At 37.0% G+C, this 55,703-nt stretch overlaps 1 protein-coding gene across 3 annotated transcripts; it reads right to left on the bottom strand.

Moving 5' to 3' along the window:
* Positions 1-262: 262 nt before the first annotated feature.
* Positions 263-36,487, bottom strand: tnc (tenectin). Of its 3 annotated transcripts, XM_081979134.1 has the most exons (9): positions 36,202-36,487; positions 22,938-22,979; positions 15,272-15,367; positions 9,746-9,802; positions 9,445-9,654; positions 9,136-9,387; positions 2,081-9,074; positions 1,665-2,024; positions 263-1,601 (listed from the first exon to the last, which is right to left on the bottom strand). In XM_081979134.1, the coding sequence occupies exons 3-9, from the start codon at positions 15,357-15,359 to the stop codon at positions 1,499-1,501; spliced, it is 8,064 nt and encodes a 2,687-aa protein (XP_081835260.1). In that variant the 5' UTR covers positions 15,360-15,367; positions 22,938-22,979; positions 36,202-36,487; the 3' UTR covers positions 263-1,498. The 3 variants fall into 3 exon arrangements, with proteins under 3 accessions (XP_081835260.1, XP_081835259.1, XP_081835261.1); XM_081979133.1 differs by lacking the exon at positions 22,938-22,979; XM_081979135.1 differs by lacking the exon at positions 22,938-22,979 and having other exon boundaries at positions 9,136-9,381.
* Between the last annotated feature and the right edge of the window lie 19,216 nt (positions 36,488-55,703).

Raw genomic sequence — 55,703 nt, 5'->3', positions numbered from 1 at the left:
ATGCCAAAGTGAGGCGATAATTTAGGCTGCAAATTTAAGCATAAAATCAGTATATTGAGCATGTAGTGGTTGATATTGATTAAACAAATCGATTATTTATCTATTCACTAAATAGGTGTATTATAGTGAGGACGTGAGTATGGCGAGTATTGGTGATTTGCAAGCTTAACTAGGTTCCAGAGAGGAGAGTAATGGGGACACTATAGGTATGTTATCTTTTAAATCATTTTCTTTTGGGGGAAGTAGGTTAATAACTACTATAATCATTTACATAATTTATTATTGATAAATATTACATATTCTACTTAATTCTACATATTGAGCATCCGATAATATACAAAAACCAGTCCGGGCGTTCAAGCGACAGAAATCCAATTTCATATGCACTTAAGTAATTACTTATAAGCTAGTATTGAAACAAATTGACTGTAAAGTTAAAAGTTTTCTGACGGTCAAACAACCCAGACATGTGTCGGGATACGCAACACTGATGACGGTCGTCTCAACGAGATCTAACCAGGATAAGTTCAACCGGCTAGGTCCCTGAAAGTACCCTTCAAAACAATAAGATTATTTCTAGCCCGAGAATTAGATTATTTAATCGGCTTATAAAAAAAACGACACTCCAAAAGTCTAAATATACATTTACAAAAAGTGTAAAAAATTTATTCAGTCAAGTCGTAATCGTTAATATCTTATGCGTAGGCTGAGTATACTTTAGGATTACTTAAATCGACCCCCTGTATCGAAATTTGAAAATTGTGGAGGAAATCGGCTATGAGAATGTACCCTTATTTGACTTTTTACGTGATAGTTGAGATCGACGTAGAAAAAACCTGATGAAAGAACTGAATAACAATCCAAAAAGACGTTTTCTATTGTTAATGGTTTTGCAGCTTAAAACTAATCCTATTTAAACTGTACAATTTATACAATGTATCCCAGTTAAAATGTATCAAAATACTTTCAGTTAAGATTACAATCTTAACAGGAAAACCTCTCAGCTTTCCCAATGACTATGTTTTTATGTAAAATCTTTAAGTAACAAAAAGCAGTGTGTATACTATTTTAAGTGGGTCACCCTGTATTAAGTACCTACCACTGACCGACGATATTTTGTGAAAAAACAACGTAATATTTCAATTGTTTGATGTGTAAGTAGGGTAAATTCCTCGAGCGCCATCCACCTCATTCTCTTATAAAAAAAAAATCCCCAAACTAGCGTGTACGCTACCCTCCACAAAAGATGTCCGCCTAGCCCTTAAAGCCCAATTTAACCGTTACTGACTAGAAAATCATCTCTTGCGTAGGTCTTCTAACGTAGAAAGGCACACTTATAAACCTACATAATTGTTCTGTTTTTGGCACCCCAGAATGCGTTGTATAACCGCGGTGTCGGCTATACTCTTATCTTCAATTAATATAAAATGTCCTTTTTATCACTTTGCACGGTCGTGCAGTTTATGTCACTATTTTACACGGCAATAGATTCAGCTTCTCATCTTCTTCTTCGTAACGCTGCGGCGGCGATCATTTGTCTGAGCATCGGTTCCGGACTGCAAGGCTTCGGATCACATTTCATTTGACCGTCACCACCGCATCTAAAATAACGTAAATATCGATCAATAAACATCAGATAACATTAAAATGAACTAATAACTTACTCGCAATGGAGACAAGGTCCGCTAGTCGACTTAATGGTTTCTCCAACACTGTACGCTTTTCCTGATATCTGACAACCAGTTTTCTTAGCTCGGCCCTTGTATGCATGTGACAAGAAGTGAGGTGGTAACGTAGTGGTGGTCGTTGTCGTACTGGTTGTTACATTCACAGCGACCGCCATGGACACTGGACATTCATAACGTGGACAACAGAATCCTCTGATTGGTTCCTCATGGCATCTGGGTATGGGTGGTGGACAACTCTGTTGCAGACATATGATGTCGCTTCTGAAGCAGAAGCAGAAATCGCACGGGTCGTCCCTTGGGATTTGCTGGGCTGACACGTAGACTTTTCCACCATATCTAGAATTTGATTATTAAATTTACAGATACTTATGATCATATTACGAAGAAAATACCTGCAAGTGCCGGGTCCGAAAGCATTGGGTTCTTCATAGTCTTCAATTGGTGTTTCATAATCTGCTTCGGTGACTTGTTCTCCAGGTATATGCGAGGGAGGTAGTTCACTGCTTGTTGTGGCTGGCAAGACTGTTGTCGGCTCAGAAACCGGTGCGGAAGTCGACAGTTCTCCTGGTACGTGCTTCCGGGTGGTGGTTTCAACTTCCGGTCCTGATGTAAAGAGTTCCCCAGTTCGAATTGGTACGGACACGTTTTCTGCTGATTCGGGAGTCGCCAAGGTGGTAAGTTCTGGCACAGTAACTGCGGGTACAGCTTCATCAGGCCGTCTAGTTTCTTCAACAGCTGGTGTTTCAGTAGCTGGAGTTTCTCCTTCAGGTAAGATTTCTCCTGCGGCTGGTTTCTCAGTAGCTTGGGGTTCTCGTTCTGGAATGCTAGGAGTAGACACTTCATCTTCTTCAGGAGCACCAGTTTTCTCACTTTCACTAATAGATTTCTCAGTGATACCCGTTTTGTCTGTTTCCTTTTGTTCTTCTTCAGCTGGCACAGTAGTTTTCTTGCTCTCATCGTATTCACCACTGGGTGTTTCTTCGGGTTGAGCCGGAGAGGTACCCTTCAATTCTTCCTCAGGTGCTGACGTTGTTGGTGACTGTTGACTGATTTCCGTTGGGCCTTCTTTTTGCTCTTCAGGAACACCAGTAGGCTGTTCAGGCAAAGCAACTTCTATTTCAGGTAATTTAGTCTCAGACTCCGGCGATTGTTCTGGTAGAGCGGTTTCAACTTCAGGTAATCTTTCAGTAGTTTCTTCAGTCACTCCTAGTTCTGGTATAACAGTTACAACTTCAGGTAATCTCTTAGTGGTTACAATTTCTTCAGGTGGTCTTGTTACACCTTCTTCTGGTTTAACAGTTTCGAGTTCAGGCGACCTGGTTGCAACTTCTTCAGTAACTTCTTCTTCTGGTATAGTAGTTTGAACTTCAGGTGAGCTTTCTGTAACAACTTTCTCAGGTTCTTTTGTCAGACCTTCCTCTGGTTTAGCAGGTTCAATTTCAGATAGTCCTACAGTAGTTACTTCTCCTTCTGGCGTGAGTTCAGTTTGAACTTCAGCTAATCTTTCTGTGGTTACAGCTTCTTCAAGCCCCTTCGTTACACTTTCAGGTTCAATAAGATCAAGTTCAGGTAATTTTGCGGTAGTTGCTTTTTCTTCTGACGTAATTTCTGGAATACCTGTTTGAACTTCGGGTAACTTTTCTGTGGTCACAGCTTCCTCAAGCCCCTTCGTTACTACTTCAGGTTGAGGTAACCTTTGGGTAGTTACTTCTCTTTCTGGGATACCAGTTTGAACCTCCGTTAATCCTTCTGTTGTTACTGCTTCTTCAAGACTTTCCGTCACATCTTCAGGTCCAGGTAACTTCTCTGTAGTGGCAACTTCCTCAGGCTGTATCGGCAGACTTTCTTCTGGTTCAGCAGGTTCAAGTTCAGGGAATTTCTCTGTAGCCACTTCTCCTTCTGGTGTAATGCTAGTTTGAACTTCAGGTAATCTTTCTGTGGTCACACCTTCCTCTGGTTTAATAACTTCAGGTTCTGGTAACCGTTCCACAATAGCAACTTCATCTTTTGTTACACCTTCTTCTGGTTTGACAGTTTCAAGTTCAGGTGACCTGGTTGCAACTTCTTCAGTAACTCCTTCTTGCGTGATATCTGGTGTGGCAGTTGGAACTTCAGGTAATCTTTCTGTGGCAGCAACTTCCTCCGGCTCTTTCGTTAGACCTTCTTCTGGTTTTGCAGATCCAAGTTCAGGCAATCTCTCGGTAGTCACTTGTGCTTCTGGGGTGATTTCTGGTATACTAGTTTGAACTTCAGCGGTTACAACTTCTTCAAGAGCTTTTGTTACTCCTTCCGGTAAGACGGTTTGTGCTTCAGACACCACTTCTGTCGTCACTTCTTGAGGCTCTTTAGTAGCTCCTTCTTCAGGTACGGCCGGCAATATTTCTGGTATGGCAGTTTGAACTCCAGGTAACGATTCAGTAGTCACCACTTCTTGAGGCACTTTTGTTAATCCTTCTTCTGATACGGCCGGTGCTTCACTTTCACCTTCCTCACTAGGCACTGTGACTTCTTTTTCTGGTACTGATGTAACTTCACCTTCTACTGGCGTGACCTCAGTGACTTCCTCACCCTTCGGTACTTTCTCTGGTACTGCAGGTGAGATTTCTCCTTCCAGCTCTGGTACTTCAGTTTCTACAGCGGTTGGAACTTCGGTAGTTTCAATAGCTTTCACTGTTGCAGGTTGTTCGGGTGCTTTTTCAGTTTCAGCTTCTTCTGTTGGTTCAACACGTGGAAGTTCAGTGATTCCTCCTTCAGTAACAGTTTCCTTTTCAGGTACTTCTGGGACAGTCACTGGTGCTTCTTGAGCTCTTTCAGTGGTTACAGATTCTGCTGGTTTTGAAGGTTCAGTAATAGGTTGCGCTGGTTCAGCAGTCCCGCTTGTCACTGAGATTATATCTTGGTCAGGCTGTTCTGGAACAATAGTTTGTGGTTCTTCAGTGATGTTTTCACTTGGTACTACAGCAGGAATACTTTCTTCTTTAGTTGGTAATTCAGTGGATGCTTCAACTGGTTCCTGCATAGTAACATGCGACTCTGATTCGATTGGTTTACGAGTGGGGAACACTTCATCTGGCATAGTAACATGTTCCACTGGTTCTTCGGTAATTGGTGTTACTGTAGTGACTGTAGTTTCCTTGGCTGGTTCTTCTTCAGATCTTAGCGGAGGTTCAGTTACTTCTGTAGTTTCTTCTACTGGTTTCTCCTTCTCAGAAATTTCTGGAGCTTGTGGAAGATCCTTGTACCCGTCTTTAGAAGGTTCTTCAGGAACTGTAGTTCCTGTGGTTTCTTCTGTAGAAATTTCAGATATTCTTGGGATTGTTGTTACTCCCTCTTCAGTGGTTTTTACCTTTTTATCTTTTTCTTCCGCCTCAGTTACTAATTCCGGCTCTGATTCAGGTTGCTGAGTGGGTACTTCTGGAGCTGTAGTTTCACCTTCAATGACTTCTGGTTGTATTGTCACCTCAGAAGATACTTCTGGAACTCTTTCAGTTTGTTGAAGTTCCGTTACCAACTCGGGGGTTTCGACTTCAGATTTTTCACTGTCAGTGCTAACTTCGCCTTCTTTTTCCTTTGGTGTAATAGTTGTGATCTCTGTACTTTCAACTTCCGGTTGAGGTTGTTCTGTTGTCAGGACTTCTTCGGTTCCAGAAATTTCTTTTTTGGGTGTTGTAGCTTCTTCAGATGGTTGCACCAATTCAGGAACGACTTGTTCAGTTGCAGCAGGTTCGGAAACTGGTCCAGCAGTTGTAAAGAGTGTTTCTATTTCAGGAGCTTCGGAAGCCGTGACTTCTTCTTCTTTGATGGGTGAAACAGTTGGTACTTCCGTTCCTTCTTCTACAGAAGAAGATGTGGTTACCTTCTTTTCTTCGACGATTGGAGTTTCAGTTATTTCTTTTTCTTCATCTTTAGACCGAGTGATTCCTTCAACTGATGGAGTTGCGGTTATTTCCTCCTCTCCTTCTGCTGCCTTTGGCGTAGTTATTTCTTTGACTCTGCTTACTGGGACTTCAGTAACCTTTTCTTCTTCTAACAATGCAGAGGTTGTAATTTCTGGTTCACCTTCTAGAGATGGAGACTGGGTGACCTTTTCTTCTTCTGGTTTTTCAGCTAGTTCAGTAACAGCTTCTGGAGATTGGCCGGTAGGAGCTTCAGTCTTCACAACAATTTCCGGTTCAGCACGTGTAGTTACTTCTTGCTCAATAGTTGGTTGTTCAGTAGCTTTAACTGAAGGTTCTCCAGTTGGTGCAGATGTTTCAGTAAGGACTTCTGGTGCTTTAGTCAACTCTTCTTCAGCTGATTTAGTAGCGGTGGCTTCTTCAACCGATACTGGTGTAGTGGTTATAGTGTGACTCTGAGCTTCCAATGGGGTAGTTTCAGTTCCTGCGCAACTGTAGTTTGGACAACAGCTTTCTGGACTGCTAAATATAGGCAAACAGTTTTGCAGTTCAGGCGGAGGTGGGGTACATTCGATAGATTCACATCTCAAAATTGAGCTGATGCATCTGCAGGAAGTTTGACAATGATTAATAGGAGGAACAGCACTGTTGTTTTTGTAAGTTTGTCCGTCAACCAAACAGCTACCCTCTCCTGGAATTTCGCGTTCTGGTAGTGTGGTTTGTTCTGGGTATTCGGTGGTTTCTGACAGTTTGGCTTCAGTTGTTTCTTCTGATGCTGGTTGTTCTGGAAGCCGGTCAGTGGAACTAGGAATTTCCACCGAAGTGGTAGCTTCAGGTCTTGCAGCTTCAGTGGTAACTTCAGCTTCTGGCAAGCCTTCTTCTTTTCTAGTGGCCACTTCTTGAGGTGAAACTGTCGCCTCAGGTGTTGGTGATTCTGTGGCACCGCTACCTTCATGAGGTTCTTCAAGCCCAGATCCTTCTGCCTCAGTGATAGCTTCAGTAGATCGATCACCGGAGCTCTCTTCTGTTTGTACTGTTTGAGGAACTTTAAGTCCTGGTTCTGTTCCGCTTTCAGGAATTTCATTAGTTTCTTCCGTTTGTTCTTCAGGTATTTTGTTGCTTTCAGTAGTACCTTCTGCCACAGATGGTTCACCGCTTCCTTCAGTAGTTTCTGAGGGTTGTTCCTCAGGTATTGAAGGAATGACACTTGGAGCACATTCAGCTTCAGACGTGCAGACTTCGGGAACAATAGCTTTTTCAGTGATAGGTTGAGCACTGGTGCCTTCTTCCGCTTTAGCAGTGACCTCTTCTTGTGGTTTAACAGTTTCAGTAACTTCTTCTTCCACTTTAGGCCCAGTTGGCTCGACCTCATCATGCTCAATTTCGTTTTCTTCTTCTCTTGGGAGTTCTGTTGTAACAGCAGTTTTACCTTCTTCGACAGGTTTAGTGACTTCAGACTCTGGTTCCGGTTTGGTTGGGGTTTGAGGCAGTTCCGGTTCTGCTGTTTGAACACTTGCAGGACTGGTAGGTTGCTCAGTTTCACCAGCTGGAATTTCAGTTCTTTCTTCCTCTGGTTTTCTTTCACTAGGTAAGGTGGTTTGTGGTTGCACAGCTTCAGTGGCGGTTGCAGGTGTTGGTTCTTCTTTCGGACTTTCAGTGCCGTAGGCAATTTCTGATACGTGATCCATTGATTCAGGGATTTCAGTTTTTCTGGTGGGTATTTCAGTGATGATAACAATTTCTTCACTTTCGGTTGTAGTTGGTGCTTCGACAGGCACCTCTTCGGTGGGTTGCACTTCAATAGCAGCTGGTTCTTCGGTTGAAATTTCTTTTTTGGGTTGTTCAGTTTGTGGCGTTTCTGGCAAACTAGTAACTGGAACCGGTTCTTGTTTTTCCGGTTCTTCTTCGGGTTGTCCAGTGGCTTTGGCCGGTTCTTCAGTAGTTTCACCCTCAGCGGTAATTTCTGTTGGTTGAGCTGGAACTCTAACACATCCTTCTTCACCACAGTGTTCTGGAATAATGACTTCCTCAGTAACAGCTGGCTGAATTTCTTCTGGTGCGGATGGGCTAGTTTCAATTCCTGTGGCTTCTGTAGCTTCACTTTCAGCGAAAGGAGCAACTGTAGTTTCTTCGCTAACTGGAATCTTAGTGGCCTCGGACGGTATTTCTGTTTCAGCTTCAGGTTGCTCAGGTTCAGATACTGATGGCACAGTTGTAAGTTCCACAATGGTTGGGGTGGTTTCAGGAATTTCTTTTTCGCTTTCAGGACGAGCCGTTTCAATTTCTGCTGGTTTTTCAGATTCCTCAGAAACTACTTCAGGTTTTTCCTTTTCAGAAATTACAGGAGTTACACCAGATTTGTCACTTTCTGGTAGTTCAGTAGATGGTTCTACAGCGGCTGAGATCGTTGGCGCTGCCGTTTCCGTCTCTTCTCCTTCCAATGCAGTGACTTTAGTTACAGGTTCTTCTGTTTGCACTTCTTCAGCTTGAGTTGTTGCTTCAACTTCTTCCGGCAGTGATTTTTCAGTGCTGGAGCCTGTGACTGCGGTAGTTATAGCTTCTACAGCTTCAGTTACTCTGGAAGTGATTGCTTCGATGGCTTCTGTTACTCTGGCTGTGAAAGATTCTACTGGGCTCTCGGTTGTTTTGGATGGTACCTCTTCTTCTTCAGTTGGCAGAGATTCTGGTGAGGCTGGTTCTTCGGGTGTAACTGCTGTGACTATGGTTACTGGCTCTTGTTCAGTAGTTTGGACTTCTGGAAGTATTTTAGTTACAGCTTCTTCAGGTTTAGATAGTTCTGTGGTCTCTTGAATCTCTGTGGGTTTAGTAGCTTCAGGTTCTGTGGGTTTTTCTGTGACGTGAGCTGCTGGTTGTGGTGTTTCAGGCGCAAGTTTGGTAAATTCTTCTATGACTTGCGGAGTTACAGTTTCTTCTTCCTCTGGAGCTTTCTCAGTTGGTTTTTCACCTTCTTCGATTTGTTGTGCTTGTGTGGTTGCTTCTTCCTCTACAGATTTAGTAACGGTCTCAGGAGATTCTGGAACTTCAGGCAAACGTTCTTCCAGTGTTACTTGAGCGGTAGTTAAAGGTTGTTCTGTTCCGGGAGTTTCAGTTTCTTTTAGTGCAGGTTGTGTAGTTGGTTCGGTTTCGTAGGACACTGAAGATAGCGTGGTGAGTTCTTCTTCGATCACTCCAGCGCAGTCGTAGGTGTCTGGACAGCATTGTCCTTCACGAACTGGCAACGCAGTACAGTTTACTTTGTCGAGAGGTGTAGGGCCGCATTCTTGGACTGCACACACGATATCACCACGCATGCAATAACATTTTTCACAAGGAAGATCCTTCTTGACCAGTTCTCCATTGTTGTAAATTTCTCCATTGAATTGGCAATGGATTTCTGGTTGCAAAGTTGTAGTAGGCGCCTCTGTGGTTGTGGTGGTTGATGTAGTGGTAATTTGTGGGGTTGTAGGTCCTTCGATGTAGTCAGGATGTACTGAAAAAATAATTATAAATTAGCATGTGTTGGGGTGGATTTGGGGTTGTACTGTACTTACCACAATTATATCTGACTGGACAACAGACACCTTCTTGGAATACCGGTCTGCAATCTTCCACGTTGAGGGTACATTCCTGCATGACGCAGGCCGTTTTGTTTCGAATACAGTAGCACAGCTCGCAAGGATTTTCTGGATTGGAGGGTACTCTGGCACCATCGGAGTAGAACAAACCGTCAATTGAACATCCATACTCGTTTAGATGACCCAACGCCGTTGAAGGGGCTGTTGAGGTGACTAGTTGGACTGGAACTAGAGTTAGTCAGGTTATAGCTAGAGAGAGAGTGTTGCGTGGTGTGTACGAATTACCTTCAGGGCAGGTTATAATTGGGCAACATTGGTCGGCGCGTTTTTCCACTTTGCAGTTTGCTCCTATCGCTTTGGTAAAAGGGCAAACTCTGAGGTAGCACATCAGCATACGGTTGTGGCACGTGCAGTTTAGACATGGTTCGTTGGTAATTATTCGATCGCCTTCGTCGTAGTGTTGGAAATTGTAGTAGCAACCGGTTGCATCGGCAACTAAAATTAGGCATAAGTTGTTTTACTTCGCAGAAAATAAACAAACAAATGTGTATCATACTTTAATAAATTATGTTAATAGTGAGCTTACCTGGATAGTATTCAATCTCGGTGCTTTGATCGACAGTCCCTTCGGCATTTGCAGGGGCTGTAATAAAATAAGCGTTACAAGTATTGGCAAAGGCAATAAAAGAAGGGGTCGTAAAAGTATGATTATGATCGTTAAAAACGCCGCATCTCGTTAAAAAGTAATAACCGATGGTTAAGTGTATATTTACAATTTAACTCAACATCACATCAAATTTCCAATAAACCCACCGCGAAGAACGGTACCTCAAAATACTTGCGGAACGTAAATACTAAAAGCTTGTCGGTTTGAATTTCGAATTCCTGCTATATGAAATATGTTTATCTTTCTGTGCGTAACTCTTTTGGGCAAACATTTTTAGTGCTTCCTGTAAGAGAGGTTAGATCATTAGTGCAAGAAAATATCCGGGTGTTTTCGGTCTGGTGGAATATAATATCCGCCGATGCATATTGTAACTCCTCCGCTTTAAATTCACAGTTAGATTTAATGGACAATTAATAAAACTAAATATGCAAAATTCTACTGGGTGTGCACCTCTCGCGGTCATAAAATACCCCACATAGAGTAGATATCAGCAGGTGGCAATTCGTTTATTGCGGCAAAAGATGATTGAATCTTAATCTTTTTTTTTCCGATTACCCTTTGATGGGACTAGGTTCAGGAAATCGCCATTTGTTTTATTGATGATTGCTCTGCCCAAGATATGCAGTCGAAGGCCGTAATTATGATGCGTTTTCTTAAACGGTAATACTAACGATCGAAATCTAGCGTTTCTAGAGTATAACTACTTTTAATTTGTCTTGCGCGTATTCTAATTATTGATAACGATCGCCAATTTGAGGCTGTTTGTAGTTTGCATGCAAGGAGCCTTTAAACTGGCATAAAGTTAATATCGAAGACACGTTCGCTTCCACCTGGTCGTGCTGAAGAATTCATGGGAACGCATCTTAAACATTAGATAATTATTACAATTAGCTATCTGCTAATGAACATTTTTAATTGTTACTTTCTTTAGAATGTTAATGAATTGAATCGTAATACGTATAATTTTATCGGGATTGATGTTTATTTAATTTATTCAGATGTATTAATAGCGGCGGTACCGTATTAATTGGGAAGAAAAACCATTGCCGTTTGCTCTTGATATCTTGCTTGCATAGTTCGCGTACCGGTTCGTTATTAGATAACAAACGGCTACATTTGCAATTAAATTAATCCTATTATAATTAGTTATGTGCTTTTAGTCGTTTTGGACGCATATAGGTTACTAGCAGTCGAGGATATTTCATTGACTCTTCTGAGAAATTAGTTTGATGCCAGGTAAAAGGAAATCCAATTTGAATTTGCCTTTGGGGACGGGCAGATCGTAAAAACTCTCATTAGACTCACTCCAGATATATTAAACGAATTAGTAACTTTATAGTGCAGGTCATAAAACCTTTTCATTACGTAACTGGATGTGACAGTTACACTATTTTGAAAGTTTAGTATGTGTGTAAATGAGGTAGTTTAGACGCAAATTGAAGTTGTTTTGGTTTTACAATTTTTACATACAATATGCATGAAAAGGGTTACTTATTGCAAAATAATGAATTTCTTGAGATTTCCGATGGATGATTTTGTTATAAGCAGAAAATCAAACAATTTTTCGCATACATATTTTAAGTCCATATGTTAAAATGTTGTCGTCTGGGTGGTCACATCCTATTTTACCCTTGAAATGAATTGATTTATAACCGTTGGATTAGCATGCAAATCGATGCACTTAGCGGTAATGCGGAGCTCAAAATGGAGCGAAGCGCGATTTAATGGCCGGGCGGAAAAAATCCTAAAATGCAAATTAATCAGGATTTACCGGAAAATTTGCAAATTGTCCGCGTTAGCTAGAAGATTAATTTTGTTTGGCATTTATTTTTAATGTGTTTACTTTTAGAGGTTTTTAAAAGTTCCATTAAAGAAATACTAATTTTTTTTTAAATTTGCTTTGCTGAGACTAGGATGTCAGTTAAGGGTAATAATCTAAAACAAATTGTGCAAACATTGAGTACAGTTAGGTCCACAACTGGAAACGCGTTTAGTGTCATCATTGTTCATTGCACACCATTACCAATTAGTAAATAAACACTAAAACGGGTCTTCTCGGTAAAGTATCAGCGGCCATCTGGCCAAAGTGCATTCCTTGAGTTTTTTGAACTTTTTCCCATCATTCGAATGTCTCGTTGGTTTAGGCAAAGCAACAAACGGTGGCGCTTTAGTTTTTGTTGCAATTCTCGGGCATTATCTTGATGGACGGTAGTTGAATCGAAGCATCGATTAACGGTCAAAGAATTTGATAGAATCATCGACGATTAACGACTCCTTTATTTGCCGGCATGAGAAATTGCATCTGGACAAATTGCTGAATGAAATATAGTATTATGTTTCAAACTTAATCTGTTTTCTTATTAAAGCTGTTGAGGGGTTATAAATTAAGTCTGTCGGTTAGCGAATTAATATTCTTGACTTAGACAGGTGTATTTCCTTTGCTTTATTAGGAATTAACGAGATTGATTCGCGTATTTTCTTTTGCATTCTTCGAATACATTTCAGGGACGGTGTATCGGCAACGACATGGTCAATGTCGGATTGACCTCCGCCAATGGCGCTAACCAAACAGTCTAGTCGCTTGACCTCCCATCCTGTCTCCCACGCCGCTTGTCCGATCTTGCAGGACCACACCGTCGTTCTTCTTTTTTTTTCTATTTTTTTCCCGCCATCTTTATTATACAGTCTGTCCGCACAATGGACGACCGCACAATCTAATGTATAATTTTTATCCGCCTTGATATGATCTGCGAGAAGACCATCGTACGCGCAGCTCTGATTTACATAATACGCCACGCATGTAATGCAGTGTACCTTATAAATAAGCGGATATATGTACGCCATGGCTGACCGTATGAAAGAGGATGGTGCTTTAGATCATTCGATAAGAAGCAAATATTTGCGAAAGCCACCACAGAGTTGTAGGAAGTATTATACGAGTTACTAAAGTTACATATATCGCTGGGAGAGGTACCACACCACGGTGATTAACTTGATCGTGGAATAATCAATTTTATTAGGCGGCGGCGTTTAATGGGTACCAAGGTATATTAAAAAGGAATCGCTTCTATTAGATAAGAGCTTAACGGAAAGCTGCCACACCATGTCTTGTGATTGATCGCTTTGGAGGTAAGAACCTTAGTTGTTTTGCCACAATATTCTTGGTGCTCAACTTTACATGGGAAAAGTAAACGTTTGGAGTATTCTCAGTCATGCGGGCAGCTTAATGTTCAGTGATTTCAATCAATTCTCAATGATTTGGAAGGAATTATTCAGTCACCAGTTGTAATCTAGTATGCCTGTTCCAAACTATTTCCTTCAAATCAATCCTCTCAATCTCCACAGGTTTAATAATGTATTCTTATCAAGTAGATGTACTTCTGGAGTGTGGGTGTGTTAATTCATTGTTTTTGTCGTTGATGCCATCACAACTACTAAAGTACTACTATAATATTGTTTGGCCTTTATAAAGATTCTGAAGGTTCAAGCCCACTTAATTTGAGTATTCAAAATTGGTCGAAAGAATATCAGACAGTTTACAAGTCGTTACTTTTTTTTAAATTAAAATATTCACGCTCCACGGATTTTCTCAATTGTTGAGCGTTCGTTATTAAGAAGTTAGATTGGTCCTATTGACCTAAAATGCGGACCGAATCGCGGCAAAACTGTAACACTGTAACTATATGCCTTCTCTCTATATACTTGATTTAACGGTGATCGAGAAATGCGGGAAAAACTAGTTCTTCCTATATGACCAACCGACTCTGTAATAAGCGAGCGACCAGCTCCTTTTCCACTTGGTGTCGTCATAAATTTTCGAAAACAATCCCGCTTTCCGCGTTCACATCAAGTCAGATTAAGAAGAATTACGATATGTATACGGGGATCGTGATTATGTACCGGCATTTACAGTTATCTGCTTTACCTGCCGATAACATGTTATGCATTTCACGACTCAGACTAGTTCCTGAGACGGCAGCAGCGGCTGTTTTCTTTTCGACATTTTATCTGTGCCATAAGGTTGTGACAAGTATCGGAGCCGAGTTGTCCGGATAGGTCGTTAGCAGAAAAGAGAGTTTTTCACTAGATCAAAGTTTTATATTAGTTGTTTCCTTGAGTGAGCCTAATACTGATAATGATAGTTGACATTTTCTGCTGAGAATGTCGATACCGCCCAGCTCTACCACTAACAACCTGTAGGTTGTAAAATCGCATCGATCGCAAATCAATAAATCGTCTAGTCGACAAAAAGGCCCCGGGTCATTTTAGCAGGATCTATTTCGAACTTCCGATATCTCGGGATTAGATCTCGTGACTTACTTACTCACTCCCATGACCGACCACGACGGTTTCTGGATTTCTATGTTTGTACTAGACAATCGGGCTGCCCTAGGCCTTGTCCGTTTTGTTCTTCTATTCCTTTTGGTTTCAAACTCGCCCGTATGATTAATTTTCGCTCTAAGCCGTTTATTCAGCTCACGATTCCAGGCTTATTGTCTTTTAATCGATCTAACTAGATGTTTTATTGCTGGAAAGTAGTGAATGTTGATTTTTTTTTGTCAGTTAATATTAATGTCGCATTGCGGAAGAATGAGGACGATGTCGGATTTATGGCGTGAGGCTTTACTTGTGCTGCAACCACACTCAAGGCTTCTACTACACAAAAAACTTTAAAATGTCAACACTAGTAGAATAATTCCACCTACACTATATTAATTGGACTTTTTTGGACTGCTTTAATTGTCTCGACCTACTTTGAAAATGTCACTACAAGACGTTGTAGACGTAAATCCTTGAAGTGCTTTTAAGTGTCGTTAAACACTTTAATAAAAGTTGATGATTACTGAGATTTAAACGTTACATGCCATTTTAAATAATAATTCTACCGCTGATGCTATAATAACCCAAATACATGATAAAATTAAGTAGAACTATAGGTTACGTGGTCGGCAATCCGGTCAAAAACGAGAACAATAAGGCGAATAAAATTCCGGCGACATTCAAACGCCAAACTGGAACAATGACGCGATAAATAAGAAGCGCGCGACCTTTTAAGAGATTTTCTCCTTTTTTGACGTCTTCTTTCCGGAAAACTTTAAAGTTATAAATCCGGTACCCAAGAATAGACTCACGAATGTCAATAACAAATTCTTCGAAGAGAATCCACTGTAGATAAGTCATTCATTGATCGATGGATTCATTCATTTGACAATTTTTAAAAGAATCGCGACTGAATAATTCGTTAACCTGAGTGCGCTTCCATAATGCATTATTTATAATCTTGAATGATTTAAGTTTATGCGGGTTTAAGTGGAACGATTTGCATTTACCCAATTCGATTTTGTCGATCTAAAAAACTTGTTTCCGTTTTTTTTTCAAATATTACGTTTTTACGGGCGTTTACCCTGTATGGTGTCGTTTACAGGTAATAAAATTTTTACTTACCGGTATTTGATGGTGAAATCACTGCTAAAAATATACAGAGTGTGGCTATGGCCGGACCCGGCTCTAGTAGTTGAGTCCACGCCCTCATGGCGCGTCCTGAAACAAAATTGATTGTTTAGAAGTTTGCATTAGTTTTGTATTACTAAAAAAAAAGTACGAAAATTCAACCGAAATAGTTATTTCAGTTATCATCTGTAAAGAACAGCATGACTTCAACAAGACAGCTCTATGTCATATCCAACTCCACATTGCTCATTTCATTGATTTTCTAAGTAAGCAAGCTTGACGTTGGCAGTTGACAATTGACAGCGTCTTAAATGGCGATTTATCAGCATTAGCTTACAGTGAAAGTTTTACGTTTTATGTGCTTTCTGGACTATTAAGTCTAAATAAATCAAGAAAAAGTCTAAAGTTGACATGATAAGAGAGCTTGCAGTGTTATTTGAACGGGTGAGTTTGAATTTAATGTGTTTTGCTTATAAAACTTGCATCCTACATTATTGCTCTGACCCACTGATTTTGGCAACTAAATTCAAGCGCTCTGAATACGTTTCTGATCTTGTTCTGACCGTAGATAAAACAAAAAATCTGTGAAGCGCCAGTTACGCTAGCCTTTAGTGTGGTTTTGCTCGTTTTGACGCTCTATGGAGCCAATAGAGCGTACATGACGTCACGATCACGTAATTTGACAGTTGATCAAATTATAATTTTGTCAAATTACGTCATCATGACGTCACATTAGTTCTGGAATGGGTGCTTTGTTAACTTGATTTACATTTTTAATTAATTTTAAATTACCCCAGTAAAGTTCCCAGGGTCTTTTTAATATCAACATTTTAAGAAGACTTTCCAAACCTTTCCTCTTCACAGCTTCCAAACCTAACCTAACCTACAAAACATCCTGCCTTTTTAAACATAATTCTAACTGGATGTTTTAAAGTTTATCCCAGGGCTAGCGGCAGTGACGTAATAATTGTCGTTCCTTGTCTATTACTTGTGAACTGATCGAGACGGAATTTTGACGTCATTAACGTATGTTCTTTAACCAATCGTTAAAATTCGGGGAAATTCGGCGTTGGCGCTGTCCGCAACCAAGGATATTAAACAGGGGACGGCGTCATTGGGCACACTCGTCAGCTGGTATAATCGACATCGGGCACACTCGTCGATGCGCCGGTAGACTAGTTTATGACTGCCCGCACCAAAGTAATTTCATATCGTATTTAAGATAGGTGTTATTTTTTAAATATAATAACTAAAAAAATGCTCATGTAAACCTATGCTAACCCAGTGGCCGATTACATAAAGTATCAGTAAGGTGGTTAGGTTAGGTTAGGTTATTTTTTAACTAAAATTAAAAAAAATGCTAGGTGAACCTATGCTAACCCAGTGACCGATCACATATAGTAATCAAATAAATACTATCCTGTTCTCAACATCTCAATTTCTAATGTTTTTCTTGCAAAATAATGTATTCTATATTATTAGTTTGTTTACTTCCAAATTTTCTAAATTGGTGCAATCCAACCAAAGACGTCATCCGACTACGTTCGGTTGCGTTCGGTTTCGATTATACCTCTTGACGATTAGACCGTTTGCGCGTTTCCCTTAAACAGTACAGGATTGCTCGATCGGCCGATTTTGTTTCCCGGCGGCGAATGAATTCTGACGTCACAGTGGGCCTTCGGGTGCACAATACGCTAAATATTCGCCCGAGATGCTATGTACGAGATCATGTTCGTGAATGATCGACTGCAATCGCGCATCGCGCAAAACAATCGCGCAAACGCGAGAGACCCATGGTGACGTAAAAATCGTCACCGGCCCGAGCCGATACCGGCAAGATTGCGCTTATGGGATTAAGCACTCCTGTACTGTTTACCGTCCTTGGTCCGCAACGCCATTTTAAAAATTCATAATTTTGGTTGTTTGACGTTTGTTGACAGTTTCTAGATTTTGCGGCTGATAGATGTTTCATGTGACATACAGAGCTGCTTACCTTACTTTGTAGGTTTATCATCAAGAAAATCACACCCACAGTCCAGAATCACTACCAACACCAGCCTGCACAATTCAAATAAAGTAATTTTACTAACGACACTGATTTAATTTTTCCGCTCTTCTTTATATTTTGCATTTTACCAGCTTAACCTCACTCTTGTGAGTCTTGCCAAATCGGTAAACAATTGAAGCACTGTCAATGTCAATTGTCAGTCATTATGTTTCTGTCCTTTGCTAACATTAAACCCACACTGATGGCATGTTGCCGAATGCTCTCGTAAAAAAAGGTATTGATAGACAAAACAATTTTCTTGTACTGACACGGAGCAATACTTGTTTCATCTACCGGTAGCAAAAAACAAAAATATTCTATATTCGAACTTATAGCAAAATATCAATGGAAAACCCAAAATATCATTGGAACTAATCTCATGACGTCACCATTTATTGCGTCACTGTCACTTCGGCTGGGATAGAGAGTACTGCTTTTTGTTACTGCATAGTGACTATTCGAAAAAACCGAAACACCCACTTGTTGGTATTGGAAATTAAAACATATAAACTTGGGCGATGTGCTACATGGTGGGAGACACCAAAATGACCCTCCAATCGTTTATAAAGCAACGTCACTTAATTAAGTAAAGCCGTACTATACTCCTATTATGCAACTTCTTACTGCGGTTCACACACACACCTACCTGCAGGTTTTTATCGCGATGGTTGTACAGGACCGAATTCAGACTGGTTGTACTAAACAAAGTTTGGAAACTCGTGTCCCTAACCCGTCTGAAAATTTACCTCTTTTAAAACTGCAAACTTGAAAGTTGGATGGAAAATTTCAGAGGCTCGTTCTGATGCTGCGTTTGTGTAATGGTTAAACAATAAGTACGGTCCTGAACACAACAATAATTGTACAGTGGCGCTTTCACTAATATGTAATCGCTTAATCAGTTATACAATGTCCGTGGCCGTGACATTGGACTTGTTGTGACTCATATAAGTTGATGGCCTCATTCAATGCAGATTGATTGAGAATTCTGATTTTTTCTTCTAACCCAATACTTTAGATGATCAATTTGAAGGTTTCATTACGTATTCCTGAACAAAATATTGTTTTTTCTTTGATTAACTTATAAACTGGCAATCATAAATTTGAACTTCTTGAGTTTTGTAGACATTTTTAGAATCATCAAAAACATCGGGTACATGTCAACCTTGCTCCAGTTTACTGGTCGCAGAGGTCATTGCAAGCCACCCAGAGATGAACAACCTGTTTAAAATGCGATCTGCGGTTTCGGAACCAAACCACCACGACCGGGTGGCTCAAAAAACAAACTCTTTGCCAGTGGTTCGTCGTTTTGGTTTCTTTTTATTAATTTGCGGTTGCATCGATCTGACCGAAGCTGTATGCATCTGCGGTCTTGGACCTTCGGGGAAACGATCGTGATTTTGGCAATTGGGTTTTTTCGGACGCCCCCAGCTTCGTCGAAAGCAGACGATGATAATTATCGCCCGAAATCGATTAGAACTCGATGATTCTCACGATTGGTACCCCAACAACCACCTGTGTAAATATCGTAAATCTTCTGTGCTCGTAAACTTTTACCCGTTTTGGAATCGCGGTAATTGTATTGGACAATAACGACAGTTAATTTCTTAGACAAACTATCAAATATCTTCAGTTTCAGTTTACCTTCACCATACCGGTGATATTATAAGTAATGATTTGATGACCGTTTTTTGTGTTTTTCCGTGGGTGTTCAACTGAAACTGAAAAATTACGCTCGACGTAAAAATAATCGTTACGTGTTGAACATTGAGCTTGAGCCTACGCAAAGCCTTTTTGGTGGTACCCGACACGGTTCGCTGTAACTGAGACGAAATGATACTCTTCCTTCTTTTATCATTATTATTCTTCTCGGAATTCAAAAGACATTCCAATACAAATCCGTGAACTAAAATATTAGACCGGCTGGAATTACGTCTATAATTTTCCCAAGTGAATAATTGCCAGGTCGTAATCGGCAATTAATAAGGGATTTGCATTCGTAATGAATCACTGATACAATCAAGATAACGTTGTAGCTACAGTCAATCTTTATTCTAGTTTAACTGCATGCCACTGATGTTGATAACACTGAAACATATAAACTAAGAATACTGGTAGTTTTATGCAACGTTAGATATTTGATTGAGAAGTTTAGAGATGTCAACTTGTCAGAGAATGCTTATATTGAGTTTAGTCACAAAAATGTCTAAAAAAACATTGTCAATTTGACTTGGAGAACAATTAGAGATAGACTTTTTTCTTTCTGGATATGCTTCATTCATTGGATTATTCATTCAGTAAAGTAAACTAGTTGATAGACTAGAAGCGTTGAAACCAAATTAAACTCTTGACACACTGTCACTTAAAAAATTAAATAACACATAAACGGGACATTCGAAAAGAATTCTATTACCGGCTACGATTAGAAAAACATTCAACTTTATAGCTTTATGGAAGGTTACAAATCTTGACGACGTTAACATCCAATGCCCTCCGGCGCCACTTAGGTTGACCAGAGCTTATCGCCAAAGACACTAGCCATAAATAACATCGATATCCACCATATACAATAATAAGAAAACGGCTAAACGGACATATTTAACACCTGTGATGCATATAAGCTGTATTATGCTGACGGTATTTCTAGTGACAGACCACTTTGTAGGTTTGCGCTGCATAAACAGATCCTGGGAAATCTAGATACCGACAGGCCAGAAGAAGTAGTGTATCATGTATTAATGGCATCTTAAATACATCAATATCGTCCATATTTAGAGCTGGAAACAGTAAAACATCCGTGCCGTGTAATATTTTGATGTGATCACACGAACCGATTTGTCAAGAACCCGCTAACGGTTTCCAGTCGACAGTTTCCATAAAGTAGGTTCGATCGGCCTGATTAATGTTAGGCAAACATTGTCCGCCAATATTTGTTAATTGGTCAGTTTGTAACAGTTTTCGAAAAGTGGGGCTTCGTAATTGGTTTTCTACCATTCATAATGTTGAATGGGCGGTCAATTAAGTTTTATTAAAATTACTTTTTGGCGAGACATCAATCTTGTTAATTGGGTTAGTGAGAATTTGTTTTTGTTTTGTTACTTCATTATCGCCCAGTGATGTTAAGTGATTTAACAAGTAAAGGGTGATTAATACAATTTTTAAATCAAATGTTGCAAAGTGTCTGCTTAGGGTCAAAGACCAGTTTTAGTGATAGAAATTTCCTAATTGAATATTCAGCACTTTTAGGAAAAATGAAAAAGATTTAAATCGGGAGACTACTGCTAGAAAAAACTAAGTAAGTATACAGGGTGTTTCATAATGTATGCGCAGGACCTTAGAATATGGTAGCTTGTTCAAAAATATGAAAACGCTCTGCTATTTACTTGCCCTCTAAAATGGACACTTAAAAATTAGTCTAAAAACCATGAAAGGCGTATTTTAAGCGACTTTCAAGAGTGGACACTTAAAATTAGTCCAAAAACTATGAAAACTGACTTGAAAGGCAATTTTGAAGCATTTAAGTAAAAGTTTATTAGTTTGAAGACAATTTTCAAGAGCCGACACTTAAAATTAGTTTGAAAAATTAACTTAACTTACTTGAAAGTCGTATTTTAAGCTTTTGAGTCAAATTTCAAGGGATTGATTTACTTTTAAAGATTAAGAAGACTTAAAATTAATCTAAACACCATGAAAACTCACTTGAAAGGCAAAAGTGTTAATTATTTTAGGAAACTACGAAACTTCAAACTGTAAAATTTTGCTATAATTTGACCAACCTTGTTTAGTTGTGGCGAACATATCAGATGAACTTCTCTTCCAGTACTTTAAGAAACAAAGGCACTCTAAGAATTTATTTTTCTCGTCTCATCTTCGTTCGCTATTTTTTCATTCTAACACGTTATGCGCCGTATCATTAAAAACGAATGTACTGTACTGGAACTCAGAACAGACATAAAAGCTTCCCGATTGTAAACTTAGCCTTGTTAAACTAAATGTCCCTTTGTTTTCCACGTCCAAACGCAATTTAGCCTCATAAAAAAATTACCCTTCCTCGGTTGTAGCTGCCTTCTCGATGGCTCGAGAGCAGCACGAAGTATAAATTATATAGTTAGTTGAAAAGGATAGCTGTAACCGAGCACTTTATTCCTACTATTCCTGCAATTGTTATAGGATGGGAAACGTGAGGAAATTACTAGTTGAGAGTTGATAAGAGCAGCTCCTAAAGTTCGGCTGGATGTCGTTTTTGAGAGTGATTTTTTTGTAAATACGATTTCAGTATCAACAGCCTCGGAGATTCTGCGAGCATCAGATCTTCTTCGTTCTTGCACAATACGAATTAAGTGCTTTTGCACGTGAGAAACACTTATACCTACGCCAGCCAAGGTCAAGATCGTATATATTTTATGTAGCTTTGAGAGTATCTTTATTGAAATCTTCATGGGTTTAATGGGTTTAATAGTTTTTCCCGGTCCAGTTTGCTTTTCAATTCCAGCAGAAGACAGTTTAATGTGCTATAGTACAACTTTAGGTGGTTTCACGTTAATTATCTATGCCTATACTAATCTATCCGGGTTTGGTTACACCAACACCTAATAGGTTGGCTTCAACAACAGTTTTCCATTAATCAGATGCAAATCGCATCAGAAACGGTGCATATGTAATAAACTTCCATGCATCATGTGGTGGGTACTATTACCTATGGGCTATTATTTCGGAATAATTATCTGAGTAGGTCTAATGGTTTTTGTTGGAAACCAACGGGATTGTTGAGAAGAGAAAGTACAATTTAGTTTTGAGGATTTTGCTGTGCAAGTTTGTTTTCTCGTGATCAATCCAGGAAGAATCGACAATAATCACAAGTAAGCGGGTTTATTCAATGCGATCGATTTCAAACACGCCTTGATTACTATAATACGCAAACCGGCTATATCTTCTCATCAGCAAATAACGCATGCACGATCAGTAAATTGCTGTCCTAAGTGAGAATTTTCTTCTCGGTACCCCAAAAAAAAATCTGTCAGAGACCCGGTTAATCCCGAACCGGTACCCATTTAATCTGTAAACATATATACATCATCGATTCATCACCTTAACAACGGTCACAAGAGATGATCCACCGGTAACGGTTCCTCTGGCATAAACCGTTCGATTTTGATTTGAAAAGAGTTTACGCTCTAAACGCTGACAATTATTAATAGCCGTAATTCGCTTTTTTTTGTCCAGAGTGTTCACTGAACAATCCACGAATGGAGGTTTACTTTCTATATTGATGGTTTCGGACCGATCTGACCTCTATTCTTAAGCAGTTATTGTTTTTTTTTCGCCATTTTGCAGGTCCAGTGATTTTTGAAATATATTGTTCCGACCGACTATTTCTAGATGAATAAGTTTCCTTAATGTGAATTCTTATGTTTATATCGTAGATCAGAGCAATTTTGATTTTTTATGGTTTACACATATTTCTTAATTAGTGTGATTGTAGTGGATCAAAACGTATCCATTCAATGTTCAGTACATAACTAACTATTTTTCTGCTGGAAGGTATTTAAGTCAACATTAATGATTTACATTAATAGTGTAGGAAGAAATCTAATAACTTAATATGTAGGTACTTACGATCCTTAGTTGAGATTAAGGTCACAGAATTGGCGGACGTACCTGAAACACAGAAAAAACCCACATAAACAACAATTTCTTCGATCATCAGCAGCATGACATTTATTATTAAGAACTCGGCTTTTTCCATCGCAATCTCTACATGGACATCCTTCAGGCGATAAGTGAACAGTGCAAAAATAAACAGTTAATCAAACAAAAAGACCGCGTCGAAATCTAATTTATTAGAATAATGACGATAGTCCAAAATCTAGCCGGATCCGCTTAGTCACAATGGGAGGAAACATTTTGTTGCTCAACTTTTGTCTGACATTTTATAAACAGACAATAAAGCGATTTAGTGAATGGCGAAATGACTTTGCAGAAGACGCCTTCACACTCTAATATGTGTCTCCTTGCATTATTTATTTTATGAATTGTTTTATTTTTTAAAGATATCGCATCTTAGGGTGTTGGCTTTTAATTGCTGGTACTACAACTTTATTTTATACAGGGTGGTCCAGTTTTAAGTGTCAATAATTCACCATTTGATAGCTGATCAAAAAATAAGTTGACTTGCATTGTGTCATTTTTCTGAAAAACGTTTCCTAAGGAAGATACAGTCCTCCAAATTTCAATTTAAAAAATCGTTTTATAGTTTAAAACTGAACATCTAAGACTTGTGAAAGTCCAAATTTGTACTGAATAGTCTAAAAACTTTTTTACTACTAGGAATGGTCTTATGATTCGCTTTCTCAGACTGCCATCCTGGTTGAGTGTCTGAAACTGGCATTCAAGAATTAAAAAAAGTCCGGAAATCAAGACAAAGATTGTAGTGTACATGAAACTCATTTTTTACTACTAAAAATAATATAAAAGTTGACTTTTAATGCTAGAACTGACTTTACTAGGACTAAAGAGTCCAAAAGTATATTTTCTCAAGTATGAGTTCTCAAGACTATTATTGTAGCATTTGGTACCAAAATTTTTTACTTTTATTACTGAAGAAACTTGATTTTTGGAAATAGTCTTAAACTCGATTTTTCAGTCTTAAAAAGCACTAAAAACAGTCTGATTTTCTTAGAGGTGCTACAATTTATTGCACCTATGAGTGTAGAAGTCAATTTAATAGTGAAGAAGCTTGAAATAACATTTTCAAGACTATGGTCAGTGGACATATTGGCTTTTAGGCCTGATAAGTCAAAAACTTTGTAAAGATAGTCTTGAAACTCGATTTGAGGCACTGAAAACAGCCTTAAAACACTAAAAACAGTTTAGTTTATTAAGAAATACCCGAATTTTTAGCACTGAGGTGTCTAGAAGTCGATTTAATAATAACAAAGCTTGAAATGCTATTTTAAGTCTATGAAGAATGTAAAAATTGTTTTTTAAGTTTGCTATGTCAATAACTTGGTGAAAGCTAACTTTCAAGCTGAAAGCAGTTTTGAAGCACTAAAAATAGTCCAGAATTCGAAGAAAATGAAAAGCAAAGTAAAAAGCACGAAAAGTTAGTTTTCAAGACAATTTTCATGAATCTAATGCCAATGTCCTGCATCTAAGACTATTTTCAAGACTAAAATATTGAAATTTGTCTTCAAATTATGAAAACTTATTTCAAATGCAAATTTTAAGCTTCTGATGTCACTTTTCATTAGTTCAGTCACATTTTAAGGTTCAAGTCAATTTTTAAGGTTTAAATGTGTGAATTTGTAGTAACAAAGTCTTGAAAAAGTAGTTTTTATGTCTACAAGTCAATTTTTAGTATTAAAGTCTCTCGATTTGCATGAAAACTGGTTACAAATACAATTTTTAAGCTTCTGAAATTTTTATCTTTTCTAATTCAATTTTCAAAACTAAATTGTGTAAATTGTTTGTCTGGAAACTATGAAAACTGGCTACAATAATATTTTTTAAACTTCTTAAGTGAATTTTCCGTTTCCAAGACAATTTTTAAGTTGGGTTGGGTTAGTTTTGGGTCTTTGACCGTAATAACGTGTAACAAAGTGCTTGTTCCAAATTTGATCAATATTGCTCCAACGGTCTGACAGTTATGACAAAAAAAAACGATTTTATAAACAGAAATTTGAAGGACTGTATTTTCCTTAAGAAGCACTTTTCAGGAAAATTACATAATGCATGTCAACTTATTTTTTAATTGGCTATGGATTGGTGAATTATTGACATTTAAAACTGGACCACCCTGTATAAAGAGGATATCAACCTTTTCTGCACCGACTTAGAGTTCCTTCTTTTTTTCCCAAGATTTGATTACATCCTGCAAAACAATAAACACGTTATCCGATCTGCACAGCTTAAACAAACCATCCGGACGTTGTAAAATCCGACCTGAACATCAACATTTTAACATAAAATGGCCACCAACTTCCGGAATACTAAAAATGTGTTCAAACATGAATAACAGTCAACAATCCTCGCTATTATATCACTTTTCTTTTGGGTCGTATTCTGCACCTGGCATGTGCCATACCATATTGTCTACTTTGTACCGGCTTTGAATGGCACACAGGGTGTTTCGCCTTAAAAGCCTTCGGTTGTTAATGGACCAACGAGTGCCCATTATACGTAGCGTGTGCCAATTGTTGGCTTTCAGTACCTTCACGGATATTTTTAGCGCGCCACTGCTTCTAAACCGGACAATTGACGCTATACTTGGAAATAATTACTAATGTTTTTATAATACTTAGATGCATTCTATAATAAGAGAACCGACGCCAAAGGAAGCTCACATGTAATTAAAATTGTAATTTCCTAGCAAAATATTTCTAATTTCCTCCGGGGCAGTGTAATCTATTTTTTGTGCCAAATTCTCAGGTAATTTGTAGGGCGCACGATTTTACTGCTACTACAAGGGCAAAGAGCCGAAACGAACTTTAAACTATTAAAGGATGTCCAATTTCCTGCAAAAGGATATCGACTAACTTATAAAAAGATTAGCGCAGGTTAGTAATGGAAAATCTGATCGATTTTGACCCATTTCCATGACATGATCCATTAGAATAATGAATTTAGGTCGTTAAATGTGCTAAAATTTATAGCGTAAGTTTAAAATCAAAAAGAATTTGTGGAGGTACAAATAAAAACCCAAGTTGGTTTGTGAAATTAAATCTTCCTGGAATCACTGACTCAGATTTAACTTATATGAAAGTAGGAATTTCCAAGTTGCTACAGTCACTGTGATTCAATGTAATTATTATGGTAATGTTTGGAATTTCCCGAATCAGGGCAAAATTAAACCTGGAGCATTGTACAGCTTTAAAATGGAGTAACAATAAGAAATTGCTCTTTCAGATTTGATGAGTTAATAATGATATCAAACAGAACAGAAAGCTCATCACCATTAGCCAGTTAGCTTGTCTCAAACCTGACAAAAGGCCCAAACCTACACTTCCTAGCGATTTAAACTGGCAACTTCCGTACATACTCCGGTTTGCAACCGCAAGCAGAGTATGTAAATTCCCATCCATTCAGCGTTGCCTTCAGTAGGAACAATGGGCTTATTAGGGTCATTACAATGTCGGAATCCATAATTTAATAAATGCTTTAGCCCACGATGAGTTCCCAAGAATCTTCGTGGCAGAAAAGCCGGAATGCACACTCGGTGAATCGGAAATTTCCTGTAATTAGAGCTAGAGAAAAAGTACACGTTGTTGCTATGCGTGATTACTGCACCAGGCTTAGGTTAATTCGCTCATCACTTCTGCAGAGCCAAACTACTAATTTTTTAAAACGTGTTAACCATTATGAGCTCTTTGCACTGATACATTCATGTTTAATATGCATAGAGAGTTGCTGTTAACATTGCGTTAAAGGTTGAGTACAATAAGCTGATGTGTTTATAGCACGTCATTTTATATTACCAACACCTGACGCTCGTACCTTAGTAACGACCTTAAGGAGAAGCAGGTTGTATATTCGCATTTTTTTCGAGTACTCGACTAGGAGCAATAGCTCTCTAAAATTGCATTCCGGTCTGCAGAGGAGTATTTCATACCTGAGTAATCGCGTCATGTCCGAAGCATTGAGAAGCTAAGCAAAGCAGAAAATCTACCGACTGAGCTATATTTACATCTCCTTTGCAACCTGTTCATTAGTGTTTGTGTAAAAGCCAGTTAGGGCAATGTCAATGACTTTGCGCAAAAAACTAATGATTCACTCAAGGAAAACAACTGTAATGATGTAAGGCTTTGGTTCTGAGATGTGTGTGTATAGAGTCGCACCGGTTTTAAAATAGCTATGCAATATTTTAATAAGTTGAAAATGCGTTTGGCGGTTTCGGTCATTGCGGCTTACCATTTCAAATTCCCGATCACGTTCAGGAATTTTAAGGCGATTGAATTAGAAAATTCTTCAGATAGGAATCTTTACGGACATCCTGTCGATTTTTTTCTGTTTTACGCCAGACAAGAAAAGACTACGCGACTGCATTCAACGGTTTTTTTTTAAAACTATCGACCATTGAAACTCATAATTTTTTCAAACAGCGGGTTACAATTTCTCTTTTGACATTCATTGCCGCGCGACCAGAATTGTAAATTAATTCGGTTTGGTCATTTTTATAACCTCCCACGTACCGAACACACTAAACTATGTGATTAATTCAGCCTAGATGTGTTCATGTTCAATGATAATGTCTAGTGAAAATTACAACTAGGCCTCAACAAAACAATCGATTACCTGATTGATCATCGGATTAATAGGCCATTGGTAACACTGATCTGAATTCTTAATGAATGTTTTGTACTTCCCAAACTAGGATTGCAATTTTTTTTTTCATAAATCTTTTAACATAATTAAATAACCTGACTAAGCTTATTATGTTGGTATTATCTTAAAAAAATAGGTTTTACACAAGATGTACAGGGTGCTGCATTTTCGATGGTTTTACGGGGTACAGAGAAAACGGTAATAGATAGAAAAAAGTAGAATACGTGTTCTGATATCTTTTTCTGAGCTGAGATGACTGGCGAAAAGTGGGCGGCGCAAACTTCTTTTGTTTCGGGGGTTTTTTGAAAATTGGTCATTTTGGAACCTCCTCTGTATTTCATTTGCTATTAAAGTTATCGAAAAAGGAAGAACGGTTCCCGGTAGAAGTTTTCATGTAGAATCCAATGGCGTAGTCAGTTTTTTTCTATTCCGTTTAGTTTCTGATATATGACAGTAAGTTACATTTTTTTAAATGAAACATCCTATATATTTTTACGTGATTTAATTCTGTTGATTTTTACCTTTTCAACGGTGTATTACAACATATAAGTTTGTAGAGGTTAATCCTGTTATTTTAAAAAAAGACCTTTGCTAAGCTAATAAAAGACCAATATCTAAAATACCAAACAAAATCGGAAATCATATAAACTAACACATGAGAAAATTAAATACTTTTAATAAATCTTATTAAAAATCTAAGTTACAAGCAGTTCTACCGTCGCGTTAATAAGAAAAGTGACCATTTCTATTTTCTACTATTTTTAAGGTAGAAATTGAAAAAACTGTTTACAAACGACATGTAACATGTTAATATGAACATATCCAAAATTTGTTTCGACTGTGGGTATTTTTATACATATTATTTAGCACTTTTTTGTTAAGGAAACGCTTTTTTTCTAATTACCAAGATTAACGTTTTCAAACTTATATGTTTTAATACACCGTTGAACAAATAAAAATCAACAGAATTAAATGACCTAAAAATATATAGGGTGTTCCATTTAAAAAAATATAACTTACTGTCATATGTCAGAAACTAAACGTAATAGAAAAAAACTGATTACGCCATTGGATTCTACGTCAAAACTTCTACCGGAAACCGTTTTTCCTTTTTTGATAACGTTAATAGCAAATGAAATACAGAGGAGGTTCCAAAATGACCAATTTTCAAAAGCCCCCCGTATCTATGAAACAAAAGAAGTTTGCGCAGCCCACCCTTCGCCAGTCATCTCAGCTCAGAAAAAGAGATCAGAACACGTATGCTATATGCAGCCTGTACAGTAATTTAGGGGGCAATCTTTAAAAAAAAAATTATTTGGATGACTGTCTTAAATGTTTTTTTAGGTTGGCGTGATGCTATTTCCTCGAATTATACACATTTTTGACTGTTATGTAAACTGTAGTGATGTTATCATTGAAAAATCCGTAATACTGACACGAAGCGAGGAAAGCTAATTACCTGCATAATTATAATAATTATTCTACAGGGTCCTGCATTTAACAAATCCTACTTGTAAACTTGTAAAGAACAGAATTGTCTAAAAATGAAATAATATACACGGTAATGCTTTTAAAAAAATTCAACTTTACCACAACAAAAAAGAAATAAAAAGTATTTTAGCCAACTTTATTAAAATTGCAATTTGAATCACTTGAAACAATGCTATTTTTTCATTTTTCGAAAAATTCAAAGTGCTTTTTTTGCGCGTTTTTTGGTATAAATATGCCTCGGTTATTTCACCTAATTTATGGTTCTTTGGTATAAGTATACCCTTTGCTGTGCATTGGAACCCTTATAAAGCAAAATAAAAATATGTCAAAATTGCACTTTTGACCAAAAATTAAATTTTTTCAATTTTTGAAAGATTGTAACTTTTTTATTTGAACTCCAATCAATTTCGCCAAATCGCCATTAGAAAGAGTATAAAAAATACTACAAAATGAGCCAAAGCTGGCATCTCTAGCTCCTCACGTTACCGAGATACTAAATGTCAAAAAGTAGTAAAAAAAGTCCTCCAATTTTTGAACAATTTTTCGCAATTTTTTAAGTATACCTCATTATAAAAAGAATTTTGCAATCCAGTAATTTTTATAGACCATTTCCTGGAAAATCGTGTTTCATAAAGAATTTTGTAACTAAATAAAATTACAAAAAGGAAGGATCATTAGTGACATTTTATAATTTTTTTTGGGCCACTCTGTATAAACGAAAATTGGTTTCCAAGAGTTGTAGGCGTGGAAGGTCTATAAATGTAGTACTGCATCTGTATGATTCTTTGTGATCTACTGTCAAATTTCCAGAATATGGTTAATTGCGGTTTTCTTAAACTGTTGAACCAAGTGCCCACAAAACAAAACAGCATGACAAGGTTACCGTAATTAAAGAAATTTATGATATCGCAACTTGTATGACCTAAACAGGTCGTTCTATTTATAACTATTATAAACAAAACCATCATCTATCCGGCTCTATTTATAAAAAAACCCGTACAATGCCATCGAGAATCCGTGAAACCTGCCGACACACTGAAGAAGAACGAAGATTAGGTAATTTTCGTCAAGGCTGAACCAGGAAGAGTGGAATTATTTCCCGTTTTCAACGGATCGGATGACGTTACGCGGTACCTGCCAGGTTCCTCGGCACCAACAAAAGCCGCGGACACGTCATGTGGTCTTCTTCTGGTTCGCCATTGTTGATCGCGGCGGTCGGCCCTTTTATTTGCTGACAGTTAAGGCGATAAATTACGTGGTTCTTTCGCGAGACCGATCGGCTCGTTTAAACATGCAAATCGGTTTCCGTCCTAAAAGTTTCCTCCCAGGTAGCTGGCAACTTTACGGATTTATATGAGATTCTGTTCATGAAGTCCCGGCGTACCGTTAGCCACTCTTTTGCCTAATAAAATAAATTCGCGACCTATCTGGTGTAACGTTAACAACGTCTCTTGAAATCTGGTCTTACCGTTGTGTTTTAGCATCGGCCTTTTTATCACCATTTAAGTCCTGTTGGCTACGAGATTTCTTACTTATGTACTAGGTTCGGTCTTATTGATGTCATTCTAAAATTGCAAGCAAAAAGTGATATTTCAAGTGCATGCGAGATAGCTTTATTATATTATAAAACTAAAAAATCACTTGAGTGCATCTAAAAAACAAATTTATAGTGTATTAAATTGGCATAAATTGATCCTGTATAAAATAAATGAAAAACAGGTTACCTAGCTCGGTAATTAAACTCTAAAAGCGATTTTATTACGTTCAAAAGCGAGCCACATAAATCTTATTAAACGCACATTAGATGAGCTGAAATTAAATTCCTATTTGTATTACTCGTCTAGTTAAATAGTGAAATAACATTGAATCAATTTTTCAGGACTCACAAATTTAATGCCAAATTTGGAGGTACTATAACGAGCTGGTACATCATCGATACTCTGTTACTATGTAGTAATAAGGCATATTACAAGCATACAGACACATCGGAAAAACGTCTGTACGTTTCGGAATGTCATGGAATTTATTCGAATTAAATTATACGTTTGAAGGAACGAAGTGGAATACAAATCGCCCGGTTTGCGTTCGTCACAGGAAGCCTTAAAAAGTGAAAAAAAAGTTGGCAAAAAAGTGGGCCAAACTGGATGAGCATCTTTGAGTTTATAAACAATGAGTCAGATTAAACCGCAAAATTAATGATCACGTAATTGGCTAATATCGATACCCTCTTCAAACTGGATGTTGGTTATTATGAAATCATAAGAATTTTAAACACAAACTAACGAGTGTTTTGTAAAAATACATCCGGATAGAAATTAATTACAGCCTGATGGGTAACCCGTTTTTATAAGTGGATTTATTACTTTTTCACTCTTGATAATGCAATAATTTATATGAATTTACGTTTAAAACTTGATTTAGGGTCCACTCGAACAAGATCTTAATTACCACAATTGATTTACACGTTGGTCTGGCAATGAATACATTAACAAAACTGAAAAACCAGTATTTTTCATGTCAGTAGAGCAACGTTATGTAGGAATGTAAATTTAAACTAGGACACCCAGAACAATATTTAAAACACAAAAAATGCAACGAATTTTTTTTCCTATTTTCACTCGCCCATAACGTCTTCAGAGGTGAACCAGTCCTGCTCATTTTTATTCATTGAGGACTTTTTGACGACACGGTTTCTTGTGGCGGTTTTCGAGGTACTGATCAAAATTCGGACCGCAGATACAATCGATAGCAAAACGATTAAATTTAATGCTTCGCTGAATTTAGTATTATATTATGATGAGGTTAACGGTATGCTTCGTCTTCAGTTTTTGCGACATCCAGTAGCTACTAGTTGAGTGCATTCAGCTGGTTTTTCTTCTTTTTTTTTTTTGATACAGAATTCAATAAGGAAGTCTTACCTTACAAGAATTTAAAATTGCACCTTGGTGGACATACCTGAAACAAAAAATTAAGAGTTAAATTGTTGTACCCAATGAGTGTGTTTGTTAAATTGTCATGTGCGTTTTCTTTTAATCAAGTTAGGTTGTGATCAATTGTTCTATTATTCTACTTGAATCCAAAATGCCAGTTGCTTTCACTGTTTATTTGCAACAGAGCTTAAACTGCACTAATGTTGTCTTTAATGTGCTATTAATTAGTGTAATTTATTAGCCACTGAACCTTAGAATTGAAAAATTTAACAATCTTGCATCATAGTTTTGGGTCACGTTGCCAATATGTATTAACATTATGTTATGTAAAGTGTCGATTTTTAACCTTGATTATTGAACTAATGTTAATTAATATATTACCATTTCATTTCACTAAAAAAGCCACTTTAACACAGTTTGTTGCACTGTTTACAACGACTGTCTAATCTTGTTATGTCTGTTTTTAACTAAACTCAAAGAACAACTGACACCCACAGCTTTGATACAGTTGCTTATGTATAGTCAATTATACTTAACATTCTAGAAAATAGATAAAATTTAGTCTCTCTCTCACACACACATACTTGTATTGGACTGAAACTACCCAGGAGAAGTGAAATAGATAGAAGGAGCAACAGTTGGTTTCATCTCACCAACTTTTTTGTGGTTTTCTTCTTTCAGTTTAATATCTTCTTTACTTATCTAACATAGGTGCAAAATACAGGGTGGTCCAGTTTTGAATGTCAATAATTCGATAGTCCATCAAAAATGCATTGTGTCATTTTCCTGAATAACGCTTCCTAAAGATGACAAACAAACTCGATTTTCCAAGCTGAAAGCAGTTTTAAAGCCCTAAAAATAGTGCAGAGTTCTAAGAAAATGAAAAGCAAAGTAAAAAAACCTGAAAAGTTAGTCTTCAAGTCAATTTTTATGAATCTAAAGTCAATGTTCTGATTTCATCATCATTTAAGACTATTTTCAAGACTAAAATATTGAAATGTATTTTTAAATTATGAAAATTTACTTTAAATGTAAAATTTTGATATCATTTTTTATTGGTTTAGACTTTAGAGTCACTTTTTGGTGTCCAAGGTTGAAATGTGTGAATTTATTGTCAAAAATTCTTGATAAAGTAGTTTTTCATGCCTGCAAGTCAATTTTCACTACTAAAGTTTTTCAACTTATCTAAAAACTATAACGACTGACTGCAAAGACAGTTTTTAAGCCTCTCAAGTCAATTTTCACATTTCAAAGTATATTTACTGGTTTCTAAGTCAATTTTGAAAATGACATAATGTATGGTTAACTTATTTTTTGATGGGCTATCGAATGGTGGAGTTATTCACATTTAAAACTGAACCACCCTGTATAGGTAAAAGACCTACCCTAATAAATGAGGTAATTCCATTGAGATAGGCATACAAGAATGAATAGTTGGTGTGCAAGCAATAAACTATACTTAAGTCATAATATTTTTCTCACTATCTTGTTGACACCTCAGAGCCACTACCCAATGTTTGCCCATCTCTTCGCAGTCACTTGTGACCGATCATTACAAACACGGCCCGTTCCCATGAAGAATCTAAGAAAATATTGAACGCCTTTTGTACTTAAAAGTTCAAACACGACACGGTCATGTATGGACTTTTGTCTATTTAATCTGGAAAAGTTTAAAAACCTGTAACTGTGAAATGAATTTTTAGGCGCTATTTACTTTACTGCCTTGAGAACCTTATGCGTGGAACCCATTTTGTTATATGACGGCGTTTGAGTTTTATTTACCGCACTTTTGGGAGCCTTTTAAGAATCCATTAAGCCGCCACCAGATGTTCATCCCTTCAATTGAATGCACTTTTGTAACAGTGAAGACGATAAATCCTCTTTCCGGATGTGTAAGAGGACGATTTCAACACTTGCTAGCCTAAAAGGTCCCTATCGCTAGTCGCATCAGTTACCATTTAAAAGAACTTCTGTTTTAAATAACTTTATGAGACATTTATAGTCCTAATTTTCGAGATAAGAACTTCAAGAGCAGGTACAAGTGTTTTTGGGTGCGAGATTAAGACGTTTCGTAAGGGCCTAGCATTTTTATGGCACCGAACGTTTCTTGGGCTTGACTTGTGCCAAAATTAGACGCATATTCTTAATGGAAACTAAACAGAAAATCACTTAGGAAATATTTATCCAAACTAACGCACCTTTAATCGAGTGAGACAAACCCAACATTGCCTGGATGTTTGTAAGCAAATAACGGGGCAAACTGGCTTTAAACAAATGAGCAGGCACGACATTAAATAACTACGGCTAAAACGCGTATTACCTTAAAGAAATAATTTCAGAACCACTCTTTAGACAAGGCTATGTAATGAATATGTGCAAATATTAGCACATATAATTACGGGTAAACAAAACTCAGGCATCGTATAATGTTAAGAGTCCAGACGAAAAAAATACGGATTCTTGTTTGATTTTTCTTATTTCCGAATTGCAAAGGTTGTCGGATTTGTACAGAGTTTTATTATAAATTTTATGCTACAGTATAACTTCAGTTTGTAAATTTTAGTGTGTGTTTTGACCAATCACAAACTATACAAATAGGAGCGTGATTTATCGACTAGCTGCTATCAAAAAAACACTAGACACTAAAATAAACTCATTTTGACGCCCAGGGTCTCGTAAAACAGCTCAAAAAGGCGTCAATGGACAAAAAAATAAAAAAAAGCGCATACCGAACGTTAAACCCGCCGATCTTGACATTAAACTTGACAATGAAAATAGTTAATTCCTCTCGGGAGTAAATATAGTTTACTATGCTCCACGCACATGTACACACACCTTTTTTTCCTCTAATTGAAGCCGTTTTACGTAAATAAAACGTGTGCGGTACGTAAACGCGTTACGTAACCGCACCGATTCATTAGATGACAGGAAAATCCCGTTTCGGATGCCATTGATGGACGAAAATACATCAATCGATTCTACGGTTAAGTAATTAAGACGGTATTTATGCAACCGGAGATCGTGGAACCCTAAGTTTTGGGCTTAAAAGGTCAGAATTAATTCTGATCAAGGCCACAGTTAATTACCTTTCAGACAATGTCATTGTTTGAACAAAATTGCTTTAAAAAATACGATCAAATCCACTATAGTATTGTTAACGCGTAACGGGTTTCTCGTCTAGTATATCATCGAACTCGCCGGGCATTCAATAGCTAAATTCGGTCTTGACCGTTGAAATCAGTTCGGAAGAAAAACCACTTTTTACATTTATGTAATAATTTGTTTAGCACCGTTATGTTATATATTTTGATAGGCTATTATTACTTTTATCGCATAGAGAATGACTCGTTGGTTTCATATGGATGTGTTGAAAATTGGATGTATTAGCAACTTGATCTTATAGGTATGAAAAATAATTTTAAAAAAAAGTTGTTCTTAGAGGAACACTGTTATGTAGGAGTATTAAAATATTATCTAGTAATATCTTTTAAAAAAAAATATTCAGAAAACATAGCAGGTAATAAATTAAAATTACAAATAGAAGAATTTTGAGAGGATTTTTGGACTAGAAGAACATAGTAAATCACAATACAGTACAGTTTCTAGTATTCCTCTCCTTATTTTAAATTTTTATTACAGCAAATTTTCTGTAGTTTTAGACGTAGAATTTGCAATGCAATAAAAATAACAAAACTCAGTAAGAAATAATATTTGTAATAAACCACCCCTGTTTTAAAGTTGTATTTGGAGAAAATCGTTAGAAACTTTTTTTTTAAATTAATCTCCTAGTATTTTTGGTATTATTTTATAAATTTAACAGCTAAAATTCCTCTCAACATCTAAATATCTTAATAAGGTATTCTAGTATAATAAATATCTTCTTTTGATTGATCGCTATTAGAAAGAAATTTTTAAAATACATTTTGACTTGGAATATTTGCTGTGGTGCTTTTAATTTTTTTGTCTCAGTTTTGTGGTTGTTTTTTATTAATAATTAAATTCTAGCAAGATTACTGTGGTTTAAAATATCAGAATGAATAAAAATTCAAAGTGAAATTCTCACTAGATTTTTGACCAATTTGTAGTTTTCACCAAAAAAAGAAACCACTTGATCACAAAATAAATTTCACTATTCTTACCTCAAATTCAAACTCCTGAAACTAAACACGAAAATCCAGAATCAAAAACGTTGTTCACCCAACGTTTCGTCGTAACCAACGCGAATCTTCAAATCCTCCACGGAGTAACTCACGATCGTCGATTGGATCGCGCAATGTACAGGACGAAGTCCTTCCGCCCTCTTCGAGGAAAAGAAGCGACTGAATATTGAACAAAAAAAAAGGAAGAAGCGCGATTCGCGATAAGAAGAGCGTCCCAACGTGAGTAAATCTTCTTGCACGAGGGACGACCGAGAAATGAACTCGGCTGGAGTGGCGCGTCGCAAGTTTAAATACCGACAGGGGCGGGGATGACTTCGATGGTCCACCGGCGGCGAAGAAGTGGCGTCAGTGGCGTCGGGACGCCGTCCAATGGCCTCAGGATAAAGAAGAGCGAGATTCTCGAGCCGCAGGAATTCCGCCGGAATCGGCGACGGGCCTCGGTGATCGATCGGTGCTGCCATCTCGGACGCGATTGTCTTTTCTTTCTCGGCTCCGATTGTTAATCGGATTACACACATCTGCGTGTCTGTTTGTTTGCGTTTATGCATGCGGATTATAATAATTATTATTATTTATTTTGGTTGTTTTGCGGTCTATTAGATCTGTCTCGAGATTTTAACCGTTGCTGGGAAAAATCCAACACTTGGAATTCCTGTCAGACTGAATTACGAGAATTTATGAGTAAATTCACTGGCGGGACTTCTTAATCACTTCACATGACATGAACCTGAGTTATGCTTCCTAAGCCATCTTTAAATGTTGTAGTTAGGCAACATTGAAAATGTCAATTGCAGTTTGACAATTGTTCATTGTTAACTTTTTATCCAACTCTAACCTAACAAATTTAGCCTGTTGAAGCAAGTAAATCATGTTTATTTGGTCACCACTTTAACATGTCACATTTCATATTTGTACAGGGTGTTCCAGTTTCTCTCTCGCTTATTTTTTAAGATAAAAGCTTGCGGTTTTTGCGAAAGTGTGATATTAAACATGACGTCAGCTTAATATTCATAACTCTTTTTGTTTCTAAGATACAGGAAAAAATGAAAAATATTACTTTTAAGGTTAATCTTCATATTCCAGATATCTCTTAGTTAAAATGGTATTTTAAATATTTTCATGTTTGTCATTGTTTTTAAGTTTAAGAAGTAAGATATAGATCTCAAAAAAGTATAATGTAAGTTGTATACAGGTGTGGTAAATCCAAAACCGACCATAGGAAAACCGTGTAACGGACAGAGAAACGTACATTATTGCATGCGCGGGACTAAGACAGAAAACGAAAAAAATATCAAGTAGGCCATATTTTCAGCGCGCTGTTGCCAAACGCCAAGCCTGTCACTGTCAGTGTAATTGTTTTTGTTTACTTTCAATTTGAGAATTGAGGGTAGATCGGAATGGAAATAAATTAGAAATAATCCAAGAACAAAATTAATTTTGTCGACGGCATTGAATACTTGGCGTTTGGCAACAGCGCGCTGAAAATATGGCCTACTTGATTTTTTTTTCGTTTTCTGTCTTTCTCCCGCGCATGCAATTACCTACGTTTCTCTGTCCGTTACACGGTTTTCCTATGGTCGGTTTTGGATTTACCACACCTGTATGTATTCCAATTCCAATGTTTAATAGTCAATATCCCGAAAAGAACAACATTTAGGGAGAAACTGATTAGAACAAAAACTGTCTAGATTAAGCAACAGAATCAAGAAATAACATCAGTTGCAAGGGTTGTCAAATAAAATTCCGTTGTTGCCACTGATTTCATATAGATGAGGCAACACTTTTTAGATGTGTTTATGACCATACAATTTTTATTTCAAACATGTAACATTTTTGATTTCCAAGATACAGTAGTAGTTTAGTGATATATAAATCCATCTAGACCAATAATTCAATCACGGCAAAATCCGCGGTTTTATCGAAAACCAACACGGCTCCGGAGCCGGTCAATTTATAACGAGATAAACGTGACCGACAATGAATCACGATTAAATTTAACGTGATAAAGATTCATGCTCCTTCCTCAAGTAACAACACTTCATTTTTAATCGTTTAAAATAATGTGTAAAACATTTTATTCAGACATAATTCGTTATGTTGTTCGTTGGATCGACCTTGCCCGAGGTCGTCTCTGTTCAATGTTGTCGAAGATGCGCACTAATTGACTCATTAATGTTTGATCATCGTTCATTTAATTGGCTAATTTTCCTAATTGCGACTAATCTATCATACCGATAGATTTGAAGGAACCACCACTCTAAATTATCATCCGCCATAATCGAGATATACTATTCATTGATCAGTTGTAATTGAATTACCACATTGTAAAGGTGCAAAGAGAATTTTGGAAGGATTTAATCCCCAAATGTTTAATTTTCTTTAAGATATCCAGTTTCCTGACTTTATTGTCTAGCTGAAATCGGATCCATGATACCGGACAACATTTCAATGCAAATTTTCATCGTGTTCTCGAGTTCGCGTTTGTTACACTGTTGTAGCACGTAAATCTTTTGGAGTATTATTTACTTGCGGACACGTGGTATCGGAACAATCTTTCCAGTGTTGCAAAAACGACGATATGATTCGGATTTATGTAAATGGAACTAAAACCTAAAACACCATTTATCAAAAACGGCTTAAGGGGGTGTTTTGACGAGACATACCCAACGGCCTTGTTCACCCAGATTCAGACCCTATATCTGCTGTTCTTTAGCTTTGCAGCTGGAATTTAGTTACTATCGAACGCACTAAACTTCATATTATCCCGCATAAAGCAGCGGCAGTTTATTGATTGAGAGAATACAATAGTGCATTATTCATTACTTTCGTTTTCTTCACAGAGAAGCCTTATCGCCAGGTTGTATCGCAAATTCAATCTGACACAAGTAGAGAACCCCCGATGATCTGATTCTTGGGATTAGAACGATCTCTCTAACAAATTTAATTGATGTTTTATGTAATACTGTTGCCATGTAGCATGGTGTACAAAATTGGTTAGGTTTAACACTTTTAAGCTGACATCACATTTTTCTTATTCCAATTTATATGAATACTCTTTGTTTTTAGATAATCTTTATAAAAAGACCACTTTGATGGAACTAATGTAAATCCAGTAAACTTGGAGAGACTGACGATATTATCTGAAGATAGTGGCATCACAGACAAGTAAGCAAAGGAAATACTTGTAGCGAAACAAACGTACCACTTTAATCCGACAATTTTTATAACACTTACTAGCGTCAACTAATTTAAAATTAATTATATTAATTTCGAACCAGGAATTCCATCACCTTTATGCGGTTTATCCTTTGTTGAAGACGGTTCTAAGAAGGTCTTCTTCGCGATTTAAAAGAATTATTTATGCGCTATGACTGGGTCAAGTTGGAATTCAATGCCTACTAATGTCCGTAATGACATTTACCGAAATGATTTGGATCCTGGTAGAAACGAAAAATAAGTTGTAGGCCATATTTAAGAAAAATTCCATTGATAAAGTGCGTTCTAAGAACCGAAGCAACAAAGTGATTATTGTTGTAATATGCCTGAAATACAGTAGCGTGGAAAAAAAGCTATTGAACGCATTCTTGCTAAGGTTACGTTCGATCCTGACCATGACAAGTTTTTTCGAACAAGTAATTGCCGCATAACAGTACCAGTGGCCTAAAAGTCTTTTAAAACCTTTGAAAGCTGTTTTGAACTGATTTTTATTCGTTGAAGGTTTCAACGGAATGAATGAAGTAATAAACAACATGTAAAAGTCTAGATAAAGTATACTTTATTAGGTACAAATGCATGATATCCAACACTAAATTATTCTGCACTTTTTCAATGTATTTTAAACTTTTGAATAGTAAAAAAGCATATTTTGGTACTTTCAACCATGCAAATGAAGTGTCATGTTAATTTTAAAGCTTTTTAAGTAATTGGAAATTTGGCTTGAAAGTGATAAAAGGTTATACTTGAACAATGTTTCTGGATAAGCCTTCTCCAAACAGTTTCAAAGTTCTGTATACCCTGTATTTCGAAAACTATCCATTGCGTTTGAGTAATAGACACTCATAGAACCTCCTGGCATGTATCATTATTTTTAGCATTTCCAATTTTCTCAGTTTTGCCGTATGATATAGAATAATTCGTATATTCCTCTAGGTACATCTAGCATTAATTTAAGTATTCATACATAACTATAATTGGATATTTAAAACTATTGGACTCAGCTAGTCTTTATAGGAAGATAAAACACCTAATTACGTGAGAAGATCAACTGCATTTGTTAGGTTAAGTATCAGCTTAGAACGTTTTTAACAGGAAATTGGAAATAAAAGTAAGGGGGCAAGGTTGCTTTTACCTTCCAGTTTCCCGTCAAAAGCGAGCGTCTAATTAGATTAATTGGCAGTTAAGAGGGTGCTTTGATTGCAATAGGTTCGGCCTTTATGGCTAGGATCGAGTAAAATACCAAGGGAATTTCACTTTTTGCTTTTCCAGTTGGGAGAGAGATTTTTCGACGTGGGAAGTCGTTTATCTTACTCATAATTAGTTAGTTGTTGTATTAATACTGTGTAAGAAGGTATTTAAAACCTAATTATGCTAATTATCTCAAGGGTGGGACAAATTGATAATAATGGGATCAATTTACTACAAACTAGTGTTCTTCCCATGAAGTAATTAATACAATTTTTAACAGATACCCTAATTGCACCCGATTTTTCATTTCTAATTTGACTGCAATTTTTGAGATAAAATCAATACTAGAGCCACAATACAATCTGAATTATTCAAGTGCAATGCGCCGAAACAATTTGGCCATCACGTTCCTAATAATTCCATTCCGGTCCGATGCCTTGCACCCTACTTGGTTATTTCCGGACCAATACGAAATTTAGTGCTAGTTCTGAACCATTTTACACCCTCACAAATTGTAGGCTCGAAAAAAACTTAAGGAGTGCCTAATTACGATTATTTCGTTTCAAAAACATTAATCAAAACGAAGAGTGGAAAAAACTGTTCGGCACGGCGCTGTACAGGCACTTAATGATTCTTTAAAAAAAAAATTGGTATGACCCACATAAGGAACATTCTCATCTCGTTTTAGTGTTTTTTAATTATCGGTGTATGCACGGTATGAATACGAATCTCATGCCTTTTAATAACAACATTGTAATCTTCTAACGGTTTTTGGATTTTCAAATTACGGCCGTGCGGAGTCGTAAAATTTTGGTTAAATGAAATTTCCTTTTTTGTGGGTAATTAGCAGTTTAACAGCTAATAATTCGGATGAGGTGCTAAGTACAAGATAATGTAAGTTGATCACGAGTCGTCACTGATATAGTATATAATCCCCGAGGGTAAAACCTAAGGGTCTACCCCCCCTTTTTCAAGGCTCTGAGATGATGTAGTGCCGCCCTTTATAATTTCCCTTTCCTACACTCTCGTTGTCTTTCTAATATGCCGGTTGCTTTTTATCTTAAATAAATACAGCGTTTCAATTTTCAGAAATTATGATAATCAAGTGTGGATGTTAAAATTTCAGTCACTTTATTGACATTATTATATTATTATAGATGAGGCTACTTAATTGTTAATTAATTGCGTAAATCACAAGGTGACGATATTCAAATGCCATGTCACTGATGGATCTCTCTTCCTTGAATGGTTATGGTTTTTGCGTTCAAACATCGCAATGTTATTTCATATATAGAAGGTTGAAAACAATAACAATCAATTAAAACTACCTTTCTTATAAAAGCTGCTATCAGAATGAAATCACAACGTTAAAAATAAATGTGAGAGCAGTAATGGGAGATCTTCCCTCATGATGCATTCATGTTAATGGACGAGTCTAATCACGAATAATGCGGTTTAATTAATTTGGTGAGGCGTAATTTGTGCCATAGTAGTGTTGCTCCGGTAATATGGGAATATTATTTATGAAGTATGAAACTATCCCGTATATATTAACCTCTTATGTTACCGTAAGATTACGATCTTATTTAATTATACCTTTTGCACCTAGACTCCTCGGCTTCTTGGAGTTCTTGGACCACACTCCCGATCGATACCAAATCAAGCACTTAACTTATTAAGAATTCAGTCGGAAAAACTTTTTGCCGGTCGTCGGAAAGCCGGCTTTTTGTACAGAGCAACAGATTTGCTCGCAGACTCTGGCGTCGCGACGCTATACTAAAAACGACGGCCTTGAGCAGGCGCACCCCAACTTCAAGGGCTCTCGTTCTATTTTCATCTAGAGGGAATGCACCCCACAAATTGCACAAAATTACTCTCTGATTTGTTATTGTTTGAACTTTTGCTCCTATTCAGATGATGAGTTTGATTCATATTGCGTAAATCACAGTCCTGTTTGTGACTGGTCAAGAACAGTCCTGCGATTCACCATAGGTCTGTTCGTAGAGGCAATTTCAAACTGGTTTCCAACTGAAAATCGGAAATTGTTGGCTTTTATTGGTTGAATGCTCACGTGACATTGACATTTTAAGGGTAATGGCCAATAGCTGGACATATTTCTCTGATTATTAGTTGGAGATTCATCACTCATGTGACGATTTTTATTGAATTCTCCTATTGTGATGTAAGAGTTGAAACATTTACAGGTGTCATACTGAAACTCGAGGCATGCTATACTTCTCTGGGAACGACGATGATAAATATCACAGACAAGTTATGGCGTCCGTTACCAACTTCGTCCCTGTCTCAGACCGTGTCATGCTGTTACAACTACAGACCAGCTCAAGGAAGCTAAACATACTACAAGTACCTATATGCCCCTACTGCAGATAAGCCGGAAGAAGAGAACGAGCTCTTCTACGAACAAATCAGACAAACGCTTGAATCACTAAAAACAAGAGATATCACTATAATTCTTGGAGACTTTAATGCGAAAGTCGGAAAAGGGAAGAGTGACAGGTACATAGGTGAATATGGATTGGGGACAAGAAATGAAAGAGGCGATAGATTGGTACAATTCTGTCAGAAGGAAGAGATGATAGTAACCAATACCTTGTACAAACTTCTAAGCCGACGACTCTACACATGGAAGTCCCCGCAGGACAAGGAACAAAACACGATAAGAAATCAAATAGACTATATCTTGATAAGCGCAAGATATAGAAACAATATTAAAGCAGTTAAGTCTTACCGGACCATAATCCCCTAGTCGCTCGAATGCACGTTAAACTCAAAAGAATCATAAAGAAGAAAGAAACCCGGTTAAATATAGAACACTTAAAGAACCAGGAAATACAGAATGAGCTACAAACAAGAATAAACAAAAATCTGGAAACTCTCGAAAGTAAGGAAGAATACCGGAACTGCAGAAACATAAATGAAAATGGTGCGGAATTAAATCAGCCGTATTGGAACCCTCAATAGACATGTTAAAGAAAGAGAAGCCCGCAGGAAGGAAAGAATGGATAACTGGCGAAATCCTCGATCTCATGGATAATAGTAGAATCTATAAAGGAAAAAATGAACAACGATATAAAGAAACACAACGAATACTCCGCTCAAAAATCAGGAAAGCAAAAGAAGACTACTATAAACAAAAATGCGTAGAAATTGAGAAATTACAAGCCAAACATGATAGCTTCAACATACACAAAATGATCAAAGAACTCGCCGGCACCAATAAACAAAAGCAACTCAATATATTATACAACAACAACAGAAAAATAGTCACAGAAACAGTACAAAAACTAGAAATATGGAAAGACTACATTACACAACTATTCGAAGATGAAAGACGACAAACCAATCTTGTTAATATAGAAGGGGATTTAGGCCCGGACATAATTAAGGATGAAGTGACATATGCACTGGAGATGCTGAAGAACGGAAAAGCTGCAGGTCCGGACCAACTGCCACTGGAGATTCTTAAGCTGATAGAGGAAGACCTGATTCATATTTTGGTAGAATTAATCAATACCATTATAGAACAGGAATAATACCAAATGACTGGTTGCTATCAACGTTTATAACTCTTCCAAAAAAGAAAAATGCCAAGCAGTGCTCTGACTACCGTACCATTAGCTTGATGGCTCACATATTGAAAGTCCTGCTGAAGGTAGTCCATGGTAGAGTATTCAGGAAAATAGACATAGACATCGGCGATACACAATTTGAATTCCGTAAAGGCCTAGGAACAAGAGAAGCGCTAGTTTCACTCAATGTCCTGTCACAAAGATGCCTAGATATAAATCAAGACATATATACATGCTTTATAGACTACAATAAAGCTTTCGATAAAGTGAGGCATGACTTGCTCATAGAAACATTAGTAAGGAGAAGAATAGACCTCAGAGACATAAGAATAATATCAAACTTATACTATGGTCAAAAAGCAGTTAGTACGAATAGAAGACATGACATCAGAAGAAATAGAAATACAGAGAGGTGTTCGTCAAGGGTGTATACTATCACCAATCCTCTTTAATCTGTACTCGGAGGACATAATAAATAGGGCACTTGATGATCAGAACATAGGCATTAAGATCAACGGCATGACAATAAATAATCTGAGGTATGCTGACGATACAGTTATTCTGGCTGGAACATACGAAGATCTGCAGACGCTAATTAATACAATGGTCACGGTAAGCGAAGAATATGAACTATCACTGAACATAAACAAAACAAAATATATCTTGATGACAAAAACAAAGTTTAAGTTATACCTAGGCACGACCATTAATGAAAACAACGACAGCTCACAAGAAATACGAATCAGAATTGAACAGGCCAGAAGCACATTTATAAAAATGAAAAGGCTTTTCTGCTGTCGGGATCTAAACCTGGAACTGAAAATACGACTAATGAGATGCTATGTGCTGTCCGTACTGTATTATGGGATGGAAGCCGGGACGCTGAAGGTAACCGAAATGAGGAAACTGGAAGCGTTTGAGATGTGGGTATACCGAAGAATACTGAGGATTTCATGGGTAGACAGAATAACCAACGTGGCAGTGATGAGACGTAGGAATAAGGAGAGAGAAGTTATTACGACAATTAAGGCCAGAAAATTGCAATATAGGGGACATGTCATGAGTGGGGAAAAGTATCGAATATTGCAACTTATTATGCAAGGAAAAATCGAAGGAAAGAGATCTGTGGGGAGAAGACGTAATTCATGGCTGAAGAACCTTAGAGAATGGTTTGGTTGCAATAACAACGAACTATTTAGAGCTGCGGTCTCAAAAATAAGAATCGCCCTGATGATTGCCAACCTTCGAAAGGGAGACGGCACCTGAAGAAGAAAAAAGAATTGGTTGAATGCTCACGTGACATTGACAATTTAAGGGTAATGGCCAATAGCTGGACATATTCCTCTGATTATTAGTTGGAGATTCACCCCTCATGTGACGATTTTTATTGAATTCTCCTATTGTGATGTAAGAGTTGAAACATTGACAGATGTCATACTGAAACTATGTTCCTCAGTGAAACATCTTGACAAAGAAAGGTAGCTAAAGCACGTAAATGCGCTTTCGTCGAAGCAGAAGAAGGAAATAAGGAAACGTTTGTCTTCAGGAACAGTTACCCAAAAGGCTATTGCCCTATTTAATTGACGCCGCTGTTGCGAAAACAGTCGTTAAAGACAAAGAAGACATTATAAAAGTGGCCCTGTTGGTCGGTACAAAGGCGCACCAGGCCGAATTATGCATCAGAAGACGAAGGCAACGATTTCTTCTTCTACTTCCACGGCCGAAAGGGAAGCATGCGATGTGGTTTTTCGTATACGCGACGTAATGTTACGTAATTCGCGCATGACACGGAAAAAAAAAAGCAAATTAGGTTGTTTACCTTTTTTGGGTCACACTCGGCCGAACAAAATGTCGACGACGTGTGTGAAGACGAAGAAGCCACCACAGATTGCGGGAAGAATGACCGTAACGTGTTTGAATAGGCATGTGTTTGTTTTCTTTATGAATATTGTAAATAGGTGTATGGATTGAGAAAAGATGTAAAACGCTTTCTCACAGGAATTATCGAGTCTATTAAGAACTTATGCGGGTCGAAAGACATTTGGTTGGCCAGGGGCGTGCTGGATCACGTTAGGGTGTTAATGACAAGATGATCATCACGTGCAGTTTGAAACCTGCTTTATTCTTTAGTTTATAACAATTTCTAATTACAGAAATCTATTAGATGATGATGAACGCAGAGGACGATGCCTCATGCAAATTGATCGCCGTTAAATGCCGAGACGCGTTTAGCAAATATTCAATTTTCCAGTCTGCTGATCGTCGTATGGGACGCATTTTTCCGTACAATTTTTCCATACGTTTTTTTCTACAATCCCATCTATGCAAATAGTTTTCCTAACGATAATCTCAATGGAACGACCGCAAATATTGCCCGTGTTAAAAATTTTTATTTCTTTCATCGCAATAACCTGTCAAAAGCGAATTTCTTGGGTTAACCGCATTATAATAGTATGGTATTATTTTAGTCAATACCGGATCCTCCCAACCCATCTAAGCGTTATGGATGACAGATTTCGTAATGTTGTTTTACAGCTATGTTTGGTTGAACGCGAATTGCATAACTCAACGTTCAACACCCTGTATGTTTGATCTTCCAATCTTATGTCATTTACATCCTGCATGTGTACTGATTCATTTATCAATGTCCACAAATCAGTTTTTTTGATTGCAATATTTAACTGGGAAATGTTCACTTGAAAGGTATCTCAAGCAAACTTGTTTGTGAGCACTGGCACTAATGGAACAAGATTTTCCCATACTGAAATACAAATATCTGATTGTTTACATCAATGAGGGTTGGTGGCCTCAATTGGCCATCACGTTCAGCAACTGAAAAAAGTTTCTTTTGAAGACTATCCAATCCTGCTAACGAGATTCACTAAAAACTAATCGTATAGGAGTAGACATTTCATTCTACTTAATTGTCAAGTAAACAACTAATTTCCCTTGAACAAACTGTAATGTAATCAAAAAAAAAATCCTTGTTGGTGTGCTCTAAAAGAACAAAGATAGTCACGAACAACCTTGACTGTGTCACAGCTACTTTTCAAAAATTGTACAAACACATTAAGGAAATATTTACAAATCCAACAATACAAAATATGTGTATTACTTTAAGTAGCCAATGTCAAGCCTTTTAACCAATAATTAATTAAGCGTGTAACAGTTAACAAACTTAACCTTTACTTTCATATGTTTTAAAAATTACGTCGTCTTTGTTGTGATTTTTAAGTTTTATTATCAAAATGACATCACAACCTAGAATCATTTTCTGTAAATTTTTTTAAATTTAATTCTCAAAGGTGGGAAGTGGTTAGGTTATTACAAGATTCTTCGAAACTGACTCAGCATGCCACATGTAATTTCAGACCTTCTTTGTGCGTATTCATCGGATTTATCTCTCCAAATAAACAAGATCAGGAATTACCAATTACCGAGCCTTGTGCGCTGAAATGCATCTCGTAACGGGAATTCTTTTGTTATTGTTTTCGGTTCGATCATTTTCTTTAATTAAGCCTCATTCACATGCGGCCGGTTTGAAAAATATGCCAACAGTTTTTTTCTTCATTTCAATTCGGTTATAAGAAACGAAAAAACGTCTTCCAACCCGTCGGCCTTAAACTTATTCCTCGGTAAACTGTTTCTTCATTTATAAGAATAACACAGTCAGGAGTTACGCAACGAAAACCAACAGTGGAGAAATGCGAACTTGACATTGAATAAACATGGCCTCTTTAACCAAAGACGTTGAAAACAGCTGGGGAAAGTGCAATGATTATGTCTGCATTTAGTTTTTTTCTCTTTGATGTTACGCTGCCGCTTGGTATGTTGGATATTACATCAGTTGCACAAGTTAATTCATACTGTTGATGCTGGGTTTGCATTCTTTTCAGTTTGTACAGTTGGACAAGGCCTGATATGAACTTATTTGTGACAAATATATGCTCTGTATATAAAATAGAGCTTAATGCTTCTCTGAGGTGTCGTCTCAATATTTTATCATACTTTGACTATCACCCCCCTTAACGCGTTTTCCAACGCGAATTGAGATAAGTGTAAGGGCAACCCTATGTCAGCAATTTAAGCAGGATTTATATCAAAGGAATTTGCGCGTGAAAATAGGAAATTTATGGTAAATATATTGAGGGAGTCTCAGTTGGGAGCAATCTGCGTGAAATTTTCCGATACAGGGTGTTGGATTTTGCAGAATTTTATTAAGTTAAATAATAGGTAAACATCTGAACAATCACTTCGGGTGTCAATGAAACCTGAAGGTCGCCAAATGGCACTATAATCTACGTTGCACTTACCACTAATGGTGATGAGATATCGAAAAACCACAGACGCACTGAATCTTCCGAAGAAGCAGAAGAAATTAACTTATTTCCGAGAACAATGACCGTAACAACCGAACGAAACGAGGAATTTCCTTCTAGCGGCGCAGATTCCTTCGGGGCCGCTTCCATTTTTTGGTTTTAGGTTTTTGCCACTCGGTTGTATTAATCACCAAAAACCCTACGGTCATAAGGTGACCTCACATTTAACAGGAAATAATTTATCAAAGAAACCAATTTCTTCTTGCTGAATACGCGTTGTTTACTTGGTTGCCAGGGTTAGTAACTAAGCGCAGACCCTTTTGTCACCCCATTCTTTTGTATGGAAATAGGTCGTTATTAGGTCTGTTCGTAGAGAGAATCTCCAACTAGTAATCAGAGAGACATCCATTGGCCAGAAGTCAGAAAACGTCATAGTCACGTGAGCATTCAACCAATGAAACTTGACATTTACTGTTTCTGAGTTGGAAACCAGTCAGGGATTGTCTCTGCAAACAGACCTATTGATACAGTAGTGGTAGTGACGTCACTGGATTGTTACTAGAGAAGTCCAGAAGGATTTGCATCTGGCAATGGGCTATGAAAGTTTAAATCAGGGTTATTGCGAGTTTTAATAGGGATTAATGAAATTTGCAGTCGGTTTAAATGGATTTATTAGGGGCTTAACTCGATTCGGTTGACCTGCTGTATTTTACAGTTTGCCAATTTGCACATTAATTTATCTTGTAAGTAACTAGTTAGCCGTGGTCTTTGTGTTTGTTTTTATTAATATTCATTCGTTTTCAACGTCTATAAATAATCAGTTTTACTTTGCACTATGTAGAATACATTTTTTTCTTATCATCCCTCCAATGGGCTCATCCCACATTTTTTTTTATTTCATATTAGATTAGGACCCAAAAAAATATGAAATACGTTATTTAATATTTTTCAAAATACTAAGTCTAACATAACAAAAATTAAATAAAAAGATTCAAATTTCATAGTAACAGTTAAAACGCCTGCTAGATATGACGTAGACGGTTTTCAACCAATTAGGTGCGAGGAACCATTTCTGTTTTTCAGCTTTTTCAAGGCCCGCGTTTGTGTTGTCAGTTTGTAAACTTTTATCGATTCATATAGTCAAATTTTTACCCTTTGAGAATGACGTCATGCAGGTGAAAAAACACGCATGTCTGGAATTAGATCACAAGTTTTAACCTACAAATGCTTTGAAAAATTAGTGTGTTGAGAAGTGACTGATGATCAAGTGCCTTGAAAATCACATGATCATGAGAGTTTCAGTTTAATCATCATTCATTCAGTGAATAGGTGTGCTTGCACTCACTTAAAGATCTCTTCTACTCCTAATAACATAATATATTATTAATGTTCATTGATTTTGTGTTGTGTTATTGTGCTGTGCACAATAAAGCGAAAATAGTAATTTGGCATACCAACATTACCAACTTCTTTGTTTGTCATAAAAGCGGTTATTTTGGTTTTACTGACCGACATTTTCTTAGAAATGTTGGTAAAATAGGAGTCGTCAGCTGGAACTCCAGCCTTTTTCATTCGGCATAGGATAGCAGTACTCACTTTTAAAGCCTGTGATGCTCTATCATACACATTGGAATAATCAATTGGGATGACATCTGGAAATCTTTTCGTACTCCAAAAAAAGCAGCACATTTAGAATTAGCATTTGGGCTTGCTCATTGTAGCGCATCATTTTTATACCTTTGATATTTGTTTATATCAAAGTGACAGTAAATGTCAACGTTTTTAATTTGACAGGATGACAAAATTAATAACGTGCCTTTTTTGTTAAAATTGTTTATTTCACATGTTTGATATGCGAGAAACAAAGATGTAAAAAGATGACGTCATTCTCAAAAGGTAAAAATCCGACTATATACAAAAAAAGATGGTCTTTATTTCCAGTTTTCAAGTTTCTAACAATAACACTAGACTAATGACATGATGTCAAATTGACATCAAATTACTTTTTGTCCAGTAAAATAAAAAAGTTGTCGTGTTGTGCTATAAAACATGTTATTTGGCAACATTGCACTCTGCGGACTTCTCTCGTGACTTGACTTTGAGGTTATAAATCAGCTGATTGGACAATGCTGTCAACCATCAGACAGCCATAGCCAATAAAACTGCTGAAAGTCGTCTACGTCATATATACGTATTTACGCATTTTCAAAGTCGTGCAAATTATCGAAAAACCTTCCTTTTTGTAAATAATCTACAAATTCCGACATTTCAGACTAAGTATCCCGATTGATATGCATCGAAACGCAGTTTTACGTTAAGCCCATTCCTGAGCTACTCTTTAACTTTTCTGTACTTAAATAAATGTTTCCTGTGACTATAAAAAACTGGAATATCAATTTTAATTTCAAAATAAAAATAATGTCAAAAATGCTTTGCTCGGAACACTGAAAAATTGAAAATAAAGATGAAAATGTCTAAAGCCTTTAAGAATAGATCAGGAAATATTTCCCATTTACCCTTATCAAAGTTGGGTTCAAAGGAAACGTTTGGATCTTTACCGCTTCTCTTCTCGTATTTAAATATAATGACAGTCACTAATGAAGAAAAATTCCGATTCCTTCGCAAAAATTCCGAAATTATTTTTGCAGAATTAGCAAATCGGTGTCCAGTTCATTTTAACGACCGCACATCATTATCATAACATTAGCCGATAGAACATCTGCCGTTTGCCCAAAAATTATACGTGAGAAAGGAAACACCATCTCAAATGCCTAACTGTAGATCTCTTGAGGGCCATTAAATCGTTTTAATGTTCATATCGGACAGGTCGATGATAATGGTAAATGTCTCTTATCGGTTATGCCGTGTTCAAAATCGCGGACGGTCATTTATAATGGTCAAACTAATTCAAATGTCAAGTGAGTGTGTGATTGGTCTTTATAATATACAGGATGTACTAATTTTATCTCCTTTAGGATGTAAATCACCAGATTGGTTTTCATTTAGGCATTCCAAAGGTTAACTATTGTTCCGTTTTAAACGGCAGTAAAGCCGCACGCGTGTATACCAAGTTCATGGAGGCGACATGAAAGACCTTGGGTGGCCATAAATCTGATACAGATCTCAATGGTGTCTGCATACAAAAGACTGCTTAAATGACACAAAAAATCTTTTATAACGGATTATGCCACATTTGGTCGTCTCGTGTGTGCACTTAGGGCACGCTCCTATGTGGTTTTATTTTTATTTCCAACTTTCTCTCCAATAAAAATCTGACCTTCTCGAATCTGTGTAAACTATTTTTTCGTTGAGGGGGCCGTGGGGATTTCTGTCGTGCCAAAACTATTCGCACCTATACGTGCGTAAAATTTCATTTAGCATTCTAATCGAACAGCTTCCATCTTCGTCCGATACATGATTAGGATCGTGTCAAGTGCTACGCGTAAGCTTGCCGATCGATATACGTCTCCTGCATTCTAACCAGATATCGTGAGAGCAAAATTTGATTTCCTACTTTCTGCTTAATATTCCACAACCACCGCTACGCCATTATTAGCGTTACTTCATTGCAGATTTTTTCGCGTCTGCTTCAATTTTGTTAATCGCTACGAAAGGTGGATGAGTTCTGGAGAAAAATTATGCAAATGACTGAAAGTAATCAAGGACAATTTAGTTGTAGATGATTATTTCAAGTAATTACTGATGGATTTTAAAGTGAAAATTTAATATTACTAGTGTGGTATGAGCAATTTTATAGTCATGAGTGGGAAATGTGTGGCGAACACTATACTTTATCTAACCGCCAGAAAAAAAATCTGTTGAAATGGTTGAGTTGGCTAATTGCCCAGAAATTTTGTTTCAGACGCCAGACATAATTTAGATAAGAATTAACTTCTATCAGCATTTAAAAAGAAGAGCAGAAGTTGCTTTCCTATGATTTGATTGGCTAATTGCTTAGAAACTTTCAAAGAAGACCAAGTGATTGATTGCAAACATGTTTTAAAGAGGAACTGAGTTTTGTCAGCGTCAAAAAAAATTGAGTTGTTATGATTGAGCTGGCTAATTACCAAAATAAATTTTTAACTTGTGGTTATAGTATTGCCCTCCAGGAATATCTTGAATAATATCAGACAAAAATGGCAAATATCTTTCTTATCCTAATTCTAGTCAGAACTCGATTGCGGCATTCACAAAAACGACTCATATTCGGATTGAATTGACCTTTTTAGTCCTTCTACGACATTTTAATCCATTTGCTTCCTTGTCTAGTTGCCGCACGGCTGCGTCGATTTGACATGCCACACACTACCAGATCTATCATCGCGAATGTGTTCCCACTGCTATTGCGGGCTCGGGGTTTCCATCAAAAATCCGTGTACTGAATCTCTAATACTGACCAACGTCCTATCTCGCTTTATCATCGATTAGGTACCGCTCAAACCGATTTACTACCTTACAAAGTAACGATCATGACCGCCCCTTACTAGTAGTAGGTCAACTTCTGAAGTTGGTAAGTCAATACTTTCATTTTGCTGCAATGATAAGCTTAAAGATGATAGCTTAAGATGCTAAAGTAATGAAATACAGCTGGATCAAAGACACTTGATGGAAATTATTAAAAACGATGTCCAGTGAGTGAAATTTGTTGTCCCATTTGCTTCTTTATAAAGCATCTAGTAACCATCGCTGCAAAACCTTCTTCACAAATTTGCTGATTTAACACTCAAGTTAGGTGAAGAAGCGTTTTGCTCATGAAGATGCTAAACTTCAGGTACATACCTCCTTTGAAATGACAGATTATAGCCAGTTGAAGCTGAAGTCTCTGAGTCTTCCAACACCCTTGATAACAACTTTAAAGGTTCTGAAGCTGCTGAGTGTTTGTATTTTGTTTCCTCATCTACTTCTAAAGTTTATAACATCTAATTAGAGTTCAGCTCATAAAGTGTTTGACACTGTAAGTGTTTCTGTGCCTTTGATAACATTTGGTAAAAGTTTCAGAAGATGCTCTCGGTAGATTTCAGCTTCCTCTGTCTATCTCTGAACCTCTGCATTGATCAAAGTAAACAAATTAATTCCCAACTAATCACAATGTGATATTTTAAACTGTTTTATTGATTCTTCTTTCCCGTTTGAATACATTAATATCGTTAAAGTGGTCGTAAACAATCAATTATGATTTAACCTTACTAACCTCAAATCTAAAAAATTTTAAACATCCATCGGTACTCGCTTGGGAAATATATGAGTAATTATCGTTTTTTTTTTGCCTGAAAACTGTAGATTGTTTTTTCCAAAGTGGGTCCCCGTAAAGACTTTAAAAGGTATGCATGGTCCATCTAATTGCATATCTGTTTGAATTCCTTTAGATTGAGGTCAGTAGCCTGCAGCGACTTTCAATATGAGGCAATATTGTTTCCCGTATAACGGAATAAAATGGCGTAAACTTCTCCGGACCGCCAAAAAGTTATTAACTCGAAAACGAAACGCGTTCAGAAAAAAAACCAACGATCGCTCGTTGATGAAATTACAACTATAAATTAGCTCACGTACGTCGAGCCGTTTTTGTGCCCAGTACCCATCTTTTACGTTGAATAGAAATTACAGTTACCTTTTTAAACTCGGTAATAGATTGGAATATTGTCAGGAATTCCAACCGTTTTGGGCCTTTTGACCGAATTAGCCTAGAAAAACAATTATCTCCTTTCGTTTGGTATTTTTCGACTAGCATATTACAGATCATTTGCCTCTCATTAATATTACACCAAAAAAGATAAAACATTCACAGTTAGAAAGGCCCCAGGGAGAGTCACAAATCATGATAGACTTTTAATTTTGCTGTTCCAGTTTTGACCTCAGGGACTGTGGCGACAGCTAATACCCACCAGACAACCAGAAAATAAGGATTCAATTCATCCTTGTTAAACAAACCATAAATTTCTCGAAAACTCTATAGACCCATTTATCAAGTGCACCAGCCCTTATGCAAAATATAGGCCGGAGCGGCATTTTTTGAAATTGAACTCGTAAGTTGACACCAGTGAATGATGTTCCTCCGAATTTGGCGGTTGTTGAACCTGCCGCCTGACATATGTGTCTTGTCTTGTTATTTTCGTTTTTTCCACGAATCAAACCCCAAACAGTGAAACCTCTTTTATTCAAGCCTGAGAGAGCTCCTTAGAGGCGCCTAATCGGACATAACACTTCCTCAATATCCAGTCTCCAGTTTATTTACTCAATATCAATTCACACACATTTACCCGACACGGGTTGAGCGCTTTGAACCCCCTTAATAAACCGCTTCTAGACAATGTTATGTCTCTGGGAACCCTTAAAATAAATACGTGGGAAGCATCAACGTTTAAATATATGCATAAAACTTCAAAGGACACTAAAATACATTCTAAATAGTTTTAAATGACGAAATAAGAAATAGAAAAGAACGCACACATGTTAATGACTGGAAGAGTATTATTATTGTTACCGAGAAGGATTTTATGATGATTTTAAATGAGGAAATTACTTATTAAAGTTTCGTAAGGCAAAACTCAATTTGACTTGACATTTATTGATTTTTTTTTCTTTTTGTTTATTAAAATATTGTGTGTGAAACAAAAGTGAAACAAAAACATTCTTAAAGCACTTTTTTGGTGTGATTTCTAAACATTTAGTACGATATAAGTATGTCTATACAGGGTAATTCAAATTCGACCCTCACCATTGGGATCTCAGAAACCATAAGAGATACGAGAAAGTTTAAATTGGGGCAAAGTTGCGCAATTTAAAGCTCAACCAAATGCCGTTTTAAAAATTTCGATTTTCCGAGTACTTCCGAAGATATCCGAAAAAAACTGAAAATTTGTTTTTTTGTTTTTATTTATTTCTAACCTTATTTGAAAAGATATCCCAAAACTAAAAACACCTTTTTATTGCCACTTTTTCCCAGCTATTCGATGATGGATTCAAATTTGCCACACGACGTTTCGTCAAATATTTCATCAAAAACAAGTTAATTTCTTAGTAGGCCTTGAAATCCACAGTTTTTGTTTTATGAACATTACTTGAGAGTACTTGTCAAATGATATTAGTCGGTTCGCTCAAACTTTGCCTTAAAATGAATTTTTCAAATGTAGAAAAGCGAGATATGTTGAAACTTTATTACAAGTTTGAT

This window comes from Ips typographus, linkage group LG4 (genome assembly GCF_016097725.1).
Source record: "Ips typographus isolate SLU linkage group LG4, UJ_Ityp_2.0, whole genome shotgun sequence".
Lineage (NCBI taxonomy): Eukaryota > Metazoa > Arthropoda > Insecta > Coleoptera > Curculionidae > Ips > Ips typographus.
The sequence above is the reverse complement of the archived record's forward strand: the minus strand, read 5'-3'. Positions and strand labels throughout refer to the sequence as shown.

Bases quoted from the DNA above. Each gene is read 5' to 3' on its own strand.
- tnc (XM_081979134.1), bottom strand. From the start codon at position 15,359: ATGAGGGCGTGGACTCAACTACTAGAGCCGGGTCCGGCCATAGCCACA. The intron at 9,388-9,444 runs GTAATTCGTACA...GACTAACTCTAG, and splicing joins AATTATAACCTGCCCTGAAG to TTCCAGTCCAACTAGTCACC. The intron at 2,025-2,080 runs GTATTTTCTTCG...ATCAAATTCTAG, and splicing joins TTCGGACCCGGCACTTGCAG to ATATGGTGGAAAAGTCTACG.